Raw genomic sequence first — 72,089 nt, 5'->3', positions numbered from 1 at the left:
CTGATTTCAGGGACTTACGATTTTGCTAAGTGCTTGCTCTGCTGTTATTTTTATGCCATGTAACCATGATGCTACAGTGAGATCTATGCTTGTTTTGAGTTGCTTCAGTAAGGTTGATTTGGACATATGGTTATGCTCTATCGATCCATGCCCCTGTTTGCAATTATGGAGTACCCTAGAATGTCTTAATCTTGCTCTACTTTTGCTATAAAATGTTCCTGGCAGATTGTTTACATGTTAATCAATTTCACCATGGTTGTTGTAGTTGATCCATGCATGCTATGAACTTGTTCTTGCCATGGTTAGCTTCATGAACATGCCATCTTGCTGGTAGTATTCTTATCTTGTCATGCAATGCTTTGTGATGAGTGATTTGAGCTCGCAAAGATGCCTTCATAATTCTGTTTATGCCATGTTTTGTTTTCCACCAAGTCTGAATCTGTTAATGAAACTTGCTATGTTTACATGGGTGCCATCATATCTTCTGTGCCTTTTTGGCTCATGATCAGTAAGGGACTTTTGTTCTATGCTTTTAGTAGATTCATGCCATGCCTTGTTTTGCTATGATATGTTCCTGTAGCATGCTGTTTGCTTGCTCTAAACATTGCTTCCTGATGTTATTCCTGGAATGTTAGTATTTTCACTAAGTCTGTGAAGCTGATATCTTTTTCACTTTTGCCATGCTTGTTTGAACCTGCTCTTGTGTGTTTTAGCCATAGCTTAGTTTTCATGTTTTGTCACGCATCTTAAGTAGATCACTGCCATGTGCTTTGTTGCTATGTTGTAGTGCAGTAGCGTAGTTTCTTGTTGCATTCTAGATGGCATCGTGCTGTTAATCGCAGAATTGTGCCATTCTTGTTTTGCTTGCCATTTGCAAACCGTGCATCCGATTCCGGTGATCTTTATATCGAATTCGACCGAAATCATCTCATCTTTCCAGCGGCACACTTGGTTTGCCAAGTTGATGCCTTGATCATTCTTCTCCTTCCAAAGCACGCATAAGCATTGCATATCACATCTCGCATATCATGCCATTTTTGCATCATGTTGCTTGTGCATTGCATCGGGATTGATTGTTGGTTCCTTTGCTTGTGTTCTTTCCTTGGGTAGAGCCGGGAGACAAGTACGTGATCGAGGAACCTGTTGAGTGTGCTAACGAAGATCAAGCTTTCGTCAACTTTGAGAACTTTGCAGGCAAGATGACCATACCCTCGAAATCAGTTCTATCTTTGCTTGCTAGTTGCTCGCTCTATTGCTATGCCGCGATACCTACCACTTGCTATATCATGCCTCCCATATTGCCATGTCAAGCCTCTAACCCACCTTCCCTAGCAAACCGTTGTTTGGCTATGTTACCGCTTTGCTCAGCCCCTCTTATGGCGTTGCTAGTTGCAGGTGAAGATGAAGTTTGTTCCATGTTGGAACATGGATATTGTTGGGATATCATTATTATATCTTGTTTACTTTAATGCATCTATATACTTGGTAAAGGGTGGAAGACTCGGCCTTATGCCTGCTGTTTTGTTTCACTCTTTCCACCCTAGTTTCCGTCATACCGGTGTTATGTTCCTTGATTTTTGCGTTCCTTACGCGGTTGGGTGTTATGGGAACCCCTTGACAGTTCGCTTTGAATAAAACTCCTCCAACAAGGCCCAACCTTGGTTTTACCATTTGCCACCTAAGCCTTTTTCCCTTGGATTCTGCAGACTCAAGGGTCATCTTTATTTTAAACCCTCGGGTCAGTGCTCCTCTGAGTGTTGGTCCAACCTGTCAGCCGCTGGTGACCACCAGGGGAAACTCTGGGTTGGCCTACTGGAATCTTGGACAATCTGGTGTGCCCTGAGAACGAGATATGTGCAACTCCTATCGGGATTTGTCGGCACATTCGGGCGGCTTTGCTGGTCTTGTTTTACCATTGTCGAAATGTCTTGTAACCGGGATTCTGAGACTGATCGGGTCTTCCCGCGAGAAGGAATATCCTTCGTTGACCGTGAGAGCTTGTGATGGGATAAGTTGGGACACCCCAGCAGGGTTTTGAACTTTCGAAAGCCGTGCCCGCGGTTATGGGCAGATGGGAATTTGTTAATGCCCGGTTGTAGAGAACTTGACACTTAACTTAATTAAAATGAATCAACCGCGTGTGTAGCCGTGATGGTCTCTTTTCGGCGGAGTCCGGGAAGAGAACACGGTCTCGTGTTATGCTTGAACGTAAGTAGCTTCAGGATCACTTCTTGATCACTTTATAGCTTCTCGACCGTGCTTTGCTTCTCTTCTCGCTCTCTTTTGTGTAAGTTAGCCACCATATATGCTAGTGCTTGCTGTAGCTCCACCTCACTACCCTTTTCCTACCTTAAGCTTAAATAGTCTTGATCGCAAGGGTGTGAGATTGTTGAGTCCCCGTGACTCATAGATACTTCCAAACAGATGTAGGTGTCGATGATGCCAGTGCAGGGGACACTACCGAACTCAAGTGGGAGTTCGATGAGGATTCGGTCCGTTACTATGTTTCTTTTCCGGATGATCAGTAGTGGAGCCCAGTTGGGGCGATCGGGGATCTAGCATTTGGGGTTGTCTTTCTTTATTTTGGTTCCGTAGTCGGACCTTGATTGTATTCTGGATTATGTATGATATATTTATGTATTGTGTGAAGTGGCGATTGTAAGCCAACTCTTTATCCCTTTCTTATTCAGTACATGGGATGTGTAAAGATTACCCCTCTTGCGACATACCTACCATGCGGTTATGCCTCTAAGTCGTGCCCCGACACGTGGAAGATATAGCCGCATCGTGGGTGTTACAAGTTGGTAATCAGAGCCTTCCCCGACTTAGGAGCCCACTGCTTGATCGAATCGCTGACGTTGTTGAGTCTAGAAGAAAATGTTTCGAGTCTTAGGATTATATATATCGGAGAGTAGGATTCTTTTACTCCTCAGTCCCTTCGTCGCTCTGGTGAGGTCTCCTGACGTAGAGTTTTGACTCTTCTCTCCTCAAATTTCACTTAAAAAAATTAGGATCACGCGAGTATCTTGGAATCGTTCCGATGGTTTTGTGACGAGAACATTGTTCTCGATGCCTCCTGGCATTTAGGGGTTGTGGCAGTGTCCCGGGGAGTTGAGCTCTGAGGTGTTGTCGTCACAATTTTATCGTTGTATTTCTAGAATACCTGAGTTCGCTGACATCGAAAACGCTTTTATGCAGTTGTTGCTGAGATAACCTCGACGCCACCCAATACTGGGGCGGGAGTTCGGGAGTATTGCCATAACTCGTATAACGGATGCTTTTTGAAGGTTGAGATAAATGATTTTCGAAGGTTTCTTGGTTATGTGTTGAAGGATGGATACAGCTGGATGTAGGATTTGCTAGTTTTGGGTGAGATATTATGCTTCCCCTGTATCCCCAACACCTGATTGCATAACCAGAAAGTTTCGGGAGTTTATAAGTGGGAATTCAAGTAGCTCCTAGAACATCTTTCCGGCAGACACATGATACGATATGGGGTCTATCATATGTTTGTTCCGGCTTATTTTGCAAGCCAATCCTTTGTTATGTTTTGAGTTGTGGAATTCGAGTTGCTTCAATGTCAAGTGTTGATTCCATGCCTATTTCCTCAGCGGTGCTCTCATATTTCTATGGGAGTGTTAATCCTTTTCGATCATCGAGATGGTCATGCCAATCCTTTTCAACCAGCGTGTTCCTCTTCAAGTGGATCCGATCATTTCTACATTCGCGAGATCAATTCTCAGTTCTTTGCAATGGTGTTTTCTTCATTCGTCCCAAGTTGCCTTTGTTTTTCCCGCCCTCCCACCCTTTTTCTTCAAGGATTCAGATGTCTTAATCAAGTATCCATCTTATGAATGTGAAGACTCTTCATTCTTGTCTTTCCATGTTTTACCCGGCGGTTCTCATGAAGATGCTCTACAAGTTCATCATTGGTCGTTCTCTTTCTTCTCCGGTGGATTAAATTCAAGCTCTGTAGATCATATCTTTTCCTCGTTTCAAACGTCTTCTCATGCTGGTGCACCTCTTAATAATCCACTTCTCGCTATTCAATTGTCCCGGAGTGCTTAAGATATCCCAGAAGGTTCAAGTTTCTATTCGTAATCCTTTCAAGCTATTTCGAGGTCTTATCTTATTCAAGCCATTTAATTCTTGTCTTTCAATTTTGAGACGTTTTCCATAAGCCCACTACAAGTTTATTCGTTTCGTTGTTGATAATCCAACAACTCCGTTCTAGCATTTGTTGTAAGCGTGCTCTCTCAAGATCTCGTTTCCCTCCGTTCAATCCATTACATTCTTTCATTTGTTCCGGAGGCATTGTGTTGTTGCTCTCTTCAATCATCATCTCTATTTGTGAGGATCGTGTTCTTTCATGCTTATCCATTTAACCAAAGTGTTGCGTCCTCTGCTCAAGTCCTTTTCATCTTATCAAGTCTTGCATCTCTTTTCAACCGGAGTGCTGCCCGAATTTGTTCTTACTCGTTCCTCTTTTCTAATGGAGAGTTATCAACTTTGTTCATCTCCGTTGTATTCTTTTCTCGAAATGGTTTAATCACTCAAGGTTCTTTGGTTTCACTCGTTTGTCAAAGAAGCAACTTAGTTTTACCTCTTATCTTCCTCTTCCTTTTCCCTCTGGTTCCATCCTAGATCTCGGGACGAGATCCTTTCGTAGTGGTGGAGTGTTGTAACACCCCGGATGTAACTTGCCATATTTGTACTCCGACTCTTGCCATTTTCGGCTTTAAGTTATGAGATTCCCTTCATGGTTGGGTTTTGTCTTCGTTTTTCATTTTGTTCATGTCATGCATTTCATATCATGTCATCATGTGCATCTCATTTGCATACGTGTTCGTCTCATGCATCCGAGCTTTTTCCCCGTTGTCTGTTTTGCAATCCGACACTCCTACTTGCACCCCCCCTTTTGTCTCTTTTCGTGAGCGGGTGTTAAACATTCTCTGAATGGACCGATATTTGCCAAGCGGCCTTGGTACACCACCGGTAGACCGCCTCTCAAATTTCGTGTCATTTGGAGTCCGTTTGATACTCCAACGGTTAACCGGGGAACCGCAAAGGCCTCTTGTGTGTTGCAGCTCAACACCCCTCCAAAGCGGCCCAATAACCCGTCTAAACCCCTCCCATGTCCTCTGTCGTCGGATCACGATCGCGTGGTCGAAAACTACACCTCATTTGGACACTCCAAACTCCTTCTGCGTATAAATACTCTTTTCCCCGTCCAAATCTAAGAGAGAAAGCACCCTAACCTAATCCGCCTCGATTTCCATGCCCCAACAGTGCTAGTCGCAGCCTCCCACCACGCGGGCCCGCCAGGTCCATCGCCAGCCATCCCGGACTGGGTCGCGCGCCCGGCCACCTCCCGCGTCGTCCCCGTGCGCCGCCCAGCCAAGCTCGTCCCCGCCGCCCTGCTCCTTCGCGCCGCCCGCCGCCACCAAAGCTGGCCGCGCCCGCCGCCACCGGAGCTTGCCGGCGCCCGCGCCCACCGCGAGGCCCGCCGCCTCCACTTCGATGCCTCACCTTCAAGCCACTCTGGCGCTATCCCCGGCCATCTCCGGTGAACCCTCCTCGTCCACAAGCGTCGGCGACCGCCGCGACCTCCATCTCCGGCGATCCTCGGACTCCGCGCCAGATATGGATCCGACGAGGTTGATCCCTGTTTTTTCGTCTAAGTCCCTGATATTTTTGCATTCTGGTGCTATATTCATCATGCCATAACTTCTAATCCGTAGCTCCGTTTCATGCCCATGATATATCAAAATGTTCATTAGGAGATGCTCTTCATTTCATTCCATTGTGGCATGCTTGTTGGAGTCCATCTTGATGCCCAAATCGTTGATGCAAACGTGATATAAAATGTTAGCTCCTGTTACTTAGCAGATTATGAGGATTTGTCATTTTTTGCCACATTTGTTGTGTGCTTCATATGGGCATGAGCTCTACATGTGTTTTGGTCTATGCCATGCCATCTTTACAGGGGTGCTTGCCATGTATTTTTGTGGTCTTTGTGGTGACTAGAACAAGCATGCAAAGTAGCCTTCGTGATATTGCTGATTTCAGGGACTTAGGATTTTGCTAAGTCCTTGCTCTGCTGTTATTTTTATGCCATGTTACCATGATGCTACAGTGAGATCTATGCTTGTTTTGAGTTGCTTCAGTAAGGTTGATTTGGACATATGGTTATGCTCTATCGATCCATGCCCCTGTTTGCAATTATGGAGTGCCCTAGCATGTCTTAATCTTGCTCTACTTTTGCTATAAAATGTTCCTAGCAGATTGTTTACATGTTAATCAATCTTGGACAATCCGGTGTGCCCTGAGAACGAGATATGTGCAGCTCCTATCGGGATTTGTCGGCACATTCGGGCGGCTTTGCTGGTCTTGTTTTACCATTGTCGAAATGTCTTGTAACCGGGATTCCGAGACTGATCGGATCTTCCCGCGAGAAGGAATATCCTTCGTTGACCGTGAGAGCTTGTGATGGGCTAAGTTGGGACACCCCTGCAGGGTTTTGAACTTTCGAAAGTCGTGCCCGCGATTATGGGCAGATGGGAATTTGTTAATGTCCGGTTGTAGAGAACTTGACATTTAACTTAATTAAAATGAATCAACTGCGTGTGTAGCCGTGATGGTCTCTTTTCGGTGGAGTCCGGGAAGAGAACACGGTCTCGTGTTATGCTTGAACGTAAGTAGCTTCAGGATCACTTCTTGATCACTTTATAGCTTCTCGGTCGTGCTTTGCTTCTCTTCTCGCTCTCTTTTGCGTAAGTTAGCCACCATATATGCTAGTGCTTGCTGCAGCTCCACCTCACTACCCTTTTCCTACCTTAAGCTTAAATAGTCTTGATCGCGAGGGTGTGAGATTGCTGAGTCCCCATGACTCACAGATACTTCCAAATAGATGCAGGTGCCGATGATGCCAGTGCAGGGGACGCTACCGAACTCAAGTTGGAGTTCGACGAGGATTCGGGCCGTTACTATGTTTCTTTTCCAGATGATCAGTAGTGGAGCCCAGTTGGGGCGATCGGGGATCTAGCATTTGGGGTTGTCTTTCTTTATTTTGGTTCTGTAGTCGGACCTTGATTGTATTCTGGATGATGTATGATATATTTATGTATTGTGTGAAGTGGCAATTGTAAGCCAACTCTTTATCCCTTTCTTATTCAGTACGTGGGATGTGTAAAGATTACCCCTCTTGCGACATGCCTACCATGCGGTTATGCCTCTAAGTCATGCCCCGACACGTGGGAGATATAGCCGCATCGTGGGTGTTACATAAGAAAGGAGGTATAACTGTTGTTCCTAATGATAAGAATGAACTTATTCCACAAAGAATTGTTATAGGCTATATAATGGTAATAGATTTTAGAAAATTAAACAAAGCAACTAGAAAAGATCATTACCCTTTGCCTTCTATTGATCAAATGCTTGAAAGATTATCAAAGCACACACACTTTTGCTTCCTTGATGGATATTCTGGCTTTTCACAAATACATGTTTCTCAGCCTGATCAAGAAAAGACCACTTTTACTTGTCCTTTTGGAACCTATGCTTATAGACGTATGCCTTTTGGTTTATGTAATGCACCTGCTATCTTTCAAAGATGTATGACTGCTACATTCACTGACTTTTGTGAAAAGATTGTTGAGGTTTTCATGGATGACTTTTCTATTTATGGGAAGTCTTTTGATGATTGCTTAAGCAATCTTGATCGAGTTTTGCAGAGATGTGAATAAACAAATCTTGTCTTGAATTGGGAGAAGTGCCACTTTATGGTTAATGAAGGCATTTTCTTGGGTCATAAAATTTCTAAAAGATGTATTTAAGTGGACAAAGCTAAGGTTGATGCAATTGAGAAAATGCCATGTCCTAAAGATATAAAAGGTATTCGTAGTTTTTAGGTCATGTTGGTTTCTATGGGAGATTTATCAAAGACTTCTCAAAAATTTCTAGGCCTCTTACTAGTCTCTTGCAAATGGATATTCCTTTTGTTTTTTATGATGATTGTTTAGAAGCCTTTGAAACACTTAAGAAAGCTTTAATTTCTACACCTATAGTTCAACGACCTAATTGGAATTTGCCTTTTGAAATTATGTGTGATGCTAGTGATTATGCTATTGGTGTTGTTCTAGGACAAAGAGTTGATAAAAAAACTTAATGCTATTCATTATGCTAGTAACACTCTAGACAGTGCTCAAAGAAATTATGCTACTACTGAAAAAGAATTCTTAGCGGTTGTGTTTGCTTGTGATAAATTTTGACCTTATATTGTTGATTCCAATGTAACTTTTCACACAGAGCATGTTGCTATTAAATATCTTATGGAAAATAAAGATGCTAAACCCAGACTTATTTGATGGGTTCTCTTGTTACAAAAATTTGATTTGCATATCGTTGATAGAAAAGGAGTTGAGAACCCAGTAGCCGATAATTTATCTAGGCTTGAAAATGTGCTTGATGACCCACTACCTATTGATGATAGTTTTCCTGATGAGCAGTTAGCTTCAATAAATGTTTCTCATAGTACTCCTTGATATGCTGACTATGCTAATTACATTGTTGCTAAATATTTACCACCTAGCTTTACATACCAACAAAAGAAAAAATTCGTCTATGATTTAAGACATTACTTTTGGAATGACCCACGTCTTTATAAAGAAGGAGTAGATGGTATTATTAGACGTTGTGTACCTGATTATGAACAGGGACAAATCCTACGGAAATGTCACTCCGAAGCTTATGGAGGGTATCATGCTGGAGATAGAACTGGTCATAAGGAATTGTAGTCTGGATTTTATTGTCCTACTCTCTTCAAGGATGCCCGTAAGTTCGTCTTATCTTGTGATGAATGCCAAAGAATAGGTAATATCGGTAAGCATCAAGAAATGCCCATGAATTATTCACTTGCTGTTGAACCATTTGATGTTTGGGGATATGATTGCATGGGACATTTTCCTTCCTCTAATGGGTATACACATATTTTGGTTGATGTTGATTTTGTTACTAAACGGGTAGAAGCTATTCCAACCAGTAGTGCAGATCACAACACCTCTATTAAAATGCTTAAGGAAGTTATTTTCCCAAGGTTTGGAGTCCCTATATATTTAATGACTGATGGTGGTTCACACTTTATTCATGGTGCTTTCCGTAAAATTCTTGCCAAGTATGATGTTAACCATAGAATTGCATCACCATATCACCCTCAGTCTAGTGGTCAAGTTGAACTTAGCAATAGAGAAAAAATTGCAAAATACTGTCAGTAGGTACAGGAAGAATTGGTCTAAGAAATTAGATGATGCACTTTGGGCTTATAGAACAGCTTATAAAAATCATATGGGTATGTCTCCTTATAAAATGGTTTATGGAAAAGCTTGTCATTTGCCTCTTGAGTTAGAACATAAAGCATTTTGGGCAATCAAAGAAACTATATTATGACTTCAAACTTGCTAGTGAAAAGAGGTTATTTGATATTAGCTCTCTAGATGAATGGAGAACCCAAGCTTATGAAAATGCAAAATTATTCAAAAAAAGGTTAAAAGATGGCATGACAAAAGAATCCAAAAGCATGAGTTTAAAGTCAGAGAATATGTTCTTTTGTACAACTCTCATTTCAGATTCTTTGCAGGAAAACTCCTCTCAAAATGGGAATGCCCATATGTTATCGAGGAGGTTTATTGGTCTGGACCCATCAAAATAAATAATTTCGAAGGTACTAACCCGAAGGTTGTCAATGGGCAATGAATAAAGCATTATATCTCAGGTACGCCTATTAATGCTGAAACTAATATTATCCAAACTTTGACACCGGAAGAACACATAAAAGATTCCTTCCAGAACACTCCAGAATCATGAAAATAAGGAGTTACGTGACACGGTAAGTAAACGGACTCCGAAAAATCTGCAAAAATAATTTTTTATCAGTTTTGGAATATTTAAGAATTTTGGAAATAAAGAAACTTCCAGGAAGCGTCCCCTGGTGGGCACAAGACACCAGGGCGCCAGGCTTGTGCCCACCTGGGACACCTTCCGTACTCTGTTTTTCTATAGTTACTTGTCCTCCAAGATAAAAAAATCTATATATACTTCTCGAACATGTTGATCATCGTATCACGGAGAAATCCTGTATTCTCTTTTCTTGTTGTTTTCTGCGTAGATCTAAAATTATGTCTTCCCAAGACTCTGACGGTGAGAGCTATGTCTCACATCTCATTGTTGACCCAAAGACCTATGGGGACCTATCTCCTTTTGGTCGAACTATGGATGATGAGGAGGATGCTCACTTGATGAGGGTCGATGACCCAAGCTCGGAGGAGAATGTTGCTCTACCTCAACCTGGGGATATGCACATAGAGTTCAAGAAGTCCAGTCTCCCTAAGAGAGCTAACCGATCTATTCCTTCTTGTTTCCGGCAGAAAAGTAAAGGAGATTTATGTGACAAGATTTTGAAGCTGGAGTTGGAGGTTGACTATTTAAAGGAGGAAATTGCTCTCCTCAACTACAATATGAAGAAGCTGAAGGCACAATTGTCATCACTGCCACCATCTTCTTCACCACCAAAAGAGAACTAAGTATCGGGTATGGGCACTCCCCTTGGCTTCCTCCAAGCATTGGGGGGTGCCCCGGTATCGTATCATCCCACTATATTTTTTTTACTTATTTTAGTTCGATCTTTTGCTTTAGATGAATAAAAGTTTAGTTTGATCCTTTCTTCTTTGAGAGTTTGCATAATGATCTATCCTTGTAATCGTGTGCAAGTTATATAATAAAGTTTAGTGTGAGTTTTTGCTTTCTTTACTCTCATGTTGAAAATAAAGAAAAGAAATAAGAAAGGAAATAATTAAAAGAAAAGAAATAAATCAATAAGATCATATACTAATCCAATGGTAGGTGATGGCACCACATAAGGAAAAGTATAAGTAGAAAATTTTATTAGAGATTGACAAACATAGCATTAGTCAATGATGCAACTCGTGAAAGAATTAATAAGGGAAGAGAAGATTCACATATAAATATACTATCTTAGAAATCGTTTGTGATTGTGAGCCCTCATCAAAATATTATATGCCAAAATAGTTGATGTTGGACAAGGAAGACAACTTAATGATTTATGTTTGTTCATATTCACATAGAAGTCATATTGTCATGGATCCTTTAACATGTGGTGCTTGCCCCCTATCTTTGCTAGCCAAAAATTCCGCACTAAGTAGAGATACTACTTGTGCATCCAAAAACCCTTAAACCCAAATCTTATTTTCAAGTGTCCACCATACCTACCTAGGGATTGAGCAAGATCCCTCAAGTAAGTTGTCATCCGTGCAAAAAGGCAATAAAAATTGCTTCTAAAAGTGTCAGATCATTTAGTGTAAGAGAAAATTGAGCGTTGCACGAACTTGTGATGGTGAAGAATAAAAGCGACAGACTGCATAATAAAGGTCGCTATCACAAGGGGCAATGTAACGTGACGTTGTTTTGCACTAAGGGATTGAGCATACAAACAAATAAGCGCATGATAACCTCTACTTCCCTTTGGGAAGGGCCTATCTTTTACTTTTATGTAAGAGTCAAAGTTTTTTCTCTATTCCTTTTATTTTTCTCTTTTGGAAGGCATCATGTGGTGAGGAAAGATCTAGGCACATATGTCCAGTTGAATATGGATGGCATGAATCATTATTGTTGACATCACCCTTGAGGTGAGTATGTTGGGAGCCGAAACCATAAGCACATATCTTTCTACGTGTTTGGTTGAAACGTTTTGCTCATGTGTATGCGGTGAATGTTAGCAATCATAGAAGACTATATGATGGTTGAGTATGTGGACTTGCCTAAAGGCTCCGACACATGACCCTTCTTGAAAAGATGATGAATTGTAGTTGCAAAGTTGACTGAGAACATAGTTTGTTGGTTTCTAATAGAGTTTTTGCTTTATACTTTGATTGTGTGATGAACTATTGCTTATTCATGAGAAGTATATGATAAAAATCTTATGTTTAATTTTGTTGTTGTTATAATAATCAACATGATGCTTCTATGTTCGTATTTTGTTTTTATCGACACCTCTCTCTCAAAGCATGTGGACATGTTTTTCGATTTTGGTTTTCGCTTGAGGACAAGCGAGGTCTAAGCTTGGGGGAGTTGATATGTCCATTTTGCATCATGTTTACTTACTGTTATTTATAATGTTTTTATCCATAATAATGCTTTTTGGAGTAATTCTAATGCATTTTCTCTCATAATATGCAAGGTATACACAAAGAGGGAGAATTCCGGTAGCTGGAAATCTGGACCTGAAAAAGCTACGTCAGGCCACCTATTTTGTACAACTCCAAACAAGCTGAAACTTCACGGAGATTTTGTATGGATTATTTAAGAATTATTGGAGCAAATAACTATCAGAGGGGGCCCACCAGGTGGGCACAACCCACCTGGGCGCGCCAGGGAGCCCAGGCGCGCCCTGGTGGGTTCTGCCCTCCTCGGCCCACATCTGGTGCCCATCTTTTGGTATATAAGTCATTTTGACCTAGAAAAAATAAGAGTACTTTTGGGACGAAGCGCCGCCGCCTCGAGGCGGAACTTGGGTAGGAGCACTTTTGCCCTCCGGCGAAGCGATCCCACCGGGGGAACTTCCCTCCCGGAGGGGGAAATCATCATCATCACCAACAACTCTACCATCTTGGGGAGGGAAATCTCCATCAACATCTTCAACAGCACCATCTCCTCTCAAACCCTAGTTCATCTCTTGTGTTCAATCTTGTTACCGAAACTATACATTGGTACTTGTGGATGACTAGTAGTGTTGATTACATTTTGTAGTTGATTACTATATGGTTTATTTTGTGGAAGATAATATGTTCAGATCCAATATGCTATTTAATACTCCTCTGGTCATGAGCATGTTTATCATTTGTGAGTAGTTACCTTTGTTCTTAAGGTCATAGGAGAAATCATGTTGCAAGTAATCATGTGAATTTGATATGTGTTCAATATTTTGATAGTATGTATGTTGTGATTCCCTTAGTGGTGTCATGTGAACGTCGAGTACATGACACTTCGCCATATTTGGGCCTAAGGGAATGCATTGTGGAGTGGCAATTAGATGATGGGTTGTGAGAGTGACAGAAGCTTAAACCCCATTTTATGCGATATTCCGTAAGGGACCGATTGGATCCAAAAGTTTAATGCTATGGTTAGAATTTAGTCTTAATACTTTTCTCATAGTTGCGGATGCTTGCGGGAGGGTTAATCATAAGTAGGAGGTTTGTTCAAGTAAGAACATCTAAGCACCGGTCCACCCACATATCAAATTATATAAAACACGAATTAAACCAACATGATGAAAGTGACTAGATGAAATTCCCGTGTACCCTCAAGAACGCTTTGCTTATCATAAGAAACCATTTAAGAACCCGTTTTGGCCTGTCCTTTGCCTCAAAAGGATTGGGCTATCTTGCTGCACTTTTGTTACTACTATTGTTACTTGCTCGTTACAAATTATCTTGCTATCAAACTATTCTACTACTTACAATTTCAGCACTTGCAGACACCATACTGAAAACTACTTGTCATTTCCTTCTGCTCCTCATTGGGTTCGACACTCTTACTTATTGAAAAGAGCTACAATTGATCCCCTATACTTGTGGGTCATCAATGTGCCTACTTATTCATGCTTGCTTCTTATGCCTAGTATGCTTAGATTCGTGTTAGGTCTGATTCATCTTGGATGGATTGGAATGGATGTGATCATGTCCTACTGTTGAAAGCTAAGTGCGTGAACACGATTTGGTAAAGGTAGCGACGAGAGGCCATGTAGGAGTACATGGTGGGTTGTCTCATTGAAACCATTCTTAGGAACTGAGTTCTGTGTTTGTGATCCAAGAACAACTACTACCATACATTGGGCCCGAAACGCATGGACCCTCTCGACTTATTAATCGCCTTGATCTCTGTCCAGGAGTTGCAACTAGTTTCTGATGTTTGTAGGATATGTGTTGGAGGCCGTGCGTAGCGCTGACCCTAAGGGTGGACTATGATGCGGTATAGACAACAAGGCATGGTGTACCAGGATAACACCCGAACGGTGCTCTTGGGAACCCTGCTCTCATCGTTTAGGGACATGGTAGAACCTCGGTCGGACTTCCATTGCGGATACAACCTCAAATAGGCAATAAACCTGGACTAGAGACTTGTGTGGTTAGTCATGTCGTGGCCGACACCCTCATTGGGCTTCCGCTTGAAGGTTGTTGAGTACATGTCATGTAAACGGCGATAAGTGGTGAGAGCGTGTGTGAAGAAGTACACCCCTACAGGGTTAATGATCTATTCGGATAGTCGCGTCCTCGGATATGGACTACTTGGAAATCTTACATTGTTCATAGATAACTTGAAGTAGATACTCTAAAATGCGCAAGATAAGTTTGAGTGCTATGGATGGCCTTCTCGTAGGAAGACGGGAGAGAATCCATAGTGGTGTATTGATATGGTGAATATGTGGACTCATGTGCGCTTTCTTCCCCAAAGAAAATATTGGTAGACATAGTACAAGAAAGCCAGTGAGTCAAACCTGGCTTGCTACAGTTGAACTCCACAACCCCCTTGTTGATACTGATGCATAAGTATCTAGTTCTCATGTAAGTCTTGCTGAGTATATTTGTACTCACGTTTGCTTAATTTATGTTTTGCAGAGAGATTTCAGTCTCACTAGTAGTTCTTCGTGCGCTTCGACGATTAACATGGGAATCCCGGACAGAGGTATGTTTCCTTTGGAGGGTTTTGTAGATAGACAGGCTTTCTAGCCTTCTTTCTTTTCAGATGTCTGTACTCAGACATGTTTATACTTCCACGTGTGCTCGTTGCTTCTATGACTTGAATGCTGGGTCATGAAACCCATGTTTGTAATATCATGCTATGTATGGCTGCTCGGAGCCTTTCAAATAAATACTTGAGTCGTGGAGTTATGTTGTGATGCCATGTTGTATCTACACATATCAAGCATATTGTGTGTATGTTTCTAAAATGCTTTGGTATGTGTGGGATTCGACACCTAGTTGTTTATTCTTGGTAACCTACCTTATGGGGAAATGCCTCCTAGTGCTTCCATCCGGAATACATGGATTGACCGGCATGTGTCCTTTGCTCATGTGTTTGTCCCTTCGGGGAAATGTCACGCGTGGTGTTTACCGGAGTCCTGATAGCTTGCTACAATCCGGTTACACTTGCTGCAGACCGACACATGCATTGTTGGGTCATGTATGCATGTCCCTGTAAGTTTGTGCCACCTTCGGTTTACGACTAGTCATGTCGGCCCGGGTTCTCTATCATATGGATGCTAGCGACACTATCATATACGTGAGCCAAAATGCACAAACGGTCCCGGCCAAGGTAATGCTGCAGTCATGGGAATACCATGCGTGAGGCCGCAAAGTGATATGATGTGTTACCTGCTAGATCGGTGTGACTTAGGATCGGGGTCCCGGCAGTAATCCAACCATCTACAAAGCAAGTCTAGTTGCGAAAGGGTTTTTGCAAGTTGAGGGAGTTGATTATGATGAGACTCTCTTTGGTGGCAATGCTAAAGTCTGTATGGATTATGATGGCTATAGTTGCATATTTCGACTACGAGATATGGCAGATGGATGTCAAAACTACTTTCCTAAATGGAAATCTGAAAGAGGATGTATACATGATACAACCAGAAGTTTTGTCGATCCAAAGGATGCCAGAAAGGTGTGAAAGCTTCAAAGGTCAATCTATGGTTTGAAGCAAGCATCAAGGAGCTGGAATCAACGTTTTGATGAAGGGGTAAAAGAGTTTGGCTTCATTAAAAATGATGAAGAAGCGTTTCTAATATTATATGTAGACAACATATTGTTGATTGGGAATGATACTAAGTATCTTGGCACAATAAAACACTATTTGAAGTGTGTGTTTTCAATGGAAGACTTAGGTGAACTGGCATATATATTGGGCATAAAGATCTATAGAGATAGAGCAAGATGTCTAATAGCACTAAGTCAGAGTACGTACATCGACAAGGTTTTAAAGAGGTTTAAAAAGAAGAATGCTAAGAAAGGTTTTCTCCCAATGTCACATGGCATAACACTTAGCGGAAATCAATGTCCTAAGACAGTTGATGAGCGGGTGCAAATGAGTGAAGTACCATATGCCTCTGCTATTGGCTCCATCATGTATGTTATGCTATGTACAAGACCAGATGTTTCTTATGCACTAAGTGTTAGTAGCAGATACTAGAGCGATCCAGGAGTGGCTCACTGCATAGCAGTTAAAAATATTCTTATGTACCTCGGAAGAACAAAGGACATGCTCCTTGTTTATGGAGGATATGAAGAACTCGTTGTAAATGGTTAGACCGATGCTAGCTTCATGAATGATACAGATGACTATAAATCTCAATTAGATTATGTTTTCACACTTAATGACGGTGTGATTGTTTGGAAGAGTTTCAAACAAAAACACTGTTGCAGATTCTATGATAGAAGCAGAATAAATTGCAGCTTTGGAAATTTCAAAGGAGGCATAATAGATCAAGAAGTTTTTGAAGAAATTAGTGTAGTCCCAAGTGTGATGAATCCAATAGCTCTCTATTGTGATAATAATGGAGTTGTTGCTCAAGCAAAGAAACCAAGATCACACATGAAGACCAGACACATTGAATGCAAGTATCACATTGTCCGACAATATGTTGAGAAGGGTTATGTGAATATTCTGAAGATTCACATGGATCTGAATGTGTCAAACCCAATGACGAAGGCTTTACCATGAGAAAAACATGAGCAACACCGAATAGCCATAGGTGTTAAAGAGATAATGTAAACTAGATTATTGAATCTAGTGAGACTGTTGGAAATATGCCCTAGAGGCAATAATACTTGCATTATTATATTTCCATATTCATAATTAAACAGTTTATATTTTATGCTATAACAGCTCTGATCCTGGAATACGTGATTTAGTAGAAAAACTCATGTACATGTGGAATGATAAATGGTTAAATAAAAGGTTCCTAGTCTTGCATCTAGGACTAGCTCATGTGTTGACTGGTGATCACATTTTCTGGATCTTAGAATATCGTTAAGTGTTAAATGATAGTCCTCAAACAACATTGAGATTATGATGTTGGAAGAACGATCATATTGAATCGACCCAAATATGTTTGTTATGAATTGAATAATATCGTCTGTAATCAATTGTAATAACGTGAAGTGTGAACGCGTGATTTTGCTCCTTAGACCATGAGAGTATCGTAGTCACTTCTTATCGTAAGGTGGGCTTTGGGGTTGCTCAAATATCACCTGTAACACGGTGATCATAACGACAACTTACAGGATCATCGAAAAGATTGACAAGGGACTAGATAGCTCGAGAGTGGGATTTGCTCCTCCGACGATTGAGATATATTCTTAGGGCCCTCTCGGTGTGACGGCATTCATCATTGTCTAGCCAAACACAGGTGACTATGTCATGGGGATGCCAGAACAAAACAACGAGAAAAAGGAACAAAACGGGCAACGAGGATTTCGGTACAGTGAGCATGTGATGACTCAAGATGATATCAATACATTGTAGGTTATGTAAAGTATCGTGAAGCAATGCGAACATCACATGATAACCAAAGGTTCACTTGTACATCATTCGTGGCTCATAGGGATCGATATGGACGTCCACGGTTTCCGCTATTGGTTATTGAACGAAGGGGTTTCGTTCATGTCTATGAGTTACCGAACCCACGGGGTAACAACCTTAAGGAAATCACAATATTCCGAGTGTTAGTAGGATGGGAGTGATGAGAATATATTTGTTGAATTGTTTCATTAATATTCGAAATAGTTCTGAGAGGATCCGAAAGCGTTTCAGGGTCATCGGAAGGGTTTCGGTGAGTATTGGGTAATACTGGGTCTGATAATATTTAGAACACTTTTATATTTGATTTAATATCAACGAGCCTTAAAATGCCAAATGGAGGAAGGCAACTTGGGCCACCAAGGCCTAAGTGGGAAGGCGCCCCTTCCCCTGTGGAAGAAGGCCGAATTGTGGAAGGGGAAGGACTCCCCTTCCCTCCTTGGCCGGCGCAAAGGGAGGGGAGTCCTTCTCCTTCTCTTTGATGCTCTCCTCCCCTCCCAACCTATATATACTTGAGGATTTGTGCTCTTCAGGATACACAAGTTCTGGAGCCTCCTCTAGTTCTTCTAGTTCTAGTTCTAGTTGGTCCTAATTGACTAATTAAAGCTAGACTAATCCTATAATAGTCATAATTAGAAGACCCGTGTGGTTCTAATCTTCTCCCTCTAATTCTCCGGCGATGATTAGCTCTGGACGGCGAAGCGCTGGCGGATCGTGAAGGTTGCACGCTTGCAACCAAGTAGAGAAGCCGTGCTTTCGGTCTTCAGTTCGAGGGACTGTTCGTGGGCGATCCACGAGATCATTCATCGACGGTTTGAGGGACTCCAAGTACGATCTATACCGACACGTTTCTTATTCCGCTGCAACTTGGTGATGGTAACGATCATGATCCCAACCCGATATGCATCTTCATATTGACCTTGGGTGCGCGTAGGCATGAAATTTTTTGTTTTCTACTATGTTTCCCAACATCCCTAACCTGGCCCCTACCTATACGGCTGGGCGACTGGCTGACAAAAGCAGAACTCGCTCGCTAAATTACGGGTAAGTCATTTGTTCTACATCATTTTTGCCATTTTGTGTGTAGAAGTGCATGCTCTAGCTAATGCAACCAAAAGACCGATATGATAGAAGAGATTAGGCAATACATTTATACGTCAACACTCCCCCTCACGGGTGGCTCCCTCGGACCTAAACGTGGACCGTAAGTGGATTGCAACTTAATTGTGCTAGCCGGATCTTAAACTCAAGACCTCTTGGCTTTGATACCATGTACAAGTGCATGCTCTAACCAATGCAACCAAAAGATCGATTTGATGGAAGAGACTAGGCAATACATTTATACACTAACATGTTGTATTCTGGTCACTAAATTTTCTTTGAATTTTAGGTGACACATATGGAGGTCATAGTGAATTTCATAATCTTACGGGTACTATGCTCTAACAATTTACAAAACCATTTGTAGTATGACAATTATGCACTGTTAAATCTTCAGAAAAATATACAAACATTTTCCTTTCGTAGGCAGGCTTTAGCCACTGCTTTGTATATGAATATTTATGTGCTACATCTGAGTCATCTATTTGACATTCAAATTGATGAGGTGGTATTTATTTTCCTTGCAATTTGAAACCATTGTCTTTTCAGTATGTTGTAAACACACTAAATTATACTTTGTTTTAAAGAACAATATGCCAAGTCTTCATTTATGTTTCTGTTTTTAGAGCTTTAGCCATGGACTACATTCTGGATATGCGCCCTTGATGCGTGCTTTAATTGCCAGCTTCTTCTTACAAGTAGTACTTGCCATGTAAGTTGAAAAATAAGTTCCATGATTCTACCAAATGTCAAGTTAGTCAACATTCTCATTCCATATTTGATCCTTTCTAGACTCCATTGCTCCAACGGAAACACCATGTGTTCCTCACTGCATCATGCATCCTATTTGTGAGGGCTATCTTTTTCCAATTACCTTTCTTTTAATATATTTGCTAAAGGTAACTTTTTACAACTATTGTTAACCTTAAAATTGAAGATGTTCTCTATGCTTTGGTCGATTTTCTGCTGCTAAGTACTCTTCATGTCCTTTTATTTTTTGAAAAGAGTGAAGCCTAGAGATTTTGAGGGGTGCAACATGCCTGCTATATCAAAGTTAACTATACCATTACTTGAGGAATCATGTTGTGCCCAGTGATGTCCAAATGTCTTTGTTCTAGGAGTTAGATGCTAACAGGAGTTTTACAAAGTTCAATTTCATCTTGCCTCAACTCATTCTATATGTTTACTTGAAACAGAACCAATTTAGTCAGTCATTTCACTCCTTTTTAGTGATCTTTGGACCCTTTGTTTTGCAGCTTAATGATCTAATTTGCGTAATTCATGATGGATTTCAGGTTGGTTTCGTTGATTTTTCTTCAGAAGTGTTGGAAGAAAGCAAAGCACTATGTGATTAAGTAGAATTAGCTCACAAAGCATGTGTGATTGTCTCCGAAGATGATGTTTCTCACAAATTAGAAGAATTTGGAACACTTCTACTAGATTTGACTCTTGCAGCCTACAAAGGTCTAACCTCTGGAAATCTCAACAAGCTGAAAAAGAAGAGAGGAACCAAGGTGGAGACTAGCAAGGAGGGACAGAAGGAGGCTCCCAAGGCCAAGGCCATCTTCAAGCCTTGATCCCCAGACAGTTGTTGCACTCTCGGCATGTTTGACTTTTGGAATGAATGTAATGCTTTGTATTATGAATTGCTGGTCTTGTGTTAAGTTTGTAAGAATCCCCTTAAGTACTACTACAACCTCTGACGTGTGTTGGTCATACTGGACTACTTGTTGGAATTTATCTCAACCTTGGCCTATGTGTGCCAGCTCCAGGTCTTTGGCTATTTGCTGTCTCTGGATGTATTTGCTCTTAAGACCCTGGCTCAAAGGATTTAATGCTCCTTATAAATGAATACAAACTAAAATATCTTAAATTGGAATATTAGAGGGATCAACTCTAAAGATAAATGGTCTGCCATCTCCAATAAAATAGAGGATCTGGTTGTGCTATATTGTGTCTACAGGAAACAAAGAGAGAACATTTTGACACTGCCTATGTTAAAAACTTCTGCCCTAAAAGGATTAACAAGTTTGAATTCACTCCATCTGTGGGGGCTTCTGGGGGTCTCCTTGTTGCCTGGAATGATAATTTCTTCCAGGGGCAAAAAGTTTTTGAAAACAGGTTCTCCCTATCAATACAGTTCACACTGGGGGAAGTTGTTTTTTAACAAATATTTATGGCCCTTGTTCACTAGAGGAAAAGTTGGAATTTCTAGACTGGTTCAATAACATTCAAACTCCTGATGATGTAAATTGGCTGATTTTGGGTGACTTTAATTACATCAGATATCCTGAGAATAGGAATAAAGAGGGAGGAAATTTTCAAGAAATGCTGCATTTAATGAAGCTATTAATAATCTTGGTCTGGTTGAAATTCCCCTCAAAGGAAGAAGCTACACATAGAGCAACATGCAAACTGCACCCTTGCTGGAAAAAATAGATTGGATTTTTTCTTCAGAATCATGGACAATTTCATATCCCAACACTCAGGCAGCTGCCCTTTCAAAACCTATCTCAAATCATGTCCCATGTGTGATAAAAGTGGGCACAAGCATTCCCAAGTCCAACCTATTCAGGTTTGAATTTTTTTGGCTAGACCATGGTGATTTCAAAGAGGTTGTGCAGAATATCTGGTCACAAGATGCGCAGGAACAAGATAGTGCCAAGAGGATCACAGCAAAATTCAAGAGTCTTAGAAAAGGTCTAAAAATTTGTCCAACCTTGCAGCCACCATTAGAGCTTGTAATAATTTCATTCTCCTAATGGATACAGTGGAAGAGTCCAGACCTCTAACCAATGTGGAATGGAATGGCAGATGTATAATAAGTGAGCATTATCTGAAACTTCTTTCATACCAGAGAACTTACTGGAAACAAAGGGCTACCATAAGATGGGTCAAGTTGGGAGATGAAAACACCAAAAAAAATCAAGCAAAAGCCACTATCAAGTATAGAAAGAATCACATCAGTTCTATCCATGATGAGACTGGTCAAGAGACAACAGTTCATCAAGCCAAAGCAGTTGTTCTATGGAGAGCTTTCAAAGAAAGATTAAGCACATCTACCCCCAAAGTGGAATCTTTTCCATTGCACACTTTGATTCAGAGAAGGGGAAATCTAATGGAGCTAGAAAGACCTTTTACTAAGGAAGAAACAGATGCAGTGGTAGCTCAATTGCCACTAGATAAAGCTCCTGGTCCAGATGGTTTTAATGGGGCCTTCATCAAAAGTTGTTGGAGTATAATTGCTGAAGATTTTTATAGTCTGATCAAGGATTTCTATAATAGGAATGTCAATCTTCAGAGCATTAACTCTTCATATATTACTCTCATTCCTAAAAAAGATAATCCAATGTTGCCAGGGGATTACAGACCAATCTCTTTCCTAAATTGCTCTATCAAGATAATTACCAAACTCTTGGCCAACAGACTGCAAGCTGTCATTATTCGGTTGGTGCACATCAACCAGTATGGGTTTATAAAGTCTGGAATAATCCAAAATTGTTTGGCCTGGGCTTTTGAATATCTTCACCAATGCCAACAATCCAAAGAGGAAATTCTAATCTTGAAATTAGACTTTGAAAAAGCCTTTGATTTAATAGAGCACCAAACTATCCTAGATATCTTGAAGGCCAAAGGTTTTGGGAAGAGATGGATAAACTGGATAGATATGATTTTCAAATCTGGGACATCTGTTGTACTGCTCAATGGAATATCTGGTAAAGTGTTCCACTGCAAGAGGGGTGTCAAAGAAGGAGATCCTCTCTCACCTCTCCTTTTTGTTCTGGCTGCTGGTCTGCTACAGTCCATCCTCAATGAGGCCATGAGGAATAGGATACTCTCCCCTCCACTACAAGTAAACAGTTACCCTGATTTCCCTATAATCCTGAAGGAAATATGCCCTAGAGGCAATAATAAAGTTATTATTTATTTCCTTCTATCATGATAAATGTTTATTATTCATGCTAGAATTGTATTAACCGGAAACTTAGTACAAGTGTGAATACATAGACAAACAGAGTGTCACTAGTTTGCCTCTACTTGACTAGCTCGTTGAATCAATGATGGTTATGTTTCCTAACCATAGACATGAGTTGTCATTTGATTAACGGGATCACATCATTAGAGAATGATGTGATTGACTTGACCCATCCGTTAGCTTAGCACGATGATCGTTTAGTTTGTTGTTATTGCTTTCTCCATAACTTATACATGTTCATATGACTATGAGATCATGCAACTCCCGAATACCGGAGGAACACTTTATGTGCTACCAAACGTCACAACATAACTGGGTGATTATAAAGGTGCTCTAGAGGTGTCTCTAATGGTGTTTGTTGAGTTGGCATAGATCGAGATTAGGATTTTTCACTCCGAGTATCGGAGAGGTATCTCTGGGCCCTCTCGGTAATGCACATCACTATAAGCCTTGCAAGCATTGTGACTAATGAGTTAGTTGCGGGGTGATGCATTACGGAACGAGTAAAGAGACTTCCCAGTAACGAGATTGAACTAGTTATTGAGATACCGACGATCGAATCTCGGGCAAGTAACATACCGATGACAAAGGAAACAACGTATGTTGTTATGCGGTTTAACCGATAAAGATCTTCGTAGAATATGTAGGAACCAATATGAGCATCCAGGTTCCGCTATTGGTTATTAACCGGAAGTGAGTCTCGGTCATGTCTACATAGTTCTCGAACCCGTAGGGTCCGCACGCTTAACGTTCGATGACGATCGGTATTATGAGTTTATGTGTTTTGATGAACCGAAGGTTGTTCGGAGTCCCGAATGTGATCACGGATGGAAAAGCAATGATTGCTTGAGAGACATTTTGCAAACCTAAGTCCCATGGGGGACTAGGAGTAGTGGATATTCAACTGCACAATACAGCTCTGCTTATCAAAAATCTGCACAAATTCTTCAATAAGCAAAATCTGCCATGGGTTAAATTGATGTGGGAATCTTACTACACTACCAACCCACCTCAAGGCAAAATGGAAGATTCTTTTTGGTGGAAAGCACATTTGAAGCTAATCCCTCTCTTCAAGGCTGTGGCACGTTCTACGGTGGGCAATGGAGAGACCACTCTGTTCTGGACTGATAACTGGCACCAAAATCCCCTGGCACAACAATATCCTGAATTACACTCCTTTGCAATAGATGACCAATGCTCAGTGGCAACCATGAAACAGTCTTTGGATATCATGCAACAATTTCGTACTCCACTCTCCTCTATTGCCTTCCAGCAACTACATGATGTTACACCCATATTACTTCAGTTGGAAAGCTCTAATGACTCTTGGACATATGAGTGGAAATTTGGCAATTTCTCTGTTAGTAAGATGTACAAGCATCTGCTGGGACTTCCTGATGCTCATCACTTGTTCGGAGTGGTTCTTAACTTCATTGAAGGATGATCTCAACATAAGCAACAGTACACCATATACACTTATGAGTGACAAGCAGAAGGTGGGCACACTTCCTTCCATTTTATGCTAGTGTTTGCTGTTAGTTTATGCAATTATTGTTGTTGATGATATTGCTATTTTGTAGGGTTTAATAAATGTAGTTCAGAAGGTTTTTCCTTATTCAGAACACAGAAATTGTGTTAGGCATATTTACCAAAATTTTCACAAAGTCCACAAGGGTGACCAGCTGAAAAATGACTTGTGGGCTATAGCTAGATCCCCAAATGAGATGGCCTACACGAGAAGCATGAATCAGATCAAAGAGCACAGCCTTGATGCTTACAAGTGGGTTGAGAAGTTAGCTCCGAAAACATGGATCAAAGCTTTCTTCAACCCATTTTGCAAGTGTGACATATTATTAAACAACATGTCTGAAGTCTTCAACAGGTTTGCATTGCCCTCCCACCTTTCCTTCATATCATGTCAAACAATGCCATTGGGTACTAACATAACATGAACATATGAAAATATCTACAGTTATATATTGGATGGAAGAGAGCTACCGATTAAGTCAATGCTGGATTATATTTTCACGAAGCTCACAAATAGGATAGTTGGTAAGCAAAGGGAGTCGGAAAAGTGGACAGGAAGACTGCGCCCCAAGATTCAGAAGAAACTCGACAAATACATTGAGTGGGCAAAGAATTGCAGGGTGCAAGAGTATGGTAGAGGTGTGTTCAAAGTTTTCTCTCTACAAAACTCATACATAGTGGACTTAAATATGCTAAGCTGTGACTGCAAAAGGTGGGTACTGTCTGGCATCCCTTGTCATCATGCAATGCAACTTTCAGGCATGAGAGGATTGAACAAGAGAGCATGGTTCATTCCTGCTATATAGTGGAGTACAAAAAGTGTTATGGATATAACATGATGCCGATGAGGGATACAAATCTATGGGAGAAAATGAACGGGATTGATGTGTATCCACCATTGTACACAAAAGTTATGGGCAGGCCAAAGAAAAATAGGAAGAAAGATCCACAAGAGAAGAGTGACAAAAATGGAGTAAAGAAGGTGACCAAGCATGGTGTGACCATGCATTGTTCAATATGTGGAGCAGCTGATCATAACAAAAAGGGACACCATAATCATGTTGATAAGACTCCAAATGAAGAAGCTGCTAGGGAATCTAAAAAAGAGTATGATGATCCATCAATACTTGCTGTAATACACTTGTACTCTTATGCTTACTCCCATATACTTTTTCAGATTTAGGATACACTAAGTTCATACATTGCTTGTCTTGTGCAGAACATAATGCCACAGAGGGTATACCCACAGCTGGATCCAACACAAACACCTGATTCTATGGTGTACAAGATGCAGGAACAGGCAATGATGATTTCACTAATTAACTTGTACACACTCATAAATCACTAGTGTGTGTGCTCACACTTGCTCTGTCTTAATTTTTGCAGGAGAGGCTCACGTACCCACCCCCTAGGGAATTTGGCCCCTTGCCTGAGTCTACATTTATTGCAAATGCTAGAGAAGCAATGCCAGTAGGCAGAGTGACAACAACAATGGCTAGGGGGGAGGGGGAGGAGTCAGCAAGCAGCGCCTGCAAATGGAGAGGAAGCAGGTGAGTCAAGTCAGCAAGCAGCGGCTGCAACAAGACCCAAGAAAAAACAAGCAAGAGGGGGAGGCAGTGTAGGGAGAGGAGCAACAAATGCTGCAAGAGGAGGAGGAACTGCTGGGAGGGGAGGAAGAGATGGTGCAAGAGGAGAAAGAAGTGCTGGTAGAGGAGGAAGAAATGGTGCAAGAGGAGGAAGAACTGCAGCTGCTACATTTGGAGGAAGAGGTGCTGCTCCTGGAGATGTCACAGGAGCAAGAGTTGATGCTCCTGACTTTTACAATCTCCTGTTTGGAGATGATGGAGCTGCTGATAGAGCACAGTTCATGCAGGCTGAAGAGGGGGTTTTGTTTAGCCAAAATGCACCACATTCTGCTCTATCTCAAGATGGCCGACCTACTGATCTGCATGATTTTCTCTCTTTAGTTTACATCAGAACAAGTTAGAGTTCATGAATGAACTTTTAGTTAGGTTTAGTTCATGAATGAACTGCTCCTGTAGTTGGGGTAAAGATGTACTCCCTCCGTTCCTAAATATTTGTCTTTCTAGAGATTTTGACAAGTGACTATATACAGAGCAATTGGTGAGAAGCTCTTCATAGGAGGAGACCTCAATGGCCACGTGGGTACATCTAACACAGGTTTTGAAGGGGCGCACGGGGGCTTTGGCTATGGCATCAGGAATCAAGAAGGAGAAGATGTCTTAAGCTTTGCTCTAGCCTACAACATGATTGTAGCTAACACCCTCTTTAGAAAGAGAGAATCACATCTGGTGACTTTTAGTAGTGGCCAACACTCTAGCCAGATTGATTTCATCCTCTCGAGACGAGAAGATAGGCGTGCGTGCCTAGACTGTAAGGTGATACCTGGAGAGAGTGTTGTACCCCAGCATAAACTGGTGGTTGCTGACTTCCGCTTTCGGATTCGTGTCCAGCGGGATAAGCGTGCCAAAGTCGCTAGAACGAAGTGGTGGAAGCTCAAGGGGGAGGTAGCTCTAGCGTTCAAGGAGAGGGTCATTAAGGAGGGCCCTTGGGAGGAAGGAGGAGATGCGAACAATGTGTGGACGAAGATGGCGACTTGCATTCGTAAGGTGGCCTCGGAGGAGCTTGGAGTGTCCAGGGGAAGGAGAAGCGAAGATAAGGATACCTGGTGGTGGAATGATGATGTCCAGAAGGCGATTAAAGAGAAGAAAGATTGCTTCAAACGCCTATACCTGGATAGGAGTGCAGACAACATAGAGAAGTACAAGATGGCGAAGAAGGCCGCAAAGCGAGCTGTTGGTGAAGCAAGGGGTCGGGCATATGAGGACCTCTACCAACGGTTAGGCACGAAGGAAGGTGAAAGGGACATCTATAAGATGGCCAAGATCCGAGAGAGGAAGACGAGGGATATTGGCCAAGTCAAATGTATCAAGGACGGAGCAGGCCAACTCTTGGTGAAGGACGAGGAGATTAAGCATAGATGGCGGGAGTACTTCGACAAGCTGTTCAATGGGGAGAATGAGAGTTCTACCATTGAACTGGACGACTCCTTTGATGAGACCAGCATGCGTTGTGTGCGGCGAATCCAGGAGTCTGAGGTCAAGGAGGCTTTAAAAAGGATGAAAGGAGGCAAGGCAATGGGCCCTGATTGTATCCCCATTGAGGTGTGGAAAGGTCTTGGGGACATAGCGATAGTATGGCTAACCAAGCTTTTCAACCTCATTTTTCGGGCAAACAAGATGCCAGAAGAATGGAGACGGAGTATATTAGTACCAATCTTCAAGAACAAGGGGGATGTTCAGAGTTGTACTAATTACCGTGGAATTAAGCTGATGAGCCATACAATGAAGCTATGGGAGAGAGTCATTGAACACCGCTTAAGAAGAATGACAAGCGTGACCAAAAATCAGTTTGGTTTCATGCCTGGGAGGTCGACCATGGAAGCCATTTTCTTGGTACGACAACTTATGGAGAGATATAGGGAGCAAAAGAAGGACTTGCATATGGTGTTCATTGACTTGGAGAAGGCCTATGATAAGATACCGCGGAATGTCATGTGGTGGGCCTTGGAGAAACACAAAGTTCCAGCAAAGTACATTACCCTCATCAAGGACATGTACGATAATGTTGTGACAAGTGTTCGAACAAGTGATGTTGACACTGATGACTTCCCGATTAAGATAGGACTGCATCAGGGATCAGCTTTGAGCCCTTATCTTTTTGCATTGGTGATGGATGAGGTCACAAGGGATATACAAGGAGATATCCCATGGTGTATGCTCTTTGTGGATGATGTGGTGCTAGTTGACGATAGTCGGACAGGGGTAAATAGGAAGTTAGAGTTATGGAGACAAACCTTGGAATCGAAAGGGTTTAGGCTTAGTAGAACTAAAACCGAGTACATGATGTGCGGTTTCAGTACTACTAGGTGTGAGGAGGAGGTTAGCCTTGATGGCCAGGTGGTACCTTAGAAGGACACCTTTCGGTATTTGGGGTCAATGCTGCAGGAGGATGGGGGTATTAATGAAGATGTGAACCATCGAATCAAAGCCGGATGGATGAAGTGGCGCCAAACTTCTGGCATTCTCTGTGACAAGAGAGTGCCACAAAAGCTAAAAGGCAAGTTCTACAGGACAGCGGTTCGACCCGCAATGTTGTATGGCGCTGAGTGTTGGCCGACTAAAAGGCGACATGTTCAACAGTTAGGTGTGGCGGAGATGCGTATGTTGAGATGGATGTGTGGCCACACGAGGAAGGATCGAGTCCGGAATGATGATATACGAGATAGAGTTGGGGTAGTACCAATTGAAGAGAAGCTTGTCCAACATCGTCTGAGATGGTTTGGGCATATTCAGCGCAGGCCTCCAGAAGCTCCGGTGCATAGTGGACGGCTAAAGCGTGCGGAGAATGTCAAGAGAGGGCGGGGTAGACCTAATTTGACATGGGAGGAGTCCGTTAAGAGAGACCTGAAGGATTGGAGTATCACCAAAGAGCTAGCTATGGATAGGGGTGCGTGGAAGCTTGCTATCCATATGCCAGAGCCATGAGTTGGTTGCGAGATCTTATAGGTTTCACCTCTAGCCTACCCCAACTTGTTTGGGACTAAAGGCTTTGTTGTTGTTGTTTGTGTTTTTGACTATGTACAGAGCAAAATGAGTGAATATACGCTCTAAAATATGTCTATATACATCCGTATGTGATAGTCCATTTGAATCTCTAAAAAGACAAATATTTAGGAACGGAGGGAGTAGTAGGCAAGGCCTTTTCCAACTTTATTTTGCTTTGGTTTTCTCAGTGTTCAGACGTTCAAACTGTATGAAACTGTATTTTGCTACGCTTTTGTTTATGCTATGACAGTGCTAGTAGTTCAAGAGGCCTCCCATATCAATAGTAAGTAAATTTCTATGATTTCTGTAATCTGGTTTCAATTGGTTCATTCTTGAGATTGTTTTGACAGTGCTTAATTTGTAGAATTGTTGCTGCAAAATGTATTTAATCTGTGTCGTCTGATGCAAAATAATAAAAAGAGCAAAAAAGGTAGGCTATCTAGGACTCGAAACCAAGATCGGCCAGTGATAGATGACACCATATAGCCAGTTGGGTAATGAGAGGATTCTGTTACTTTCTCCCCATCTCTCCCTTTTCTCCCATGTAGTGTGCATCGTCTCTTTCCTCTGCTCCACCGCCCGTACGACAGAGGATGTCCACTAAAGGGCGTAGCCGCGACGGCACGCCGGCGCCCGGCGCGGGCAGCTCCAGTGCCGGTTCAAGGCGCCGCACATCCGGTTCAAGGCGCCGTGCATCCGGTTCTGCGTCCGGCGGGTTCGGGTCATCGTCCCGTGCCTTTGGGTCATCGTGTAGCCGCTATCTACAGTTCAGTAGCCGCTATCTTCAGTTATGTTCAGTTAGCTAAGATGTGGCTATCTTCAGTTATCTTCAGCCCACATATGTTCAGTTAACTAAGCTGTGGCTATTTTCAGTTATCTTCAGCCCACATCCAACCGGCGGACAACTATTCAACCCGACGACGCCGACGAGGACTCACCTAATTGCTACCGCAGCCGTCTGTCTCCGCCATCGCCTGTCTAGGGTTCCTAATTTGGGAACCGGGGGGATTTGTGAACGAGGGGACGACTTGCCCACTGTCATGAATGGCCCACTGTCAGCAGGTTTTTTTGCGCAAAAAATAATAAACCCACAGGGTTTTCTGCAAAGTGACCACGTGCACGCCTCATTGGACGGCCATGGTCGCTGACAGCGGGCCCACGAAGGGAGTAACTGTATTTGCACTGTTTTGCAAGTTCCGTGACCATAAATGTGTATTTTACAATTTTGTGCACCAAAGTGATCATCTAGTGCAAGTTCAAAGACCGCGGGTGTATTTACCTCTATCTATACGCTAGCTTTACTCGAGTTTTAAAACAAAAAACATCAACCAAATAACCAAACAACAGACTCCTCTGCCTGCTAGTTAATACTGATGGTGCGTAGCGTACAAAGCTTGATTCTGGAATTGGAGGCTAGGGTGTGGTTTCTCGGGACAGAACAAGGGAAGCTCTGCGTACTGCAGCTGGGTATCAGGAAATTGCAGCCTTGAAAGCTCTTGAAATCAGGAATGGCTAGAAATCAGTCAGCTGACGTTGAGAAATCAAAGGCCCAGGATGCTTCTTCAACCTCCGTCTCCTCTTGAGCCGCCAGCCACCATCGGCCGAACCGTTGGCCCCTGCCGCCGCGGCGGCGCTCCCGCGCTGCCTCGCCGCCCAGCCCTCTCTGGAACCACTCCCACCGCCGGTCCTCCGTCGCCCCGGCCATCCCTCTAGGCCCGCCGTGCTGAGCTTTTTCTCTAGCGAATCTCCATGCCACTGGCCATCACCGCCCTCACCCTGAACCCTAAGATAGATACTGACGTAGCCTCTCCGGCGAGCCCCCTTCGCTGCGGCTGGTTCTTCCTTCCCTCCGGCGAGGCCCCCTGAAAATCGACTGACCCAAAGTCGGATCCGTTGACTGAAGTGTAGCTAAACTGCTTCAAATCGCCATCAATCTGGGAATGGCCAATGTGATTTTAGAAACTGATAACTTTAAAAAGAAGTCGGGAAGCTGGGTGCTATGGCATGTCGCCCCAGTGTGTACTCATCGAGGATCGTAAGTTCTTACGAGTCAGTTTCTGAATTTAGAAATCCCGTATTGTCCTAGGATGACAGGCAATCCTAGTCTGCAGTGTAACGCGCTATGCCTATTGTAATGTCATAGTGGAGAGCAATTTAGCTTGCAAGGTTTTGCATTTCCACGAAAAATCTTCTCCAACACGTTTTCTTTTCCAAGTAGCACGGAACTACAGAAAAGCACATCCTTCAGAGTTCAGACTAAAACCATGGAGACAAAAGAGAGTAGGAATTCGTAGGGCATGAGTTCTGCTAAGTGATCCAACATGATTATTATACACATTTTAAAGTAGGCAAAGGTTTACAATGTACACTACAATTTCCACCGCCAAGAATTTACATCATGTGGTGAATCCTTAAGTAAATGCAGATACTGACCTCATAAAGCTTCCAAGCAACAGTTTCTATGAGCGATGGTTGCACTACTTAGAATGCAATGTCATGCTGGATGTGTCTGAGCAATACGGGGGTGACAATGTCCGGTGAGCTAAGCTGGGGGAGATGGCCCTCAGATGGCATCACCTCAACGATGGAGTCGCCACCAAGATGCTTGTGCAAGTACTCTGACACCACAACTGGCACTGCGAGGTCCTTGGTGCTCTGAACGATATGGCATGGGACCAAGACAAGCGGTAGGAGGGTGCGCACATCACTCTGGAAGATCGTCTGGGCAACGCTCAGGGCTATGTCTGGGCGAATGTTGAAGAGAGTTCGGCTGAACTCCTGAACTGACACTGATTCCAGGTCCCCTCCAACACAGAGTGGTGCAAAACCTGAGCACCAGGCCTTATAGTTTGATCTCATCGCTTCAAAGAGCTCATCAAGCTCCTCCTGCTCAAATCCCCCATAGTAATCCACATCATTGAGGTACCTGTTTGGTCAATACAAAATTGGATATGTGAAACAGAAATCATAAAATGAAAACAGAGCAACCAGAAACGAATTAGTAGAGAAGGTCTGAAAGGAAGGATGTAAACCCTTGAAACATCAGAACTGGATAGGATGTCCAGAGATACTCAACATACCAAACAAATAGCATGTACTTGTGAGATACAATTGCATTTGCTACAGAATAACAACTGAGTGATTCATATAATGTCTGATCTATAATTTTAATCATCCTCTCATCCGACAAGGGGTATGTGGGAGCACAAAAGAAACAATTAGGTTGTTAAGAAGTTGGGGTCGTCAGAAAGAGGACGAACAAGCCATGGACAGATGCTTGGAAAGGAACATCTCCCACTTAGCACCGTAATCTTCCAAACTAGCTCGGTATCCTATATCTTATATACATAAGAAGTTCATCCCCACTATCTTATTTATCTAAACATGCATCCTGTCCACATCACGATCTAGCCACATTAGCAACTCTCGGCATGCATGCGCTCTATTTTCAGTGTACACCAACAACCAACAAATGCTATTTTGCTGCCATCTTAACATTCCACGCCACCTCTATTTATTTCATGTCTCGTAGAAACATATGTGACTGATTGCATCCATCTAACTACCGCATTATTTGCTTGAAGTCCATATCTCTTCCCCTACCATTACGTTGTCTCTTCTCTCCTTAAGTACTCACTTTACCTTGGTCTTGCATCCTCCAGTTCACTTTCTCTTTCCCCACTCTTTTGCTAATTGGTTATTCCTTTGTTTCCCGACAGGCATGGAGAAGATATGGCTTCCTTGGTTTCTATTTCTTAAGCCTATCTGTTGCGTCCATTGGTAGGAGGTGTTTTGCATAGTTGTTGGCCGTTGTCTTCTGCTGCGCGGCTTGATTAACCCCGGCCTCTTAGCCTGTGCGGCCACCATTATCAACTGCGGCACCTTGTCCGCTTAATCGGAACAAAAGTACATATGGTAGTCATGATGTTAGGAGCTAGGGTTCTGCCGGTTCTAGGGCGGAGATTGTAGGGGAAAGATGGAGGAAGACGAGGTCGAGGGCGCGGCGGCCAGCGGCTAGGCGCCGTCCTTGCGTGGTGGAGAAGAGGCGGCGGTGGCGCAAGAGGCGGCTAGGGTTAGGTCTCCCAGATCCCTAAGGGAAGCCGAGCAAATACTGATTGCTTCTTGCTTGATTAGATTGATACATCTCCTCTCCTTATATAGAGAGGTTTACTTGACTCCTAAGCAAACGACCCTAATAACGATAAGATAATTGGGCTAAGCCCCTAATAACGATAAGATAACTTGGGCCACAGCCCACTGGGCTAAGCCCCTAATATGCCGGTCATGACACTTCTCCCTGCCTACACAAACAGCTCGTCCTCGAGCTGTAAGGTGAGGAAGCGCTTGCTGAACTCCTCGAGGTGATCAACCAGCGTCAAACACCTCCGCGACAGTGGCCGGGCATGTAGGTCTCGTCCTCCTCAATGTAGTCTGCAGCCTCCAGATAGAAGAATCGGGGGCAGACGTGGCCGGGCATGTAGGTCTCGTCACAGTTGAAGCACAACCCTTGGCGGCGACGCTCGAGTAGCTCGGCCGAGGTGAGCCGGCGGAACGGGCGCGCCGCGGTCGCGGCAAGGGGTGCCGCAGAAGCCTGAGCAGGCCGACCCTGCGCGGGAACATCCGGCTAAGGTGGCGGCCCAGCGGCCCGGGACGATGATGCCTGCTGGATGGCCACCACGCGGCGCTCATATGCGCGGGCGTAGTACATGGCCGTCTGGAGGTCCTGGGGTCCCTGCAGCTCGACGTCCACACGGATATGATCTGGCAGACCGCCGACGAAGAGTTCGGCCCGCTGGTGAGCTGTCACGCCGGGCGCGTGGCACGCCAGGGCCTGAAAGCGGTCGGTGTAGTCCTGCACCGTTGTGGTGAAGGGAAGGCGGCCCAACTCCGCCAGCCGGCTCCCACGTATCGGTAGTCTGAATCGAAGGAGGCGGAACTCGCGAAAACGCTCCCATGGGGCATACCGCCCTCGTCCTGCTCGAGGGTATAGTACCACGTCTGTGCGGCGCCGCGGAGGTGATAAGAGGCGAGCCAGGTGCGGTCCGACGTGAGCGTCCGTTGCCCCCGAAAGAACTGCTCGCACTGGTTGAGCCAGTTGAGGGGGTCCTCGGCGTCGTCGTAGGTGGCGAAGGCGAGCTTGGCGAAGCGCGACGGTGTCTGAGCATGACCGCCGTGAGTGTACGGCTCGGCGGTACGGAGCAGCGAAGAGGATGGCGTTGGTCCGGTGTGCACAGGTGGTCCGCAGGAAAGCAGTGGCCCGTCGAAGCCAGCGTGGAAACCCGCGGAGTCAGAGGGCCCGTTGTATGGCAGGGAGGGCGCCGGCTGATCCGCGGCCATGGTGTAGACTGGCAGCGGTGACGTCCCGGCCAACCAGGCCGGAAGCTGGGATGGCGAGGGCGGGAACCGCACTTGCTGAATCGGCACGCCCGCCGGCGCAGTTGTAGTCAGCCCGGTGCTTGGCGGCGGAGGCGCCAGCTGCTGCTGCCTGGAAACGGCGGAGGCGACGGGCGCGGCGATGGCCACGTCCGGCCATTATGGCCAGATCGAGGCGGTGGCGGGGGCTGGTTGTAGCTGCAGCGAGGGCTGCAACGGCCCGACCAGCGTCGCGGTGGCCCCGGGGTGCGGCGGCTGCCAGGGCGATGGCGGCGAGGACCTGGGCGGCATGGGTGACGCCGCGAGGGCCGGCGCCGGCCACTGCGGCCATTGGGGCGTGTAGACGGGCGACGGCTGAAGCGGCCAGTGGTGGTGTAGAGGCCCGGTCGGCGTCGCGGGTGCCAAATACCACGGCAGGGCGGCTGGCCCGGTCGCGGCGACCGGCGGCCCGTAGGGGCCGGCTAGGTATAGCCGTATCCCCTGGACGGCGGTGACGAGATCGTTGAGGACCCCGGTGATCTTCGCCAGGGAGTCGACGGCGGTCGGTGGTGCGGTGGAGGGCGCCGTCATCTGGGTGGTGGCGGCGTCGGAGGATGCGACCAGCAGCGCAGACGGGGAGGGCAGCGGCGCGGTGGAGAAGGCCAGCGGCGCGGTGGTGACGGTCGGCAGCGGAAGCGACGGGATGGGCGATGGCGAAGACATGATCGAAACTAAACAACCTGATACCAAGGTGTTAGGAGTTAGGGTTCTGCCGGTTCTAAGGCAGAGATTGTAGGGGAAAGATGGAGGAAGACGAGGTCGAGGGCGCGGCAGCCGGCGGCTGGGCGCCGTTCTTGCGTGGTGGAGAAGAGGCGGCGGTGGCACAAGTGACGGCTAGGGTTAGGTCTCCCGGCTCCCTAAGGGAAGCCGAGCAAATACTGATTGCTTCTTGCTTGATTAGATTGATACATCTCTTCTCCTTATATAGAGAGATTTACTTGACTCCTAAGCAAACGACCCTAATAACGATAAGATAATTGGGTTAAACCCCTAATAACGATAAGATAACTTGGGCCACATCGCACTGGGCTAAGCCCCTAATATGCCTGTAACACATGAATATGCATTCGTGCCGGCCACCTTGGCACTCCAGTTTCTCTCTCGATAAACCTTCATGCGCCAGCCACGCTGCTACGGTAAGGTGTTTGATATGTGTCCATCATATTTGTCCTTTTTATTTGTTTTCTTTTTCCCATACATTTTGCTAGTTTAGGCTTCAAACCATGTATAGTCAATAGGATGTCGGCTGTTTATTTCTTGTGAATTTTCCCGTGGAATAGAGCTTAGCTCCACCTACCTCCCCTCGTGGGAACAAGACCTCCATTGTGGAGATGGCTCCTTGTGGATAATAAGGCCTCCGGAGGGAGAAGACTTTCAGGAGTACAAAAGCCACCTCCGGGTGAAGATTCATCCATGGAATTCAAGTCCTCTTTGTCTTACGACTTGGGGAAGAACCCTATCCTGCTCCCTCTCTCTTGTGGATGATTGAGATCAAGGATTTATCCATGTGTGTCTTGTGTTGCCACTTGTGTGTTGATTTGTGCTTGTTTCCCCTGTGTTCTTCCGCTCTTCTCTCGTGCTCTTCGTGTTCTTCCTCAAATTCACCTCCAATTCGTGAAGATAGGGCCACCCCTATGTTTTGCCCCATATCATAATAGATTTTGCTTCAGCAGTACGAGCTCCAATATGTCACTTGCACAGAGATCTACCTCAAGTAGATACTGCGTACTAGAACATTTATTGTAACTGCTACCTCACCCAGGATAGTTTTGGTGGGAAACTTGGTGTCAAATCCTGGAGCTCACCAAGATTTGTATGTGGGCTGGTTTGTGGTGGTCTGGTGGATCTTTTTACTATGTAATCTTTCGACTTTTGTGTTTACTCCATGAAATCTCGAAAACTAACTATTAGCATCAATCCCGTCATACCAAAAAATGGCCCAAACCAAGCCAGATCTACTTGCTCCTGTAGGCAGCATTAACCACTAGGTTTTAGAAACCCTCATAGAACATCTGTCCAAGATAAAACTCATATTCCATTCCAACAGATATCATGATACCATTTTCAGTCAAGCTGATTAAGATCAGTCTCACAGTTACGGTGGGGGACGGGGGTACCACCTCGTTCAACCATTTACAAAAGGCAAGCACATACCTCGAAGAAGAAAAAATAACTAACCACATCCAACAGCAACCTATAATACCACCTTGCAGGTAGTTATGAGTCTATTATCCTGGTTTCTTATCAAGTCACCTAATTAATCTAAGATCCAACGGTTCAACACTGAACACCCCTCTAGAATCCAAGTAAATTAGACCATGGTTATTGACAGCATCTAGATCACCATCACTAATAATGTTTTTGGAATAAAACCATAAGAGCTAATCCTTTGAGGCAGGATCGCAAAATGTCTCCATCCTAATGAAGGTACATCAGATTAGTGACGCTGTAAGAAGGTATGAGGTGTGTAAAAAAGTTGTAGGCCTATGTCCCGAGCGAGTCGTTAATTTCTGCCTGTCGTCATGCCGCAATCTGCCCCCAAATCCTAAAAAATCCTTCGTGAGTAGAGCAAATCAATGTATTATCCCAAATCAATCAAAATGACTGCATACATGTAAATCAAACGACTAAAAACCGATGCTCCCAACATCAAATTCCCCAATCGATATGACTAGAAGGGTTGAGCGCTTTGCTGTGCCGTTGTTGTTGTTGGGATTTCATAATTTTTGTTTGTTATTTTGTTTGGCGCGTCGGGAAGATATTTTTTTAGACAATCTCACAAAGCTTTTATTAAGTCGTCAATGTTTACAGGGACGAAAAAGATATTATCAGGCTGGCCTAATCAAACATGGCGGCCAACCCCTAAGATAAAGCATGCTTCACTAGATTGTGAGCTTCGACATTTGAGCTCCTAAACCCATTAACGAAATTACACAAGGTGAATGCAGCAGCCCGGTCTATTATTTCATGAATGATTGCACCATAGCCCATAGAGCTCCCCCGATTGAGATCTTCAACAACCACCAGACAGTCTGAAGCAACATGAATCCTTTGGGCATAGATCATCAGCAAGTGCCAAGGCCTCTCTGACTGCAGGTGCCTCAAGTGTTGTGGTATCAGAAATACCAATGAATATAATTACTGGCGCTCCCAAGTAAGATCCGCCTTGGTCTCTGCAAATTGTCTAGCTAAGGATTTAGGAGTTAAGGAATGTAATTTAGCTTGTAACAAGATGGGAATGATAAATATCTATCACCCATCTTGAGGGGGAGTGTTGGGTTGAGTGTGTGTAGTGTGTGCATGGGTTTAGCCCAAAGGCCCACCCTTGTGTATATACTCATACTTTTAGACTGTAGAAGGTAGTAAGAGAGAATTCCAGAATTTTCCCAAAGACAACAGATCCAATTCTTGGCATTTAAGTTTTAGTTATAGCACATGTGCTCAACCATTTCCTCCGTTGGGAGAGCCCATACACTTCTTGCCATAGAGCAGTCAAGCAACGCGTGTCACCATGTATCCTTCGCTCCCCATAAGGAACATACACACATCGTAGACACATTCCGATGGTGGAGGAGTTGTGCCGTCGGAATTGAGTGCCGTGCCAACCGCCATAAAAAGACCTTTAGTTTCGATGGCGCCCATATATTCCAAAGGGAAGTCCAGCCCCTATTCTCCTCAGCCCCATCAAACGTGCCTTCACCTTCCTCCAGCCAATTCTCCCTGCTCAGTTTTGTTTTGACAATCATTCTATAAGCATATCTGACTGTGAAGTTTCCACGACGTTCCTCGCTCCATGCCCAAAAATCCTCTGCATGGGGAAGATGGTGTATGTTTTCTTTTTTTATAATACGGTACTTTGGTCAGCTTTCTTGGCAGCGTGATTCTATCTTTTTTGATAATCAACTCATACTTATATGGGGAAGTTTCTTGCGCCCGTGGCCGCATGTATAATATCGGTGCTACAGTGTCACTTGTTGGCGCTTCTCTTTTTCTAGGTAGTGAGAGGATGCACAGGACTGATCTGTTCTCTAGGCTGGTTTGCTGCCGCTTAATTTGAGAAATTATTGACCCATTCAAAATCGTGAATCAGATCCAAAATAGAATACTTTAACTGAGAGAGCTAGTTGAGAAGTTGTTGACCCAGTCAAAATCGTGAACCAATCGAAAACTGAACATCTCCATTGAATTGGAGGACTCCAAAATTAAGGAGCATAGTCTATTAGACTAGTCACAATGGGGAGTAACGTAGACTAGTAACATCACATTTTACTAGGCTATGTTACTACCTCCACAGTCAGGGGCGTAGCTATGTAGAGCTAGCCGGTGTCACTGGCACCGGGTCCAATTTGAACTTGCTTAATGTAATCCATTGATTTAGTGTGTAGATCATTGAATTATTTGACATGTAGGCATGCATTCTTCTATATGGACACCGGGTAATTTCCAATCTGGATCCACCCCTGTCCACAGTGGGTAGTAATATATGTGTGTTGTCATGTTATAGTTCATTTATTAGCCTATAGACTCATATTGTCTTGGTATGTGTGATGTCACAGTAACTAGCTAAGTTACCACCATCACCTCTCTCATCATTAAATATGTGCCACATAAGCAAAATTATCTTGAAAAGTGTGATGTTACTAGTGATATTACTTCCACTGTGGCCAGCCTTAGATGGTTAGGACCATCAAACAAACAAATAAATAGTTCCAGTGGAAAGACATCTATCCATTTATAATCATCCTTTAATAGGATTAAGGGATCCTCCAGTTGGAAATGATAACAGAAACCCATAAGTCATTAGAAGGAATAAGAATCTTGTGCCGACCTTCTGTAATAGTCTACCTAGTGGGAATTAAACGAATTAAGCAGCTACTTAGAAAGTGAGGCAACGTTGCAACGTACCTGGGAGAAGCGGAGAGGAGTACAAGCTTGGAGAAGAGGTCGGGACGGGAGATGGAGGCGAGCACGCCGATTACGGCGGAGACAGAGTGGCCGACGTAGATGCAGGAGGCGATCCCGAGCTCCTCCAGGATGGCAAGCAGATCGAGCGCATATCCCTCGAGCGTGGCGTAGCGGGAAAAATCGAAGTAGTCTGGGTTGGTCGGCCCGGCGCCCATGGTGTCGAAGAGGACCACGCGGTAGTCGGCGACGAGGTGCGGCACCAGGTGCTTCCACACCGACTGGTCCGTACCGAAGCCGTGCGCCAGGACGATCACTCCGCGCTTCCCCTCCCCGACAACCCGCAGGTTGTGTGCCTCCTCCACGATCCCCATGGATTTGATTGACTTCGCTTTCTCGTCTCCTCTTCTTTGACGGGGTGAGAGAGAGGGGAGTGGGCGGCAGCTGAAAATGGACGAGTGGCTAAAGGCGGGCGCCGGGCTGGACCGCACTCCGCCGGTGCTCCCTCCTTCTATCTATAGGGCCTATAGCATTTTGCAAGATTAATTTTGATTAACTATTAAAGCAATAATATATAACATGCAAGTTACATAAAGCATATCGTCGAATTCACACATGAAAAGAGCTACCAATAATATATTTTTACATTATACATCTTATATACTCCCTCCGTTCTTAAATATATGTTTTTTTAAACATTTTAAATGGACAACAACATACAAATGTATGTAGACATATTTTAAATTGTAGATACTCCGTCACTTGTTGGAGTCTCTACAAAAACCTATATTTGAGAACTGAGAAAGTATTATTAATTTTATCAATAGTCAAAAATGATCATAAAAACGTATTAGACCTTATATTAATGAAAGGAGGAAGTAGAAAGAATGGGATCGACGCAGGCTAGCAGTTTGCACTAGCCGCCGTAAAAGGCGCATTAGGGAAGGACTAGACAGAGGGAATCGTGAAAATTACTCTTACTCCCTCATTGCATTAGAGCAAACCATTGCGCCGACCTAAATGAATAATGATTTTGTCCGCTTTTTGTCCGTTTGCATTGGTTCGGCGGACACTTATGTCCACTTTTGCATTTGGTTCGGCGCTTCCGCTCAATGCTAGCCCGACTCATTTTTGAGCTCGCGCGAAAAATATATCGCAAACATTTAGAAATAAAAAAACGTTAATTAAATATTAATGCCGGCTTCGAGGTGGGTTGCTCTCAAACGACAAAAGCCGTGCACTGAAATCTGAGCAGCCAATCGTTTATGGTTGTAGGGGATGGGCTATTTATAGCCACTTGGCAACCCGATCTGATTTGTCCGAAATGACCCTGGGTCACTAAGGAACTGACAAGTGTCTCAACGGTCAGATTTCAAACTCTCATGGCAACTTTACTTGGGCTACAAGCAAAGCTGACTTGTCCGGCTCTGGACAAGATTCGCTCTCATTGTCTTCACTCGAAGACATAGGTTTTTGGTTTAGGCATCACTTCAGTCATTCTGACTGGTTCTCCTGGACCCCACTTAACAGTACGGTGGTTCCTATGACTCAACACAAAAGAAAAAGAACTACGAAAGATCTACGTCTTCGAGCTCCATAGGCTTCATAACGTGTCTTCTTTTGTCATAGTCTTCAATATGAATATCTTCATATACCACCTTTGACTTCAATGTCTTCATACATTTTAGGGGTCATCTCTGGTAGTAAAACCGAATCAATGAGGGACTTCTACCTGTGTTATCCTGCAATTTTCACAAACACATTAGTCCCTCAGCTAGGTTTGTCGTCAATACTCCAAAACCAACTAGGGGTGGCACTAGATGCACTTACAATCTCCCCCTTTTTGGCGATTGATGACAAACTAGTTGAAGTTTTCAACGGGGAATATAATCTGTGAAATTTGTAAGGGAATTGTCTTCATAAGTTGCAAGGGCTCCCCCTGAAGATGTGCATATAAGTAATTTGCCTTTGGAATGCAAATGCACATGGCAAGATGTACTTGTGGAGATCCACTTCAACTTATGATGACAATCCACTATGCATGTGAAGGAATATGAAGATAATGACATGCATAATGGAAAATGGACGTCTGCAGAATAAGATAAGTGCGGAATTTATCTTCGCAAAACAGGGTGGCAAACAAGTAGCAGACGACCATCTGGTTTAAGTGTTATAACTCATAAGAACCAAATGTAAAACGAGAGTTGTAAGCACGAAGCAAAATATAACAAAACATAAAGCACCCGCCCATATGGACCCGCTTGAAGACTATCAACCCATATGCTTCTCCCCCTTTTGTCAGCAAGGACCAGAAAGGTTTGAAGACATAGAGCGTCTACTCGTTCCCAGGAGCAGCAGGGTCGTTGGAGGTGTTTGGCGGTGCAGAAGAGCTTGGAGGTGCTGAAGCAGGTGGCGGTGAGGTAGCATCGTCTTCTTCATCAATGATTCTGGCAGTGACTGTGGCAGCAGATGAAGAAAACTCAGAGTCTTCAAGTGATGGTGTGCTTCGCATCACACAGCCCTTCTAGGAGGTGTGGTGTCAAACTTGAATCGCTTAGTGAAGCCATCCTCTTCAAGTTCAGCTTCAGTACACATCATTGATAGCCCTTTCCATGTACGACGACAGGTTTCATGGGTAACGAAAGCATTCTTGGTGGCAAGATTTCGAAGACGATTAACATCCACCAAGAGGCTTTTCATCTGACGCTTTATCCAGTCATGATGCCTATCTTGTTTTTGATGAAGGGCCACAAGAAGCTCTCGGTCATTGAGAACACGAGCGCGCTTCTTGGGTCTTGAAGCAGTTGCACTGTCAGTGGCTTCAGTTGAAGCAGGGTGTGGTGCACGTGTAGTGCCAGCCAAAGGATACACCCTGGAGATGGCTTCAACACCTTCAACGTTCTGAGTGAAGCTCTGGTGTTCTGCATTCTGAAGACTCAAAGGTTGCTTGGCAGGCTCAGGATATATAGCTTCAGCAGAGGTATCCACATCTGGCAAGAAGATCCGATGGTTGCGGGCTGAGGGCTGATATGAGATCGCAGAGTGAAGCTTGATCAGTCTCATTACCCAAGGAGCATAGAACTTCAAACCAAGTAAATCTGAGCCTGATGCAGCTAGTTGACGTATGAAGAAGTCCTGTGCGTTGAAGCATTTGCCATGAAGGATACAAAACAGCAGAGTCTTCATTGCACCCTCGATCTTGGCATTTGGAGAGTGCCCTTTGATAGGCCAAAGAGTCCGCCGGATAATGTGATAGATGGTTCTGGGCAGGTACTCAAAGTCTTCAACGAAGAACTCTGTTGGATAAGGAGCATCGTGGGGCAATGGCTTCATCATTGAGAGCATCTGACTCATATTCGGTTCAGGCCTCTGGAATATGCTCTCAAGAGCTTCAGTGTGCAGTGGACAGCCTTCCTCGAAGAATTCGCCAGGAGTGGGCAGGCTGGTGAGCTTAATGATATCAAATGCATTGGCTTCGTGATGGACATTGCCGGTCATCCACTCCAGGGCCCAAGTCTTCGGATCTCTGTTGTATCCTTTGATGTGGAGGGTGGCATAGAATTGCAGCAGAAGCTCTTCATTCCAGTGCTCTTCATCAGTTACAAACTGCAGCAGACCCACTTGCTTGAAGCAATCCAATGCTTCCTCTAGACAGGGCAGACCATCAATAGCTTCAACATCAAGGCGCTTGTGCGGGAAGATGCGACCTTGGTTGTATAGGATGCATGAATAGTAGCTGCGCTGAGGATAGCTCCAGAACCTATCTGATGAAATCCTTTCCCTTGAATAGGGGTTCTTGGAGCTGTTGAAGAACGTATTATCTGCCTTGAAGCTGTTGATGTTAAAGGATCCAGGTGCTGATGCAGGACCTGGGAACCTCGGCAGCCGTGGGACTGGCTTCTAGACATGAGGCCTATGCTCAACATGGTAATCAAATTGAGGACCTGCAGCAGACTCAGGAACAGAAGTGTCTGGATCAGTAGCTTCGCTGTCTTTTGAAGCTTTTGGTGGGGAGGGCTCCACATTGGCTTCAGTGTTGGTTGTGGCAGCCTCAATATTTTCAGCCTCCGCTTGACTAGCTGGAGGATCAGTCACAAGCACGTTCTCCTGGAGAACTGCTTCTTGGTGGAGCATAGGAGTGGGCTCTTGTGGTGCTTCTTCTGCGGCTGATGCAGCCGGAATGTCTTCAGCATAGACTTGAGGCCTTGGACCTTTGCGAAGCTTGCGGAATGCAGACGACGCCTGTGGGGTTGGAGTGGGCTGGGCCTCATTGTCTTCTTCCTCTTGAGGGCGATCCGCCCATGACGCATCTTGTGCAATTGGCGTTAGAGGACGACCAATGCTGATGAGTTCGCTGTGTTCATACTGAGGAAGGGCTGCATCATCTTGTACATTGTCCTGATGACCAATGTCTTCAGCAGCGATGGGGTCGGCTGCTGGTATGTCTTCAGCTTCAGGAGCCTCTATGGAAGCAGGCTCATGAACTGTCAGTTGTCGTTCTGCGTCAGGATAGACGACAGAAAGGGGTTCAACCATCAAGGGCTCTGTGGGAGCAGCCCGAGCTTTCTTGATCTTTCGCTTCTTCTGAGTGGGGGCAGAAGGAGAGGCTTCAGAGTGTTTCCGCTTCCTGGCTTCAGCCTCTGCAGTTCGCGTCTTCTTGAGCTCTGAAGCGGTTGACCGGCTCTTTGGCTTCGAGCCAGTCGTTGTAGTTGGGAAGACAATTGGAACTGCTTCTTGCCTTGGTGCCTCTGGTTCAGCCATAGCAGGCTTCTTCTTCTTCTTCGCGGCCATCTTGGGGTCGATGCCAGGACGCCCAAGTGCCTTGCGCTTCTCGGCCTCATTGTAGGCCTGCACACATCTGTCTGCAAGAGTCTTCATTCGCTGCCGCGAACCTTGAGCTTCTGCATGCTTCTTCAGAAAGTTTTCCTTTAGTTCGTGCAACATGATCTTGAAGCTCTTCACTTCTTGTACGCTGAGCTTGGCCATATGCTTCTTGAACTGAGCCTTTTCATGATCAATTTTCTGCTTTAGTTCAACAATGCGCTGGGCAATTACAAGTTCTGAAGCAATAGCGCCTTGGAAGGCGACGCTGAGGCCAACGGGCAGCTGCAGATCATCGAAGCTGATGTTTGGTGTGGCAAACCATTCGTCGATGAAGTTGTGGATGATGGCGACATCAAAGAGAGGCAAATTGTTGAAGATTTCAGCTTCTTCTTTACTCTTGATGAGCTGCTCGAGAGCGTCATCTCCAAGATCTTCATCACTTGACAGATCAATGGCTTCGCTGCGCAGAATGTCAGCAGCTGTGAGCTCTTTGCCGGTGTGTGGCTGAGGCATCTTGGCCTTCTGGGGCTTGGAGACACGTGATACGTCTTCAGATTGCACACTGTCTTCAGGAGGTGCAGTTGCCAATGGCTTCGCCCTTGAGACTTGTGGTGAAGGGGCCGGCTTTGAAGCTTTTGGCTTCTTCGACTGCTTCGGCTTTGGCACAGCAGGAGCTTCATCAGACTCAGAGTCAGCTGGAGGGTCATTCACGGCAGTCCCTTGGACTAAGATGCGGGTGATGAGGCCCTCAAGGTTGGCATACGGACCGATGATATTGGGTTTTGCGTCGCGTGTGCCATCTGCCCTTGGTGCGGAGGGACCAGGGTTGAAGTCTAACCCAAATTTCTTCTTGTTCTGCTTCGTTGATTGTTTGGCAAACTGGAAGTTGCGCTTGAACAGATTGTCGTCACGACACCAGAGTAGTGACGATGGATGTGCATCATCAGGCTGTGGCCCACGAACCATGCATGGATAGAAGCTTTGGGCAATAGCTTCATCTCTGGACCTGGGTACAAGGTTCTTGTATAAGATGTCTCCCCACGGTCTTTTGATGACACTTTTCTCAGCATACTCTTGGGTTGTGAAGCGGTATTTGAACCATTGTTCTGCCCAGTAGCGTCGAATCCATTGGATTCGGGTCTTGCGCTGCCCATAATTCTCTTCAGGATCTGTTTTATACATTTCTGCCAGGTCTTCAGGCAGATCTTTGGAAGTTCCTCCATGTCGCTGTCTGCCCCCCTTCCTTGCTGCTGCTTCTGAAGCCATAAACTTTAACTTGAAAGGCTTCAAAACTTTCAAAGGCTTCACAGGCTTTCTTTTGCTGGACCAACAGGAACTGGCTTCAGGAGAATTTATGTGATGCTGTAGGAATTCTGCAAATGAATGCAGACTATGAGAATCGAAGGATTCTCCCACGGACATGTACCTGTGACAGCATTAAGGTGCGAGGGAAGGGGAAGAGGTCATATGCATTCTCAGAAGGTGTTGAAGATTAATCAGTTTAGAAGACATTGACCTCATCGTGCGAAGACATTCACTCATAGATAAGAAGTTGGTTCCAGATTTGTACGAACCCACAGATCAGTACAAGTGAGGAATCTAACTACTTCATGAAGCACAAGTGAATATACTAGGCATGTTATGAGATGCAGATTGAGAGATCTAACTTGTGTGAAGAGAAACTTCTTATGGTAGAAAGTGATAGAACCATGAGATCAACAGGGGCTGTAAAAAGAAGTTTTATTTACCACACTTGGAACTGCTAGACGGAGTGGGAGATGATGCCGAGCAGTTCAATCCTCCGTGCCCTAACTTGGCGACGGAAGACACCTACGGCGACGGCGGAGAGGACGATGTCCGCGATCGGCGTGAAGACGGCGTCGGAGAAGTTGCGGCAGCGAAGCGCTTCATCACCGGCATCGTCAAGAGCTAGCGGTGGCGCCAGGGTTCGTGCGAGGGTGGAAGAAGGAGATAATGACCGCGGTAAGTGTGAATTTATAGGCACAGGGGCGGCACTGTGCTATTACACAGGTGCCCCTGGCGATTCGCATCTGAGGAACGCGTGGCCAGTTTGCGGAAGTTTGGGGTTTGTTCCACGTCCCACGCACGCCTGGATTGTCGGGCGGTCGTTCCTGCTTCTCCGGATTTTATGTGGAGGAATGAGCATTGAAAACGGACTTTATGGTTGTCTCTATATCTTCTGCTGACAAGGACGCAATGAAGACATTCGACAGTTTCAATGAATGCATATGACTTAGAGAGATAGAATTTGAGATAGAAAGCATAGAGAAGTTTGGGGTCCGATCACATTCACTTAGTTCAAAAGATTCAACACGAAGACATAGCTATAAGTGAATGCTGTAGAGGACAGAACACTAGTATATATATATATATATATATCTCTATAATCAACGTAGTGAAGATAATCATTAAAATATGTTCGAAGCCAAACCAAATGTGAAGACATTGCAAGGTAACGCCATGAGAGAAACACTTCAAAACGGAACGTTTGGTGGTGGCGTTACCCACCGTATAGGAAGTATTAGACCCAGACACGGCGCACAATTATCGTGGTGCTCCGAAGTCAAATTCCACATTAATGTATTCACACTTAGAATGTATGTCTTCATTGATTGAAGATATACTTCACTTCGTGTGTTGCACATCTAAGTCATCAATATGCATAAGGGTTAGGATGTGTGCCTGATCACAGGACATTTGAAGATTCCAGGATATTTAGCTCACACCATAACTTGCAAAACCTCTTCTCATCCAAGGGCTTGGTGAAGATATCTGCCAATTGCTCTTCAGTGTTGACGTGTATGATATCAATGTCTTCCTTCACAACATGATCTCTGAGAAAGTGATGACGAATTTCAATGTGCTTTGTCTTCGAGTGCTGAACTGGGTTGTTGGCAATCTTGATGGCGCTTTCGTTGTCGCAGTATAGTGTCACTTGCTTCAGATGAATGCCATAGTCCTTGAGTGTTTGCTTCATCCACAGAAGCTGAGCGCAGCAAGATCCAGCAGCAATGTATTCAGATTCAGCAGTGGAGAGAGATACACAGTTCTGCTTCTTTGAAGACCAACATACAAGTGATCGTCCCAGAAAGTGACATGTGCCTGATGTAGACTTGCGATCAACTTTGTCACCAGCATAATCAGCATCCGAGAATCCAACCAAATCAAACTCTGAGCCCTTTGGATACCATAATCCTAGAGTTGGGGTGTGAGCCAAATATCGAAGAATTCGCTTCACAGCTAAGTGATGCGACTCCTTTAGTGCCGCTTGAAATCGAGCACACATGCAAACACTAAGCATAATATCTGGCCTAGATGCACATAGATAAAGTAAAGAACCAATGATGGAGCGGTATACCTTTTGATCGAACTCTTTACCATTGTCGTCAGGACCCAGATGATGTTTGGCTGGCATTGGTGTTGTGAAGCCCTTGCAGTCTTGCATACCGAACTTCTTCAGGCAATCTTTGAGATACTTCTCTTGAGATATGAAGATGCCATTGCGTTGTTGTCATATTTGAAGACCAAGGAAGAACTTCAGCTCCCCCATCATGGACATCTGATATTGCTCTTGCATCATATATCCAAACTCTTCACTGTACTTCTGATTTGTGCAGCCGAAGATAATGTCATCCACATATATTTGGCACACAAACAGTTCACCATCATATGTCTTCATGAAAAGAGTGGGATCTAGGGAACTTATCATTAACCTGATCAACATGAAGACAATGCTCAGCCTGAAGACATTCCTCCCAACAACAACACAGATCAGAAGACATATGATGGTATAATCTCTCCAGTTCCCATGAACCAGGTAGTGTCTCAACCTGATCAACACTGATCAACATGAAGGTATAATCTCTCCAGTTCCCATTAGCTTGATTGATTCACTAGCTGGAATCTCATCTAGCACATTTGGCAGTTGCTCTCTTTGTGAACCATTTGTCTCATCGAACCGCACATCCACTGTTTCAACCACTTTGTGATGAAAGAGATTGAAGGCTCTGTAGGAGTGAGAATCCTTTCCATATCCAAGCATAAAACCCTCATGTGCTTTTGGTGCAAATTTTGAGGTGTGATGTGGGTCCTTGATCCAGCACCTTGCGCCAAATACTCTGAAGTAACTGACATTAGGCTTTTTGCCAGTAAGGAGCTCATAAGATGTCTTGTTCAGAAGCTTGTGAAGATAAACACGATTGATTGTATGGCATGCAGTGTCAATGGCTTCAGTCCAGAATTTTCTTGGAGTCTTGTATTCATCTAACATCGTTCTGGCCATCTCAATGAGTGTTATGTTCTTGCGTTCGACGACGCCATTCTGCTGTGGCGTGTACGGAGCTGAGAATTCATGTGTGATGCCCAAGGTATCAAGATATGTATCAAGGCCAGTGTTCTTGAATTCAGTCCCATTGTCTCTTCTGATGTGCTTTATCTTGGCGCCAAAATTGTTCATAGCACGATTGGCGAAGCGTCTGAAGACATCCTGCACTTCAGTCTTGTAAAGGATTATGTGCACCCAAGTATAGAGTAATCATCAACAATGACGAAGCCATAGAGGCAAGCAGTAGTAGTAAAAGTTGAGTAATGAGTGGGACCGAAAAGATCCATGTGAAGCAGTTCGAAGGGTCGAGTAGTGGTCATGATTGTCTTCGAGGGATGTTTTGCCCTCGTCATCTTCCCTGCTTCACAGGCACCGCATAAGTGATCTTTCTTGAACTTGACGCCCTCGATGCCTATGACATGCTTCTTCTTCGCAAGGGTGTGGAGGTTCCTCATGCCAGCATGCCTAAGCCTCCGATGCCAAAGCCAGCATTCTGAAGCTTTTGCAAGAAGACATACTACAAGTTGTGGACCTGCTGAGAAATCTACCACATACAGATTATCTTTTCGACACCCTTCAAACACTAGAGACTTGTCAGATTCCATTAGTACAAGACAACGATATTTTCCAAACATTACGATCATGTTCAAATCACAGAGCATTGAGACAGACATTAAGTTGAAGCCAAGGGATTCAACAAGCATGACTTTATCCATGTGTTGATCCTTTGAGATTTGCAACTCTACCTAGACCCAATACCTTACTTTTACCAGTGTCAGCAAATGTGATGTGGCTCTTGTTGGATGGACGTAAGGTTGAGTCCATAAGAAGGCTTCTTTTGCCAGTCATGTGATTTGTACATCCACTGTCAATAATCCATTCTGAAGACTTTGAAGACGCTGGTGTCGTACCCTACAGTGCGGTTAGGGGGATAGGCTTCACGAAGAGAATTGTGAAGCAAAAACATTTGACGAACCAGTGGGTTATGAAAACTTAGATCCAAATTAGGACTAATAGGGAGAGTAGCATGCGATTCAGGAATGAAGTACATAATGATGCCATTCGGGCATTTTATCTTGCGCCCTACAAGATTTTTAAGGTCCCCAGCAATAGCGTCAGAAGATTTTGGTTTTCTGCTGGAGACCTTTCCCTGCAAAAGAGAGTTAAGCCTTCTTAACCACCCACATCTTCAAGGGTGGCTTAGAAGCAATAAGTCTAAGTGCAGCATCTGAGAATTTTGGCTTTGAAGCCTTAGCAAACAGTCTTGCAGGTGGACAATAGTACTCATAAGAATAAGCAGAATAATTTTTGGTCATATGAACATGACGGTTTGATGAACCACTCTCATATACATATGCCTGAGTATGGTTTCCCTGCAAAACATTTGTGTTAGTGTGACTCGGGTGAGTCCTCTGTTTGTATGAAGCCTTTGGACCGTATGAAGCCTTTGGTCTGAGGTTTGTCTTCTTCAAGTGAGGTGTCATGAAGACATTCACAGGAAGATTTTCCAGACACTTTTTCGGAACCCAGATCTTCTTCATAGGCGGTCCATTTCTGCAGTTAGTACCAATGTACCTGGCAAACACTTCACCATTCTGATTCTTAAACAGTATATAGTTTGTATCAAAGGATTCATCAATGATAATGGGGTTAGCACAAGTGAAGCCAGATAAATTGGATGGATCTGCTGAAGGTTCCTTTGCAGCAACCCACTTGGTTTTGGGGTACTGCTCAGGTTTCCAGTAAGAGCCATCTGCATTTATTTTCCTTACGAACCCAACACCCTCTTTCCTAGGGTTTCGGTTCAGAATCTGCTTCTTGAGGACATCACATAATGTCTGATGTCCTTTAAGACTTTTGTACATCCCTGTTTCAAGCAATGTCTTCAACCTAGCATTCTCATCAGCAATAGCAGTGGTATCCTCAGCAGAGGGGTTAGTTACCACATCAACAGTTGAAGATATTGCAACAGCAGTAGCAGTGGAACATTCAGCAACAGAAGTAGCATTATCACGCTCAATGCATTTAAGACATGGTGGTTCAAATCCTTCCTGAGCGGAACTGATCTGTTCGGCGCGAAGTGACTCGTTTTCCTTTTGAAGATCTTCATGAGCCGCTCTCAATTTCTCAAGTTCTTGCTTCCTTTGAAGATAATCATAGGAAAGCTTTTCATGAGTTGTTGAGAGAGTATCAAGACGATCTTCAAGTTCCTGATACTTAACGTGAAGATTTTTTATGTCTTCAATTAAGGATTCAGATCGAGTCATTTCAGCACCCAACAGATCATCGCTTCTGTCTAACAGTTTTTGAATATGGTCCATGGCCTTTTGTTGTTCAGTTGCAATTTTAGCAAGTGTTTTGTAACTGGGTTTTGAATCACAATCAGAGTCATCGTCACTGGATGTTTGATAGCGAGTAGTGCATGTGTTTACCTTGGCACCGCGTGCCATGAAGCAGTAGGTAGGAGTGGAGTCATCCTTGTCATTTGCATCGGTGTCGGTGATGAAGTCATTGTCTTCAGTGTTGAAGATGGACTTGGCGACGTATGCTGTAGCCAGACTTGCAGTGCCAGAATCAGACTCCTCCTCAGACTCCACCTCTGCCTCCTCAGACGCGGATTCCTCCTCAGAATCCATTTCCTTGCCAACAAACGCACGTGCCTTGCTAGATGAGCTCTTCTTGTGTGATGAAGACTTTGAGGAAGACTTGGAGGAAGACTTTGAGTATTTCTTCTTCTTCTTCTTGTCGTCAGAGTCATATTCCTTGCTCTTCTTCTTCCTTCTGTTCTCATTGTCCCACTATGGACACTCAGAGATGAAGTGTCCAGTTTTCTTGCACTTGTGGCATGTTTTCTTCTTGTAGTCATGAGCAGAAGCTTCATCATTCCTTGAGCTTGATCGTGAAGACTTTCTGAAGCCTTTCTTCTTGGTGAACTTTTGGAACTTCTTCACAAGCATTGCAAGTTCCCTTCCAATGTCTTCAGGATCATTAGAACTGCTGTCAGATTCTTCTTCAGATGAGGAAATAGCTTTTGCCTTCAAGGCACGAGTTCGCCCATAGTTTGGACCGTAGATATCTCTTTTCTCAGAGAGCTGAAACTCATGTGTGTTGAGGCTCTCAAGTATGTCAGATGGATCGAGTGTCTTGAAATCAGGACGTTCTTGAATCATCAGGGCTAGGATGTCAAACGAACTATCAAGTGATCTCAGCAGCGTCTTGACGACTTCATGTTTGGTGATCTCAGTAGCGCCGAGGGCTTGAAGCTCATTTGTGATGTCAGTGAGTCTGTCAAATGTGTGCTGGACATTCTCATTGTCATTTCGCTTGAAGCGGCTGAAGAGATTGCGAAGGACACTGATTCTTTGATCTCTCTGGGTTGAGATGCCTTCATTGACCTTGGAGAGCTAGTCCCAGACCAGCTTGGATGTCTTCAAGGCACTCACACGGCCATACTGTCCTTTGGTCAAATGACCACAGATGATATTCTTGGCAGTAGAGTCCAGTTGAGTGAACTTCTTGACATCAGCAGCAGTGACACCTTCTCCAGCCTTGGGAACGCCGTTCTCGACGACATACCATAGGTCGACGTCAATGGCTTCAAGATGCATGCGCATCTTATTCTTCCAGTAGGGATATTCAGTTCCATCTAAGACGGGGCACGCAGCGGAGACTTTGATTATCCCTGCAGTCGACATAGCTAAAACTCCAGGTGGTTAAACCGAATCACACAGAACAAGGGAGCACCTTGCTCTGATACCAATTAAAAGTGCGTTATATCGACTAGAGGGGGGGTGAATAGGCGATTTTTATGAAAGTCTTCAAAACGTGGAAGTTATGAAGACAAACAGTAGAGATATGCCTATTACTATGCAGCGGAAGTTAGACTACACTAGGCAATCCATGGTCAAGTATCAACAGAGTGAAAGCACAGTGACAAATAGCTGTAGTGTAATAAGGATCAGGTAGGAAGATACTATGAAGCCAAACAGATCATACACTCATGTTGTGAAGACAAAAGATAGAACAGACACGCAATGACTTCACAATGAGTGATCAGTAAGTAAAGGAAGTGAAGATGAAACCAGTGACTCGTTGAAGACAACGATGTGTTGGACTAGTTCCAATTGCTGTGACAACTGTACGTCTGGTTGGAGCGGCTAGGTATTTAAACCTTAGGACACACAGTCCCGGACACCCAGTCCTGAACACGCAGCTCAGGACACCAAGTCCTCACCGTATTCTCCTTGAGCTAAGGTCACTTAGTCCTCGCCCAATCACTCTGGTAAGTCTTCAAGGTAGACTCCCAAACCTTCACAGACTTCGTTCACTGGAATCCACAATGTCTCTTGGATGCTCTGAACGCGACGCCTAACCTTCTGGGGATGCACAGTCCTCAAGTGTAATAAGTCTTCAGATCACACAGACAAGAAGACTTAAGTGATGCCCAATGTTCTCTGGCTCTGGGTGGTTAGGGCTTTATCCTCGAAAGGAATTCTCTCTCTCAAAGGCTTCGAGGTGGGTTGCTCTCAAACGACAAAAGCCGTGCACTGAAATCTGAGCAGCCAACTGTTTATGGTTGTAGGGGGTGGGCTATTTATAGCCACTTGGCAACCCGACCTGATTTGTCCGAAATGACCCTGGGTCACTAAGGAACTGACACGTGTCTCAACGGTCAGATTTCAAACTCTCATGGCAACTTTACTTGGGCTACAAGCAAAGCTGACTTGTCCGGCTCTGGACAAGATTCGCTCTCATTGTCTTCACTCGAAGACATAGGTTTTTGGTTTAGGCATCACTTCAGTCATTCTGACTGGTTCTCCTGGACCCCACTTAACAGTACGGTGGTTCCTATGACTCAACACAAAAGAAAAAGAACTACGAAAGATCTACGTCTTCGAGCTCCATAGGCTTCATAACGTGTCTTCTTTTGTCATAGTCTTCAATATGAATATCTTCATATACCACCTTTGACTTCAATGTCTTCATACATTTTAGGGGTCATCTCTGGTAGTAAAACCGAATCAATGAGGGACTTCTACCTGTGTTATCCTGCAATTTTCACAAACACATTAGTCCCTCAGCTAGGTTTGTCGTCAATACTCCAAAACTAACTAGGGGTGGCACTAGATGCACTTACAGTTGTCCTCTGACCATTTGCAAATGTGGCTCTCATAAACTCCTTGGTTTTTGTTAACCATTCAGTGGTCATGTCTTTCTGACTAGTGTGACCGATGTACATCCACGCACGATCAGTCATCTTGCCTAGCTAATGGACACATAAGAAATATATATATATATATATATATATGAATCAGCATGTATATATTCATTAGTTAATGGAGTTTGTCACTTTTATTATGTCCATGCAACCTAGACGCTAATAGGTAAAGATAGGTCCTAATCCCACCCGAGTATGTGTAGATTGGGTTCATTTTCTCATGCCCTGCTCTGGATCCGATGCAAAATTTCGGCAGCACCTCCCCGCTGTTCTCCTGATACACGTCTCGGCAATAAGCAGAGAGGATGTGTACCCGGAGAACAACAGGGAGGCATTGATGAAATTCTGCATCGGATCCGGAGCAGAGCATATCGGAAAGCAAACCCAATCTACACATACTCGGGCTGTCCAGGGATAACGTTGGACAATTCGAAAGAATCACAGTTATAAATATGCAAATGCATGCATATTTATAGATGTAAACCTTCCAAACGGGAGATGCATAGTGGTCACACATACTGATGATTGAAGACACCTATAGCTAGAAAGTTTCATCGGCACGAAGACCGGACCAGAGCAAATCAAGGGGGGGAGGAGATGTCATTTGTGCTACCACGAACACAGGGGCGGAGCTCGTCGAACACTAGACCCTCGCAGCGACGAAAAAACTGCACATTTAAATCGAAAGATGAGTTTCATAGCAATATTGTTTTTTCCGTCAACCTAACTAAATATTCACAACAGGACGAGCGGGTTAGGGGTTCCTCAACGTCGATAGAACCCTAAATAGCAACTACCATCGGTGCAAGATACATGAGGCACTTGGCGTTGAACACTAGATCCACGTCCCACAAGTGACGCCGGCGCCTGGCGTCCCGCAACAATAGTTCTGGTGGCCGATGACGGTCGAACACCTTGGCAAATTTGTCTGGCAGCCTCTGCGATGAGGATTAAAGCCAAGTTTTGAAATTTCAAACAACCAAACCGACTTGAGTCAGTTTGGGTGTTTCAGGTTTCAACACTTAGCTTTCAATCGTCATCTCTGAGGCTGCCAGACAAATCCGCAATGGTGTTCGACCGCCATCGACGCCGAGTACTGTTGCTGCGGGATGCATGACCCCTGTGTCACTTGTGGGACATGGATGTAGTATTCTACACCGATGGCCACATGTATCTCGCACTGACGATACTTGCTATTTAGGGTACCATCGACACCGAGGAACCCCCTAACCCGCTCGTCCCCGGGTAAACTAAATTAACATGCATTCAATAAGCAAAAATACATCATCTCCTGCATTCGTACATCGTCGAATATTATCACTAATACATCTCGAATAGTATCATACATATAACATCGCTAATACAACTAGAACCGTAGCGAATGACGGGTATCGGCGCGGGCGGTGGAGACCCAAAGAGAAGGAACCATCACAGGATCATAGCTCCAATGAGATCCCTGAACTAAACTAAACTAAACCACAAACTTTACCTAAACTAAACTAAACCTAAAGTAAACTAACTAAAGTAAACAAAACCTAAACTAAATTATACTAAACCTAATTAAGCTAAATCTAAAAAAACAGAAAAAATGAAAATGTCTCAACTTGGAGCGACCGGGGCGGCGAGGCGGGGTGGAGCGGCCGGGGCGGCGAGGCGCCGTGGCGGGGCTCCGCGGCGGGGCGGTCCGGCGGGGCGGGCCGACACGGAGGGGCAGTGATACGTCCATTTTGCATCATGATTTTATATTGATATTTATTTCATTATGGGCTGTTATTACACATTATGTCACAATACTTATGCCTATTCTCTCTTATTTTACAAGGTTTACATGAAGAGGGAGAATGTCGGCAGCTAGAATTCTGGCTGGAAAAGGAGCAAATATTAGAGACCTATTCTGCACAACTCCAAAAGTCCTGAAACTTCACGGGAGCACATTTCAGAATATATAAAAAATATTGGGTGAAAGAAGTACCAGAGGGGGGCCACCTACCGTCCACGAGGGTGGGGGCGCGCCCTACCCCCCTAGGCGCGCCCCTACCTCGTTGGCCCCCTGGTGGCCCTCTGATGCCCATCTTTGTCTATATGGAGTCTTTTGTTGAGAAAAAAAATCATAAGCAAGCTCACGGGACGAAACTGCGCCACCACGAGGCGGAACCTTGGTGGAACCAATCTAGGGCTCCGGCGCATCTGTTCTGCCGGGGAAACTTCCCTCCAGGAGGGGGGCATCATCACCATCGTCATCACCAACGATCCTCTCATCGGGAGGGGGTCAGTCTCCATCAACATCTTCACCAGCACCTTCTCATCTCAAACCCTAGTTCATCTCTTGTATCCAATCTTTGTCCCAAAGCCTCAAATTGGTACCTGTGGGTTGCTAGTAGTGTTGATCACTCCTTGTAGTTGATTCTAGTTGGTTTACTTGGTGGAAGATCATATGTTCAGATCCATTATGCATATTAATACCCCTCTGATTATGAACATGAATATGCTTTGTGAGTAGTTAAGTTTGTTCCCGAGGACATGGGAGAAGTCTTGCTATAAGTAGTCATGTGAATTTGGTATTCGTTCGATATTTTGATGAGATGTATGTTGTCTCTCCTCTAGTGGTGTCATGTGAACATCGACTACATGACACTTCACCATTGTTTTGGCCTAGAGGAAGGCATTGGGAAGTAATAAGTAGATGATGGGTTGCTAGAGTGACAGAAGCTTAAACCCTAGTTTATGCGTTGCTTCGTAAGGGGCTGATTTGGATCCATATGTTTCATGCTATGGTTAGGTTTACCTTAATACTTCTGTTGTAGTTGCGGATGCTCGCAATAGGGGTTAATCATAAGTGGGATGCTTTTCCAAGGAAGGACAGTACACAAGCACCGGTCCACCCACATATTAAATTATCAAAGTACCGAACGTGAATCATATGAACGTGATGAAAACTAGCTTGACGATAATTCCCATGTGTCCTCGGGAGCGTTTTCCTTTATATAAGAGTTTGTCCAGGCTTGTCCTTTGCTACAAAAAGGATTGGGCCTTCTTGCTGCACCTTATGTGCCTTTACTATTTGTTACATGTTACAAATTACCTTATCACAAAACTATCTGTTACCGATAATTTCAGTGCTTGCAGAGAATACCTTATTTAAAATTGCTTATCATTTCCTTCTGCTCCTCGCTGGGTTCGACACTCTTACTTATCGAAAGGAGTACGATAGATCCCCTACAATTGTGGGTCATCAAGACTCTTTTCTGGCATCGTTGCCGGGGAGTGAAGCACCTTTGGTAGGTGGAATTTGGTAAGGAAAAATTTATATAGTGTGCTAAAATTTACTGTCACTTGTTACTGTGGAACATAATCCTTTGAGGGGCTTGTTTAGGGTATCTTCACCCTGACCAGTAGAGCAAAGAGTTGCTCCTCAACCTACTGAACCTACTGAAAATGTTTACTTTGAAATTCCTTCGGGTATGATAGAGAAACTGCTAGCTAATCCTTTTACAGGAGATGGAACATTGCATCCCGATTTGCACCTAATCTATGTGAATGAAGTTTGTGGATTATTTAAGCTTGTAGGTATGCCCGAGGGTGTTATCAAGAAGAAGGTATTCCCTTTATCTTTGAAGGGAGAGGCATTGACATGGTTCAGGCTATGTGATCATATGGGATCATGGAACTATAACCGATTGAAATTGGAATTTCATCAGAAGTTTTATCCTATGCATCTTGTTCATCGTGATCGTAATTATATATATAATTTTTGGCCTCGCGAAGGAGAAAGCATCGCTCAAGCTTGGGGGAGGCTTAAGTCAATGTTATATTCATGCCCCAATCATGAGCTCTCAAAAGAAATGATTATTCAAAAATTTTATGCTCTGCTTTCTCTTAGTAATCGCTCCATGCTCGATACTTCTTGTACTGGATCTTTTATGATGAAGACTATTGAATTCAAATGGGATTTATTGGAAAGAATTAAACGCAACTCTGAAGATTGGGACCTCGATGAAGGTAAGGAGTTAGGTATAACACCCAAGTTTGATTGTGTTAAATCTTTTATGAATACCGACGCTTTCCGTGAATTTAGCACTAAATATGGACTTGACTCTAAGATAGTAGCTTCTTTCTGTGAATCCTTTGCTACTCATGTTGATCTCCCTAAGGAGAAGTGGTTTAAATATAATCCTCCCATTGAAGTAAAAGTAGTTGCACCTATTAAAGTTGAAGAAAAGACTATCACTTATAATGATCCTGTTGTTCCCACTGCTTATATTGAGAAACCACCTTTCCCTGTTAGAATAAAGGATCATGCTAAAGCTTCAACTGTGGTTCATAAGAGCAATACTAGAACACCTACTCCCTCTGAGCAAATTAAAGTTGAACCTAGTGTTGCTATGGTTAAAGATCTCTTGGCCGATAATATTGATGGGCATGTTATTTACTTCTGTAATGAAGCTGCTAGAATTTCTAGACCTGGTACTAAAAATAAACATAGACCTGTTGTAGTCATGCCTGTTATTTCTGTTAAAATAGGAGATCATTGCTATCATGGCTTATGTGATATGGGTGCTAGTGCAATACCTCATTCCTTATACAAAGAAATTTTGCATGATATTGCACCTGCTGAGTTAGAAGAAATTGATGTTACAATTAAGCTTGCCAATAGAGACACTATTTCACCCATTGGGATTGTTAGAGATGTTGAAGTCTTGTGTGGGAAAGTTAAATATCCTGCCGATTTTCTTGTTCTCGGTTCCCCACAAGATGACTTTTGTCCCATTATTTTTGGTAGACCCTTCTTGAATACTGTTAATGCTAAGATAGACTGCAATAAGGATGTTGTTTCTGTTAGTTTAGGGGATATGTCTCATGAGTTTAATTTTGCTAAGTTTCATAGACAACCCCATGATAAAGAATTGCCTAGTAAAGATGAAATTATTGGTCTTGCTTCTATTGCCGTGCCTCCTAATGATCCTTTAGAGCAATATTTTCTAGACCATGAAAATGATATGTTTATGAATGAAAGAAGGGAAATAGATGACGTATTCTTTAAACAGGGACCTATTTTGAAACACAACTTGCCTATTGAAATCCTAGGGGATCCTCCTCCACCCAAGGGTGATCCCGTGTTTGAGCTTAAACCTTTACCTGATACTCTTAAATATGCTTATCTTGATGAGAAAGAGATATATCCTGTTATTATTAGTGCTAACCTTTCAGAGCATGAAGAAAAGAAATTATTGAAAACTCTGAAGAAGCACCGTGCTGGTATTGGATATATTCTTGATGATCTTAAGGGCATTAGTCCCACTCTCTGCCAGCACAAAATAAAATTGGAGAAAGACGCGGAACCAGTTGTTGATCACCAACGACGGTTAAATCCTAAGATGAAAGAAGTGGTAAGAAAAGAAATACTGAAGCTTCTGGAGGCAGGTATAATTTCTCCCATTGCTGATAGTCAGTGGGTAAGCCCTGTTCATTGTGTCCCTAAGAAGGGAGGTATTATTGTTGTTCCTAATGATAAAGATAAATTGATCCCACAAAGAATTGTTATAGGTTATAGAATGGTAATTGATTTCCGCAAACTAAATAAAGCAACTAAAAAGGATCATTACCCTTTACCTTTTATTGATCAAATGCTAGAAAGACTATCCAAACATACACATTTTTGCTTTCTAGATGGTTATTCTGGTTTCTCTCAAATACCTGTGTCAAAAGAGAATCAAGAAAAGACAACTTTTACTTGTCCTTTTGATACTTTGCTTATAGATGTATGCCTTTTGGTTTATGCAATGCACCTGCTACTTTTCAAAGATATATGATTGCTATATTCTCTGACTTTTGTGAAAATATTGTTGAGGTTTTCATTGATGATTTCTCCGTTTACAGAACCTCCTTTGATGATTCCTTAAGCAACCTTGATCGAGTTCTGCAGATATGTGAAGAAACTAATCTTGTCTTGAATTGGGAGAAGTGCCACTTTATGGTTAATGAAGGTATTGTCTTGGGGCATAAATTTTTTGAAAGAGGTATTGAAGTTGATAAAGCTAAAGTTGATGCTATTGAAAAGATGCTGTGTCCTAAGGACATTAAAGGTATAAGAAGCTTCCTTGGTCATGCTGGTTTTTATAGGAGGTTCATTAAGGACTTCTCTAAACTTTCTCGGTCTCTAACTAATCTCTTACAAAAAGATGTTCCTTTTGTCTTTGATGATGACTGTGTAGAAGCATTTGAAATACTTAAGAAACCTTTGGTTTCTACACCTATTGTTTAACCTCCTGATTGGAATTTACCATTTAAAATTATGTGTGATGCTAGTGATTATGCTGTAGGGGCTGTTCTAGGACAAAGAGTTGATAAGAAATTAAATGTTATTCAATATGCTAGTAAAACTCTAGACTGTGCCCAGAGAAACTATGCTACTACTGAAAAAGAATTTTTAGCAGTTGTATTTGCTTGTGATAAGTTCAGACCTTACATTGTTGATTCTAAAGTAACTGTTCACACTAATCATGCTGCTATTAAATATCTTATAGAAAAGAAAGATGCTAAACCTAGACTTATTAGATGGGTTCTCTTACTACAAGAATTTGATTTGCATATCATTGATAGAAAGGGAGCTGAGAACCCCGTTGCAGACAACTTGTCTATGTTAGAGAATGTTCTTGATGACCCACTACCTATTGATGATAGCTTTCCTGATGAACAATTAGCTGTCATAAATGCTTCTCGTACTGCTCCATGGTATGCTGATTATATTAATTACATTGTTGCTAAATTTATACCACCTAGTTTCACATATCAGCAAAAGAAAAAGTTCTTGTATGATTTAAGACATTACTTTTGGGATGACCCACATCTTTATAATGAAGGAGTAGATGGTGTTATTAGACGTTGTGTACCTGAGCATGAACAGGAAAAGATCCTATGTAAGTGTCACTCCGAGGCTTATGGAGGGCACCATGCTGGAGACAGAACTGCACATAAGGTATTGCAATCCGGTTTTTATTGGCCTACTCTCTTCAAAGATGCCCGTAAGTTTGTCTTGTCTTGTGATGAATGTCAAAGAATTGGTAATATTAGTAGACGTCAAGAAATGCCTATGAATTATACACTTGTTATTGAACCATTTGATGTTTGGGGCTTTGATTATATGGGACCTTTTCCTTTCTCTAATGGGTACACACATATTTTAGTTGTTGTTGATTACGTTACTAAGTGGGTAGAAGCTATTCCAACTAGTAGTGCTGATCATAACACCTCTATTAAGATGCTTAAAGAAGTTATTTTTCTGAGGTTTGGAGTCCCTAGATACTTAATGACTAATGGTGGTTCACATTTTATTCATGGTGCTTTTCGTAAAATGCTTGCTAAGTATGATGTTAATCATAGACTTGCATCTCCATGTCATCCACAATCTAGTGTCCAAGTAGAATTAAGTAATAGAGAACTTAAATTAATTTTGCAGAAGATTGTTAATAGATCTAGAAAGAATTGGTCCAAGAAGCTTGATGATGCATTATGGGCCTATAGAACTGCATATAAAAATCCTATGAGTATGTCTCCGTATAAAATGGTTTATGGAAAAGCATGTCACTTACCTCTTGAACTAGAACATAAGGCATATTGGGCCATTAAAGAGCTCAATTATGATTTCAAACTTGCCGGTGAGAAGAGGCTTTTTGACATTAGCTCACTTGATGAATGGAGAGCCCAGGCCTATGAGAATGCCAAACTGTTTAAAGAAAAAGTTAAAAGATGGCATGACAAAAGGATACAAAAACGTGAGTTTAATGTAGGAGATTATGTATTACTCCCTCCGTCCCAAAATATAAGAACATTTTTGACACTAGTGTAATGTCAAAACATTCTTATATTATGGGACAGAGGGAGTATTATACAACTCTCGTTTAAGATTTTTTGCAGGAAAACTTCTCTCTAAATGGGAAGGTCCTTACGTCATCGAGGAGGTCTACCGTTTCGGTGCTATAAAAATCAACAACTTTGAAGGCACAAACCCGAGGGTGATGAACGGTCAAAGAATCAAACATTATATCTCACATAATCCCATAAATGTTGAAACTAATGTTATTGAAACCGTAACCCTGGAGGAATACATAAGGGACACTTTCCAGAATGTTCCAGACCCCGAAAAGGAAGAGGTATGAGGTACGGTAAGTAAACCGACTCCAAAACAGTTCTAATAACAGTTTTTCTCCGTTTTGGAATATTTAAGAAAATAGGAAAAATGAGAAGTAGTCCGGCAAGGACACGAGGCTTCCACGAGGGTGGAGGGCGCTCCCTACCCCCTGGACGCGCCCCCTGCCTCATGGGCACCTCGTGTGCTCTCCGGACTCCGTTTTCTTGCATGATACTTCTTTTGGTCGGTAAAAATTCACTATATAATCTCCTGAAGGTTTTGACCACCGTACCACGCAAATATCTTCTGTCTTTATTTCGAGCTGTTTCTGCTGCAGATTTAGAGCAAGATGTCTTCTCAAGAGTCAGTCAGGGAGAGTCGGGTGTCTCATCCGACACCGGGGCCAAGAGAAAACAGCGATGCTGACCACTTTGGTCCATCAACCGAGGAAGAGATGGAGGCCGACTTGAAAAGGATATATGCCATGGAGGATGATCAAGAAGTTACTTCTCGTTTCCGAGCCGGATTCACGATGGGGGAACTACAGAGCTCTGCCATTCCAAACTCGGTCATCCCTTCCAACGTTAGATTTCTTTCTTATGAAAATATGAAAAAGAGTGTTACTTGGTCTCCTGCAGCTATGCAACATCCTTGGGTGAAAGGAGCTTTAGCAGTCACGGGCAAGCTCCGTAAGGAAATAATGGACCTCAAGCAGCAAGTCAATAAGCTCGAGGAAGCGAATCGTATCCTAAGGGGCATCATCGCCAAGAATATCACATCACCACCCTCGAAGAAGGAGACATAAACACATGGGTATGGGCACTCCCCTTGGCAACTGCCAAGCTTGGGGGAGTGCCCTGGTATCGTATCACCATCACACCTTTATCTTTACCGTTTTTCTTAGTTCGATCCTTTTGGTAACATCTTGATCTAGTAGAATAAAGTTTTAGTATGATCTAGTTTTGAGTTTTGCTACATGATCCTTCTATGTAATCGAGTCCGTGAGCTATATATAATAAAGATTAGTGTTGAGTCAAGGGCTTGGTTATTTTGCTATGATCTCGAGGGAATAAAATAAAAAATAAAAGAATAAAAAGAAATAAAGAGATCAATGGATCTTATGGAGAGTAATGACTTCACATATAAAGAGTATGATGAATAAAAGTTGTTGAGAGTTGACAAACATAGTTTTGGTCATCGTTGCAATTAATATGAAGTAATAAGGAAAGAGAGGTTTTCACATATAAATATACTATCTTGGACATCTTTTATGATTGTGAGCAATCATTAAAATATGACATGCTAAAAAGTTGATGTTGGACAAGGAAGACAACACAATGGCTTATGTTCCCTTACATCTGAAATAAATTATATTGTCATGGATCATCCAACATGTTGATCTTGCCTTTCCCTCTCATGCTAGCCAAATTCTTTGCACCAAGTAGAGATACTACTTGTGCTTCCAAATATCCTTAAACCTAGTTTTGCCATGAGAGTCCACCATATCTACCTATGGATTGAGTAAGATCCTTCAAGTAAGTTGTCATCATTGCAAGCAATAAAAATTGCTCTCTAAATATGTATGATTTATTAGTGTGGAGAAAGTAAGCTTTATACTATCTTGTGATGTGGAAGAAATAAAAGTGACAGACTGCATAATAAAGGTCCATATCACAAGTGGCAATATAAAGTGACGTTCTTTCGCATTAAGATTTTGTGCATTGATGTCTACTACACAACCTTCTTCTTGTAGACGTTGTTGGGCCTCCAAGTGAAGAGGTTTTAGGACAACAGCAAATTTCCCTCAAGTGGATGACCTAAGGTTTATCAATCTGTGGGAGGCGTAGGATGAAGATGGTCTCTCTCAAACAACCCTGCAACCAAATAACAAAGAGTCTCTTGTGTCCCCAACACACCCAATACAATGGTAAATTGTATAGGTGCACTAGTTCGGCGAAGAGATGGTGATACAAGTGGTATATGGATGGTAGATAAATGTTTTTGTAATCTGAAAATATAAAAACAGCAAGGTAATTAATGATAAAAGTGAGCACAAACGGTATTGCAATGTGTTGAAACAAGGCCTAGGGTTCATACTTTCACTAGTGCAAGTTCTCTCAACAATAATAACATAATTGGATCATATAACTATCCCTCAACATGCAACAAAGAGTCACTCCAAAGTCACTAATAGCGGAGAACAAACGAAGAGATTATGGTAGGGTACGAAACCACCTCAAAGTTATCCTTTCTGATCGATCTATTCAAGAGTCTGTAGTAAAATAACACGAAGCTATTCTTTCCGTTCAATCTATCATAGAGTTCGTACTAGAATAAGACCTTAAGACACAAATCAACCAAAGCCCTAATGTCACCTAGATACTCCAATGTCACCTCAAGTATCCGTGGGTATGATTATATGACATGCATCACTCAATCTCAGATTCATCTACTCGAACCAACAAAAAGTACTTCAAAGAGTGCCCCAAAGTTTCTACCGGGGAGTCAAGACGAAAACGTGTGCCAACCCCTATGCATAGGTTCATGGGCAGAACCCGCAAGTTGATCACCAAAACATACATCAAGTGGATCATGTGATATCCCATTGTCACCACAGATAAGCACGGCAAGACATACATCAAGTGTTCTCAAATCCTTAAAGACTCAATCCGATAAGATAACTTCAAAGGGAAAACTCAATCCATTACAAGAGAGTAGAGGGGGGCAAACATCATAAGATCCAACTATAATAGCAAAGCTCACGATACATCAAGATCGTACCACCTCAAGAACACGAGAGAGAGAGATCAAACACATAGCTACTGGTACATACCCTCACCCCCGAGGGTGAACTACTCCCTTCTCGTCATGGAGAGCGCCAGGATGATGAATATGGCCACAGGAGAGGGATTCCCCCTCCGGCAGGGTGCCGGAACGGGTCTAGATTGGTTTTCGGTGGCTACGGAGGCTTCTGGCGGCGGAACTCCCGATCTATTCTGCTCCCCGGAGTTTTTAGGATATATGGGTATATATAGGAGGAAGAAGTACGTCGGTGGACCTCTGGGCTGTCCACGAGGCAGGGGGGCGCGCCCAGGGGGTGGGCATGCCCCCACCCTCATGGGCAGCCCGGGACTCTCCTGGTCCATCTCCGATACTCCGTGAGCTTCTTCTGGTCCAAAAATAAGTTCCGTGAAGTTTCAGGTCAATTGGACTCCGTTTGATTTTCCTTTTCTGCGATACTCTAAATCAAGGAAAAAACAGAAACTGGCACTGGGCTCTGGGTTAATAGGTTAGTCCCAAAAATAATATAAAAGTGCATAATAAAGCCCATAAACATCCAAAACAGATAATATAATAGCATGGAACAATCAAAAATTATAGATACGTTGGAGACGTATCAACATCCCCAAGCTTAATTCCTACTCGTCCTCGAGTAGGTAAATGATAAAAACAGATTTTTTGATGTGGAATGCTACCTAACATATTTCTCTAAGTAATTCTCTTCATTTTGGCATGAATGTTCAGATCCATAAGATTCAAGACAAAAGTTTAATATTGACATAAAAATAATAATACTTCAAGCACACTAACTAAGCAATTATGTCTTCTGAAAATAACATGGCAAAAGAATGCCATCCCTACAAAATCATATGGTCTGGCTATGCTCCATCTTCACCACACAAAGTATTTAAATCATGCACAACCCCGATGACAAGCCAAGCAATTGTTTCGTACTTTTGATGTTCTCAAACTTTTTCAATCTTCATGCAATACATGAGCGTGAGCCATGGACATAGCACTATATGTGGAATAGAATGGTGGTTGTGGAGAAGACAAAAAGGGAGAAGATAGTCTCACATAAACTAGGCGTATCAACGGGCTATGGAGATGCCCATTAATAGATATCAATGTGAGTGAGTAGGGATTTCCATGCAACAGATGCACTAGAGCTATAAGTATATGAAAGCTCAACAAAAGAAACTAAGTGGGTGTGCATCCAACTCGCTTGCTCACGAAGACCTAGGGCATTTTGAGGAAGCCCATCATTGGAATATACAAGCCAAGTTCTATAATGAAAAATTCCCACTAGTATATGAAAGTGACAAAACAATAGACTCTCTATCATGAAGATCATGGTGCTACTTTGAAGCACAAGTGTGAAAAAAGGATAGTAACATTGTCCCTTTTATTTTATTTTATTTGGACTTTCCTTTTTTTATTTGGCCTTTTTTTATTTGGCCCCCTTTTTTGGCCTTCCTCTTTTTTTGGGACAATGCTCTATTAATGATGATCATCACACATCTATTTATTTACAACTGAATGATTACGACTCGATACTAGAACAAGATATGACTCTATATGAATGCCTCCGGCGGTGCACCGGGATGGGCAATGAATCAAGAGTGACATGTATGATAAATTATGCATGGTGGCTTTGCCACAAATACGATGTCAACTACATGATCATGCAAGGCAATATGACAATGATGAAGTGTGTCATAATAAACGGAACGGTGGAAAGTTGCATGGCAATATATCTCGGAATGTCTATGGAAATGCCATGATAGGTAGGTATGGTGTCTGTTTTGAGGAAGGTATATGGTGGGTTTATGATACCGGCGAAAGGTGCGCGGTATTAGAGAGGCTAGCAATGGTGGAAGGGTGAGAGTGCGTATAATCCATGGACTCAACATTAGTCATAAAGAACTCACATACTTATTGCAAAAATCTATTAGTTATCGAAACAAAGTACTACGACATGCTCCTAGGGGGATAGATTGGTAGGAAAATACCATCGCTCATCCCCGACCGCCACTCATAAGGAAGACAATCAATAAATAAATCATGCTCCGACTTCGTCACATAATGGTTCACCATACGTGCATGCTACGGGAATCACAAACTTCAACACAAGTATTTCTAAAATTCACAACTACTCAACTAGCATGACTCTAATATCACCATCTCCATATCTCAAAACAATTATCAAGTATCAAACTTCTCTTAGTATTTAATGCACTTCATATGAAAGTTTTTATTATATCCCTCTTGGATGCTCATCATATTAGGACTAAATTCATAACCAAAGCAAATTACCATGCTGTTTAGGACTCTCAAAATAATATAAGTGACGCATGAGAGTTCATCTATTTCTATAAAATAAAACCACCACCGTGCTCTAAAAAGATATAAGTGAAGCACTAGAGCAACAACAAACTACTCTGAAGGATATAAGTGAAGATCAATGAGTAGTCAAATAGTTATGCAACTATGTGAAGACTCTCTAACATTTAATAATTTCAGATATTGGTATTTTATTCAAACATCAAGCAAAATAATAATAATGAAATGACGCTCCAAGCAAAACACATATCATGTGGTGAATAAAAATATAGCTCCAAGTAAAGTTACCGATGAATGAAGACGAAAGAGGGGATGCCTTCCGGGGCATCCCCAAGCTTAGGCTTTTGTTTGTCCTTGAATATTACCTTGGGGTGACTTGGGCATCCCCAAGCTTAGGATCTTTCCACTCCTTATTCCATAGTCCATCGAATCTTTTACCCAAAACTTGAAAACTTCACAACACAAAACTTAACAGAAAACTCGTAAGCTCCGTTAGTATAAGAAAATAAATCACCACTTAGGTACTGTTGTGAACTCATTATAAATTCATATTGGTGTAATATCTAATGTATTCCAACTTATCTATGGTTCATACCCTCCGATACTACTCATAGATTCATCAAAATAAGCAAACAGCACATCGAAAACAGAATCTGTCAAAAACAGAACAGTCTGTAGTAATCTGGATCAAACGTATACTTCTGGAACTCATAAAATTCTAAAATAAATTTCTGGACGTGAGGAATTTATCTATTAATCATCTTCAAAAATAATTAACTAGATAGCACTCTCCAAGAAAAAATGGCAGCAATTCTCGTGAGCGCTAAAGTTTCTGTTTTTTACAGCATGATCGCAAAGACTTTCCCCAAGTCTTCCCAAAGGTTCTACTTGGCACAAACACTAATTAAAAGCATAAAACCACATCTAAACAGAGTCTATATGAATTATTTATTACTTAACAGGAGCAAAAAGCAAGGAACAAAAATAAAAATTGGGTTGCCTCCCAACAAGCGCTATTGTTTAACGCCCCTAGCTAGGCATGATGATTTCAATGATGCTCACATAAAGGATAAGAATTTAAAACATAAAGAGAGCATCATGAAGATTATGACTAACACATTTAAGCCTAACCCACTTCCTATGCATAGGGATTTTGTGAGCAAGAACAAGAATCAACTTGCATAGGAAGGTAAAACAAGCATAACTCCAAAATTTTAAGCACATAGAGAGGAAACTTGATATTATTGCAATTCCTACAAGCATATATTACTCCCTCATAATAATTTTCAGTAGCATCATGAATGAATTCAACAATATAACCATCACATAGAGCATTCTTATCATGATTTACAAGCATAGAAAATTTACTACTCTCCACATAAGCAAAATTCTACTCATTCAGAATAGTGGGAGTATCATAAGAAACCCGAATACTATAAATTGTTTCCACATTGAAAGAGTAATGTTCATACAAAGGGTAATCATAATCATGACAAGTTTTATAAATATAATCATCACTACTTTTTATAGCATATGTATCATCACAATAATCATCATAGGTAGCAACTTTGTTCTCATCATAATTGATTGAAACTTCTTCCAAGATAGTGGAATCATTACTAAATAAAGTCATGACCTCTCCAAATCCACTTTCATAATTATCATAATAAGATTCAACATCCTCCAAAATAGTGGGATCATTACTTCCTAAAGTTGACACTCTTCCAAACCCACTTTTATCAATATAATCATCATAAGTAAGAGGCATGCTATCATCATTATAAATTTGCATATCAAAACTTGGGAGACTAAACATATCATCTTCATTAAAAGTGGCATCCCCAAGCTTGGGACAAACATTAATTGCAGCAAATATATACTCAGAAACATCATCTTCATCAAACATAGCATCCCCAAGCTTGGGCCTTTTCATATCATAATCATAATCACTCTCATCATTAATAGTATGGATAGCACAAATAGTATAGAAATTATCATCATCACAATGAGAAATAGGAGCAACATCATTTGGGAGAGATACCTTTCTACCTTTACTTCTCCGTCTTTTCTTTTTCTTCTTCACATCATGTGTGGGTTCAACCCTCTTTTTGGAGCTCCTTATTAATGAGATTGGTTGAATAGAAGGCTCCTCCGCGTTCCCTAATTCATCATAAGAAATAATAGGAGGATATTGGGAAGTCTCTTCCCTTTCATTAGTGTTCTCTTCATCTTCTATTTGTTTCCTTTTCTTTATGTAATTGGCAATATAAGGATTTTCAATACAATTCACCGCACAATACATATAAATTTCCTCTAGATCAAAACCAAGAAGTTTATCATGGGCAAATACTGGAAGATAGTTAGTTATACGTTTCATTTCTTCATAACCCATAAGCAAACTAAGTTCATTATGATGTGCAAGAGAAATCAAGTCATCACAATTTTTGGAAACGATTAGATTATGAAACAATTTGCATCGGATGGTTAAATGACCACGTTCATTGCAAAGTTCACAAGTACGGCCAAGAAAATACAAATTTTCAGCACAAACATCTAGCCTTTCTTGCAACCATTTTGTTTCTTAGTACTTATGCCTCTTGCAAAATCTATCTTCCCTAATTGGTGTGTACTTGCAAACTCTATGCACTCCACAAAAATCAACATGCTTATAGGAGACATTTTCATCATAACTAGTGCAATCATCATAGTAGTATGGATATTCAAGGAGTTTATACTAGTAACATTGCAATCATGCTCATCATTCAAAGATTTAGTGCCAAACATTTTAATACATTCTTATTCTAACACTTTGGCACAATTTTCTTTTCCATCATACTCACGAAAGATATTAAAAAGATGAAGCGTATGAGGCAAACTCAATTCCATATTTTTTGTAGTTTTCTTTTTATAAACTAAACTAGTGCTAAAACAAGAAACAAAAAGATTCGATTGTAAGATCTAAAGATATACCTTCAAGCGCTAACCTCCCCGGCAACGGCGCCAGAAAAGAGCTTGATGTCTACTACACAACCTTCTTCTTGTAGACATTGTTGGGCCTCCAATTGCAGAGGTTTGTAGGACAGTAGAAAATTTCCCTCAAGTGGATGACCTAAGGTTTATGAATCCGTGAGAGGCGTAGGATGAAGATAGTCTCTCTCAAACAACCCTGCAACCAAATAACAAAGAGTCTCTTGTGTCCCCAACACACCCAATACAATGGTAAATTGTATAGGTGCACTAGTTCGGCGAAGAGATGGTGATACAAGTGGTATATGGATGGTAGATAAAGGTTTTTGTAATCTGAAGAATATAAAAACAGCAAGGTAACTAATGATAAAAGTGAGCATAAACGGTATTGCAATGCGTTGAAACAAGGCCTAGGGTTCATACTTTCACTAGTGCAAGTTCTCTCAACAATAATAACATAATTGGATCATATAACTATCCCTCAACATGCAACAAAGAGTCACTCCAAAGTCACTAATAGCGGAGAACAAACAAAGAGATTATGGTAGGGTACGAAACCACCTCAAAGTTATCCTTTCTGATCGATCTATTCAAGAGTCTGTAGTAAAATAACATGAAGCTATTCTTTATGTTCAATCTATCATAGAGTTTGTACTAGAATAACACCTTAAGACACAAAATCAACCAAAACCCCAATGTCACCTAGATACTCCAATGTCACCTCAAGTATCCGTGGGTATGATTATACGATATGCATCACACAATCTCAGACTCATCTACTCAAACCAACACAAAGTACTTCAAAGCGTGCCCCAAATTTTCTACCAGGGAGTCAAGATGAAAACATGTGCCAAGCCCTATGCATAGGTTCATGGGCAGAACCCGCAAGTTGATCATGAAAACATACATCAAGTGGATCACATGATATCCCATTGTCACCACAGATAAGCACGGCAAGACATACATCAAGTGTTCTCAAATCCTTAAAGACTCAATCCGATAAGATAACTTCAAAGGGAAAACTCAATCCATTACAAGAGAGTAGAGGGGGGGGGACATCATAAGATCCAACTATAATAGGAAAGCTCACGATACATCAAGATTGTACCACCTCAAGAACACGAGAGAGAGAGATCAAACACATAGCTACTGGTACATACCCTCAGCCCCGAGGGTGAACTACTCCCTCCTCGTCATGGAGAGCGCCGGGATGATGAAGATGGCCACCGAAGAGGGATTCCCCCTCCGGTAGGGTGCCGAAACGGGTCTAGATTGGTTTTCGGTGGCTACGGAGGCTTCTGGCGGCGGAACTCCCGATCTATTCTGCTCCCCGAAGTTTTTAGGGTATATGGGTATATATAGGAGGAAGAAGTACGTCGGTGGACCTCCAGACTGTCCACGAGGCAGGGGGCGCGCCCAGGGGGTGAGCGCCCCCACCCTCGTAGGCAGCCCGGGACTCTCCTGGTCCATCTCTGATACTCTGTGGGTTTCTTCTGGTCCGAAAATAAGTTCCGTGAAGTTCCAGGTCAATTGGACTCCGTTTGATTTTCCTTTTCTGCGATACTCTAAAACAAGGAAAAAACAGAAACTGGCACCGGGCCCTGGGTTAATAGGTTAGTCCCAAAAATAATATAAAAGTGCATAATAAAGCCCATAAACATCCAAAACAGATAATATAATATCATGGAACAATAAAAAATTATAGATACGTTGGAGACGTATCATGCATCCAACCATAAAAGCACATGACAACCTCTGCTTCCCTCTTCGAAGGGCCTATCTTTTATTATTGTCTTATACTTCATGCAAAGAGTCACGGTGATCTTCACCTTTCCTTTTTACATTTTATCCTTTGGCAAGCACAATGTGTTGGAAAGATCCTGATATATATAGCTATTTGGATGTGAATTTTCATGAATTATTATTGTTGACATTACCCTTGAGGTAAAAGGTTGGGAGGCAAAACTATAAGCCCCTATCTTTCTCTGTGTCTGATTAAAACTTCATAACCATAAATATCGCGTGAGTGTTAGCAATTGTGAAAGACTAAATGATGGTTGAGTATGTGGACTTGCTGAAAAGCTCTTATTGACTCTTTCTGATGTTATGATAAATTGCAATTGCCTCAATGACTGAGATTAGAGTTTGTTGGTTCTCAAGGAAGTTTATGATTCATACTTGAAATTGTGATTGAATTGTTACTTTAGCATCAAAGATCATATGAAAAAAAATATATATATATGTTTCTGTTCTAAGAATGATCATGATGCCCTCATGCCCGTATTTTATTTGTA

General features: G+C 42.9%; 1 protein-coding gene and 1 pseudogene across 1 annotated transcript; both read right to left on the bottom strand.

Moving 5' to 3' along the window:
- Nucleotides 1-31,187: 31,187 nt before the first annotated feature.
- Nucleotides 31,188-39,678, bottom strand: KAI2 (alpha/beta-Hydrolases superfamily protein). The gene is made up of 2 exons (XM_048714976.2): nt 39,193-39,678; nt 31,188-31,801 (listed from the first exon to the last, which is right to left on the bottom strand). Exons 1-2 carry the CDS (start codon nt 39,561-39,563, stop codon nt 31,357-31,359), a joined length of 816 nt encoding a protein of 271 aa, XP_048570933.1. The 5' UTR covers nt 39,564-39,678; the 3' UTR covers nt 31,188-31,356.
- Nucleotides 31,808-39,186, bottom strand: LOC147975673 (uncharacterized; annotated as a pseudogene).
- Nucleotides 39,679-72,089: the final 32,411 nt, after the last annotated feature.

The sequence above is a fragment of the Triticum urartu genome, chromosome 4A, assembly GCF_056163025.1.
Source record: "Triticum urartu cultivar PI428250 chromosome 4A, HENAU_Tu73, whole genome shotgun sequence".
Taxonomy (NCBI): Eukaryota; Viridiplantae; Streptophyta; class Magnoliopsida; order Poales; family Poaceae; genus Triticum; species Triticum urartu.
Note: the sequence above shows the minus strand (reverse complement) of the source record. Positions and strands in the feature narration are given on the sequence as shown.

What these genes read in the sequence shown, in the direction of transcription:
- KAI2 (XM_048714976.2), bottom strand. Translation starts at nt 39,563, where the DNA reads ATGGGGATCGTGGAGGAGGCACACAACCTGCGGGTTGTCGGGGAGGGG. An exon ending in CTCCTCTCCGCTTCTCCCAG is followed by an intron (nt 31,802 to 39,192) that starts GTACGTTGCAAC and finishes TTGACCAAACAG; the next exon opens with GTACCTCAATGATGTGGATT.